This window comes from Nesoenas mayeri (genome assembly GCF_963082525.1).
Source record: "Nesoenas mayeri genome assembly, chromosome: Z".
Classification (NCBI taxonomy): domain Eukaryota; kingdom Metazoa; phylum Chordata; class Aves; order Columbiformes; family Columbidae; genus Nesoenas; species Nesoenas mayeri.
In genome coordinates this window covers 32,955,389-33,026,913 of record NC_137542.1, presented here as the reverse complement: position 1 = coordinate 33,026,913, position 71,525 = coordinate 32,955,389, and the positions used below count along the sequence as shown (strand labels likewise).

General features: G+C 40.6%; 3 protein-coding genes across 3 annotated transcripts in view; 2 read left to right on the top strand and 1 right to left on the bottom strand.

The window, feature by feature from the left end:
* Positions 1-3,999: 3,999 nt before the first annotated feature.
* On the top strand, positions 4,000-15,240 carry PHAX (phosphorylated adaptor for RNA export). The gene is made up of 5 exons (XM_080362939.1): positions 4,000-4,178; positions 6,102-6,721; positions 9,457-9,577; positions 11,497-11,580; positions 13,896-15,240. Exons 1-5 carry the CDS (start codon positions 4,074-4,076, stop codon positions 14,163-14,165), a joined length of 1,200 nt encoding a protein of 399 aa, XP_080219065.1. The 5' UTR covers positions 4,000-4,073; the 3' UTR covers positions 14,166-15,240.
* A 22,355-nt stretch (positions 15,241-37,595) lies between these two features.
* LMNB1 (lamin B1) lies at positions 37,596-61,890 on the top strand. The gene is made up of 11 exons (XM_080362418.1): positions 37,596-38,141; positions 48,400-48,556; positions 49,397-49,522; positions 50,694-50,864; positions 52,271-52,396; positions 54,740-54,960; positions 55,886-56,111; positions 58,389-58,493; positions 58,914-59,033; positions 59,762-59,875; positions 61,258-61,890. Exons 1-11 carry the CDS (start codon positions 37,789-37,791, stop codon positions 61,297-61,299), a joined length of 1,761 nt encoding a protein of 586 aa, XP_080218544.1. The 5' UTR covers positions 37,596-37,788; the 3' UTR covers positions 61,300-61,890.
* A 9,274-nt stretch (positions 61,891-71,164) lies between these two features.
* MARCHF3 (membrane associated ring-CH-type finger 3) overlaps positions 71,165-71,525 on the bottom strand; it is a gene marked incomplete at both ends in the record, with an annotated part of 23,032 nt that continues 22,671 nt past the window's right edge. Inside the window, one exon of the mRNA XM_080362811.1 lies at positions 71,165-71,323. Coding sequence (XP_080218937.1) covers positions 71,165-71,323 — 159 coding nt within the window. The remainder of the gene's footprint in view (positions 71,324-71,525) is intronic.

Below are 71,525 nucleotides of genomic sequence, written 5' to 3'. Positions count from 1 at the left end.
ATCTGTACCTCCTGAGGTCCTCAGAAATGGGGGTGAACTCTCTAGGTCAGGTTTGAGTGTCACAGCCACAACTTTGCACATGAGGTAGCAGGACTCATTGACAGAGCTTTACACTAGACATGATGGGGGATGGGGATGACATCAGGCCTGCCTGTGACAAGCTGTGCAATGAGACACCAATGTTAGAGCCGGGGAGTGCTAGTGAGGACCCTCAGCCAGCAGCCCTGAGACATGCTGGCCTCACTGGGGCACACTTGAAGTCTTATAGAGATAAGCCAGGGGCTCCTGAAGTAATAGAGGCCAACAGGAAAACACCAGTGAAATACTTCAAAGGTATTAAGGAGTGTTCCTATAAGAAGATGATCTGGCTGACAGCCCAGCTGAACTGCCTTTATGCCAATGCACACAACATGGGCAACAAACAGGAGGAGCTGGAAACCACCATGCTGCTAGAAGGCTACTGAAACTTGGTGGGATGGATGTCATGACTGGTTACAGGCTGTTCAGAAGGGACAGGCAATGAATGAAAGGGTGGAGGGTTGCCCTCTATATCAAGGGATGGATAAAGTGTGAAGAGCAGTCTCTGAAGAACAGCCACAAGCAGACTGAAAGCTTATTGGTAAGAATCAGAGACCAAGGCAACAAGGGGAACCTTGTGGCTGGTCTCTACTACAGGCCAACCAATCAGGGGGAGGCTATTGATGAAGCCTTCTTACTCCAGCCACAGAAGGCATTGCACTCACACGCTCCTGTCCTGCTGGGGAACTTGAACCACCCTTACGTCTGCTGGAAAAGTAGCATGTTGAGCTGTAAGCAATGCAGGGGACTCCTGGAGTGCTTTGAGGGATAACATTTTAAGCCAGGTAGCAGAAAGCCCTACCAGGGGGGATGCAACACTGGACCTGGTCATCAATGCAAGTGAGCTAATCTGTGACATCAAGATTGGCAGCAGACTGAGCTGCAGTGATCATGCACTCATGGGGTTTGCAGTCCTGAGGGATGTGCGACGGGTAAAGAGTAAAGTCAGGACCCTGAATTTTAGGAAAGCCAACTTCCAGCTCTTCAAGGAGTCAGGAAACTGTCCTCAGCAACAAGGGAGCAGAACAGAGCTGGCAGATCTTTAAGGACGCTTTCCACAGAGCACAAAAGCTCATGATCCCCAGGTATAAGAAATTAGGGAAGCAGGGAATCAGCTATGGATATCCTGAGAAGAGTATATGGACACTGTCTCGTTGTGCAGAAGTGAGATCAGGAAGGTCAAAGTGCAGCTGGAGCTGAGCTTAGCAAGGACACAAAGAACAACAAGTAGGGCTTCTGCAGGTATGTCAACCAGAAAAAGAAGGTCAAAGAAAGTGTACCACCCCTGATGAGCAGGACTGGTAAACTGGTAACAATAGACGAGGAAGAGGTTGAGGTACTCAACAACTTCTTTGCTTTCATCTTCACTGGTGAGCTCTCTTCCCACACTTCTTGAGTGGATCAACTACAAGACAGGGAGCAAAGTCCCTCGCACTGTGAAGATCAGGTTTGTGAGCACTTAAGGAACCTGAACATACATAAATCTACGGGACCTGATGAGATGCATACTAGAGGCCCGAGGGAACTGGCTGATGTAGTTGCCAAGCCACTCTCCATGACATTTGAGAAGTCATGGCAGGCAGGTGAAGTCCTGATTACTGGAAAAAGGGAAACATTGCAACCACTATTCTACAGATCTCTGTCTTACTCAGTCATCTTCAATTTATTTCTCATGAAGGCTTTACACTGTTAACCTTTGCTCTAGCTTTTCTTGCCCTTCTACATTTCCAAAGGAGAGGAGCCAAAGCAGTACCCAGTGTACAAATTGCAGACACATTATGGGCTTAAACAGTATGAAAATTTTGTTTTCTATGTTACATTCTTTTCCTAGTAGTTCCTAACATTTCATTTAGTTTTGAACTCCACCTGAACACTGAACTGCTTCATGCGACTAGCTATTATAACGATAATCTCAGCACCCATCTCTGCTGTGTATGTCAGGTTTTGTGTATCTTTTTCCATGTGCACTCCTCCTCATTTATCTACACTGAGCTTCCTGACCTGGTCCTTAAAACACAAGTCTTAGGAGGTCCTGTCATAGATATTCACAGCTAGGCCTTAACTTAATAAGCTGTCAACAGCTTATCAAGTCTTGTATTCCTACTTTTGTGCAAGTAACATCTGATTTGGCAGGATGGAGCCATTGCATGTCTGCATGGTGCCAACAGTGATGGACCTAGTCGTGGACTGAGATGTAAGGCAACAGAAAAGATCATTCCCTTTGCTTAGTTGTTCACGGCTCCCTGCTTTTGATGGTAATGAGCAGATTTCTGCTTAGCTCACCATTGCATGAGGAGCCTCAGTGCCTAACTCAAGATTTTCAAATTCTACCCAGAGACACAGTAGGCCTTTCTGAGCTGCAACCTGCCCCACTGCTTCGTGTACACAGCTGAGAGACTGTGTATGTATTAACTACCAATGGAAATATACTAATTACTGAAGGAAGACAAAAGATAAATTGATCTATCTGGCATAAATCTGAGCTAAAACAACCCAAAGGACCTCCTTTGAACTCCTAATCGTTATAGTCAAAGGGGAAGTTGCTGACCACTGACCATCATAGCCTATCATTGAAGTAAATGCTCACTTTCTGGAGTTCAGCTGAAAGGATGCCTACCAGCAATCTCTTCACTTCTTCCCATTTGTGTAGCACACCAAGTGGGAATAACATCGGTTCTTAGACAAAATATGGCAGCATGATTTATTTCCCATTATTGAAGAATCAATATTCATGAAAATTTGTGAAGAAATAACAATCATATAGGGGTTTTCTCCTGATATAAGTCAGTATAACACTTCACTCTCACCCTGAGCAGAGATTCAAATGTGCAGTTTAGTTTCTACAGCTGCACATCTGTCTTCAGATGAAATTATATAAATGACATCTGTTTATAGCATCTGAAGATACTTGACCTTTGGTCCATCTGTCCAACACTGTGTATATTCATTCATCGCTTTCTCGCATCCCCGCTATTTTACTCCTGTGTCACCAAATACCATAACATTTACATGTCATTACTCACAAAAAGCAATTATAAACTCCATCATCAGAATTCTTTTAGTTGCCTGACAGATTCTTAGCAGCTCTAAAAGATACGGTAGGACTTTCCTACCTTGTGCTTTACTCAGTCTGAGATTTTTTTTTAATTTTTTGGGGGGAGGGAAGAAGTCCTTTCACTGATTTAACAGTTTGCCTGCCTGATTTGAACTGGATTGGACTGCAGTGATAAATACAAGTAGCTCAGTTTCAGGTTATCAAACACTCTATCAAACCATTACCTAATATTCAGTGCCCTGTGTTACAGACCCATAGGTACACCCTCATAGTGACATATTAGCTTCGCAGTGCAGAAATGATGGGTTAAGTCATACATAAACTAACACACAGGATTATACAATAATTTAGGGTAAGATGGACCCGGAAGGTCAATTAGTCCCTGCTGACTAGTAAGAAATAGATATTTCTCCAAGTTCCTGGGGCTTTTTCAGTGACACTGTGCAAGTAGGAAGAGCTTTTCCTTCAGTAATTCTTACGAAATACGTGAAGAATCTGCTGTAGAATCCAAAACAAGCCATCTTATTAATTCGCGTTTTGTTGCTGTAGCCCCAAGCGCCGAGTACCAGCAACACCTCGGCCGGTACCATGGGCCCCTTGGCCGCTGCGGTGACGGGTGCGCACGGCCCTGCGGTAAAGCAGACCGGGGCAGGGGCTCATCTAAACATATTTGCGCAGCACCAGCCACCTACACAACCGCAACGGCTACACACGCCGAGAGGTCTTGAAGACACTCTGCCGCGGCACCGCCACCCTCCTCCACGCTGACAAGATGGCGAGGCCCCCGCCTCCCCTTCCCGCCCGCCCGCCCGTCGGCGCTCCCGACACGCACCGCGCGTCTCGTCACAGCCGCTCGTTCTCCCCATTGCTGAGCGGGCAGCGGGGCAGTGCCCGCCCGGCGCCGCGCCCCCACACCGCTCCACGGCACCGCGGCGGCGAGATGGCGCTGGAGGCGCGGGAGCTGGAGGGAGACGTAGAGGATGGCGAGCTCTCTGACTCGGACTCCGACATGCCCGGCGCCGGCTCTCCGGGGGAGCCGCAGCAGGTGAGCAGGGGAAAGTGGCAGGCGGCGAGGCCCAGGCTCCAGGCGGCGCCGCGCCACCCCTGGCGCCGGGCCGCGGAAGGCCCAGCCGGGACAACGCAGCGAGAGGGCCGCAGAGGCCCCGCCGCCCGGGGTGCTCCGCCGCCCGGGGTGCTCCGCCGCCCGGGGTGCTCCGCTCCCGGCCAGAAGGCGGGAGACGCTGGGCGAGCCCGCTGGCGACAGGACGCGGCCGTGGCCGGGCGGTGCTCGGCGCCTCCGGGAGGGGCGGCCCGGGCGGCTGCGTCAGGGGGGCTCTTCCCTCGGGATGGTGCTCGGCCCGGGAACCGGCGTGTTCCTCCATGACCGTTCACCCGGGAAACGCGCATGCTGCCGGGGGCGGGGAAGGCTTTTGTTGTTGCTGGGCAGCGGGTTTGGTGAGCAGAGAGAGCGCTCACCGGTTCCCTTGGCCGCTTCAAGAACAATAGAAATAAACAGTTGTAAAAACGCGTGAAAGCAACGAGTGTCGACGGCTGCTTTCCCTTGACATCACAATTCTTTTGCATTTGTGAATAGCTGAAGAAATATTATTTGTTTTCAAGTGTCTTATATTGCTTTCATGTGAGCATGTGTTTATGAGGAACTTGTGGTGCGTGGGCAGGAAAATATTTCGAAATAACATAAATTATGATACTACATGTGGAAGAATTTTCATTTTCTTTAGTTATTTTAATTTATTTGCAATATAGTTCTAGGATGTGTAGCACAAAATAAATTATTACAGATGTGGGATTGTTTTTAATGTATATAGTTGTTAGTGTATTTTATGTTGGAATACATTTTATATTAAAGGTTTTTATTTCATAGCATGATAAAATAAGCTGAAGACTTTCTTTTCTGATTTCTCCTATTTCTAATAGGAGAAAGAAGAAATGGTGCCAAATGATGGTGACAGCAGTGAGGTTAAAGAAATAATTTTTATTTCACCTGAAACTCAAGAATGAGATCTTATTTTTAAAGATCAAGGGATAGAATTTAACTTTATGATAGAAAACCAGTTAGGGAAAAGATAGAATTTTAAGTAAGGAAAATGCTTGCTTCACATTAGCACAGACATCAAGACCAAAAGTTTCCAGCAGTTGGGACTAGAATTCTGGATTATGTTACCCTAGTGCTGTTGCAGGTTATGCAAATTTGAGCAGGTTTGGCATTCGTATTTTAGTTTATCTGTCAGCTGTGTCAGGAAACAGCATTTACTGAATTTTTTTTGTAGCAGTGGGACCTTTTTTGTGAAGTAGGTTGAAACATTTAGGGGTTTTGTCCTAGTTAATAAGAAGCCATAGTGAGTCTTGTGGTGTCTTGTTGGTTTAAAGGAAGAAAACCCTAGTTCTTCTGTAAGGTACTACTATCCCTGGCTGGTTCTGTCCTGGTTGAACCAGAATTGCACTGTCAGCTTCTCAAAGGTAGAACAACATCCAGGTTTTATGGGTTTGGATTTGGGCATTTTGGTCATTTGTTTCTTCTCACTTGAGTCTCTGAGAACACTGCTGTGGTTGCATATCACTAGTTTTGACTCCTTTCAGACTCTGGAGAGAATATTAATTTCTATAGCGTTAAAAAAAACAAAAACAAAGCAACTTCTGCTAAGTGGCTGTGGTGATTGGTGATTTGCTTTTTCAATAATTCTTAGAACTGCTGCATATTGCATCTTTATTTGATTTGGGAACTTTAATAGCTTTTCCAGTCTCATAATAATTTTAATTTCAAAATACGGAAGTTTCATAGCATGCTCCTGTCAACTGTCGTTCAAAGGATGCTCATAGAGGACTTCCCAAACAGTCACATGAGTCAGAATCAATTTTGCTACCTAATCTAATCTTTGACGTGACTCGATAGCTCTTTTAATTTACAAGAGTAATTAAATTAATGGCATTTACTTTTTCATTTCAGAAATTACATGATGGCAATGATTCAGGCAGATCACTCCAGAATAACATTTCATTGTGTGCACCAAGTGTTCCTTATCGGACAACCAAAAGCGTGGGTTCAAGTGACGAAAGCTTTTCCGAATCTGATGATGACAGCTGTCTGTGGAAACGAAAACGACAGAAATGTTTCAACTCTCCTCCTGCTAAATCTGAGCCTTTTCAGCTTAGCCAGAGCCACCAAAACCAAACTGCTCTAGGTGGCAAGAAGGTCAACAACATTTGGGGCGTGGTGCTCCAGGAACAGAATCAGGATGCGGTGGCTACTGAACTTGGGATTCTTGGCATGGATGGTAGTATTGACAGAAGCAGACAGTCTGAAACTTACAATTATTTATTGGCTAAAAAGTTGATGAAGGAAGCTCAACAAAAGGAGGCAGAGACTTTAGATAAAGAACTGGATGAATACATGCATGATGATAAGAAAACATTGCCAGCAGAAGAAGAAAATAGGCAAGGCTTTCTCAAGAGGAAGCGCCCTGTAAAAGATAGACTGGGTGAAAGACAAGAAATGAAATACAAAGGAAGATATGAGATAACAGAAGAAGATTCAGAGGAAAAGGTGGCTGATGAAATTGCTTATCGGTGAGTTTAATAACAGTGTATCTTCACTTCCTTAAGTGTTGGTAAGCTGTTGATGGAAAGGAGGGGGGAAAAAAGCTTTCTTCCTGCTAAGTATGTACGATGTCATAGCAGATTACAAAAAATAGTAGTATCTTGTGTGCGTTTCCAAATTTATGGGATTAAAATGGAGCATTGTGGTTTGTATCTTGTAGGAGCATCTGGTAATACTGTCTAATTATTTTTCTTTTAAGGATCCACCAGAATGGTTTTATTATTTAAGAACAAGGGCAAGGAAAAATGCTGTTTCTCATGACAAAGATATAGTGCTGCATTTTTTTAGGAAGTGCCCCATGAGTGAAGACATGTGTTTGGAGTTTATAGCACTGAACACCTGCTGAGGTCACCATGAAAATCTGGATAAGTTATAAATCTTTGAAACCATAGCTGACTAAGACTGTGTAGTATTTTGGAGAGCACAGCTTCAGAATTACACGTATTCTTTACGTGGAACATACTTGTCTTAAGAAAACATTTTGCTGCTGTTGTAACGGAGGGCTGTGCCAAGGTTGGACACCAGCACGAAATCAAGCCTTTCCTCTTTCTGTGTTGTGAAACTGAGCTGGAGTTCTGGGCTAATTTATGGCAGCCAGTGTTGTGGTTACCAGGTTCCAGTCATATGCACGCTCACCACCATCTAATTCTTTTCACAATCTGGCTATTATTCTACACTGAGCTGAGTCAGAAACTTACCTGTCCAAAAGCCTGTTGCTTTTTTTGAAGAGTTAGTTTGCAAACAAATTTGTTTTGCAGACCAATTTGCTGCACAATTTCCTTTGAGCTCAGGCTGGCAGCACTGGACTGATGGTGCGAGGGAGGGCGGGCATGTGACTGCAGTCAGTCATACTTAGGTTGACTTAAACTGCCACAATCCTTTTCTGGTGGTGCAAGGGAATAAAATTATGTTCAATAAGGAATAACAGTTACAAGACTTACTAATGGTTAGCTTGATTTTTAGATAAAACCTGGGTTTACTGATCATTGTTGATTTCTTATGTGTGATGCTTAGTATTACCAAATGCTGAAATACAGCAATTAGGCAATTGTTAATGCCGTTACCAGTTCTCAGTAGCTTCTCATTTAAAAATTTGAAAACTTTGAGCACATCTCTCATAATAATATTTTTTTTACGTTGAACTTCATCAAAATAGGGCAGAAGCCTCTTCTTGTTGTGGTGCTGAGCTGCATTAGTAGGATGGTGGTTATACACATCACAGCAGTGTTATTTGGTCTGTGCTGTGCCATCCATGCCTGGGTTCATAACACTTTGTTGTGCTGGCCCATACAGTGAACTGAAAATCGAAGAGTTTATCTGACCGTTTTGTGCCATTTTTTGCCCTTTGTCTTGTTGAGTTCCTGTTGCAGTGCGCAGCTGCTTGCTAAAGCACGCGTAGAGGAGGGTTGTGCAGGGTCCAAAATGAATTCAAAGTGCCGCTGCTACTAACAAAAGTTCTGTTTAACTACCTCTGTGGGGAATCCTCATTATCTTAAAGTTCTCTGCATTCTTGATAAACATTTCTGTCTTTTCCGATAACTCACAATTTAGAACTCAGTCCTATAAACATTTAAGAAAGTATTTACCTTCCGTTACCTTATCATTCATTGAACTTAGTGAGATTAATCACAAAGTTTAAAGTTAAGTGGGTTGGATTAGAACAACTGTCACTAAAATGGGAGCTTTAGCATGTAATTTCAGGTAACTTCAGTCATACAATTGAAGCAGGTGAAGCTAGCCTGATTGTTCTAAATACTTGTTCACATCTGTGGTCAGACACCTCCTGTTATGCAGCCATTGTAACATATGCAACTTTATAGCACACTTACGTTTCCTGGAAGCAATTAGGATAAACAGTGATCTTCAAGAAAGTTTGGTAATCAGGTGCTCTGTGTTTCTGCAAAGTATAAAACCACTGAGCTGTAGTGCTTGGGACTCTGCTTAATGAGAAGCTTTGTCATTGAAAAAAATGGAATTTAGCATATGAACTCTTGCTCTGGACAAGTGCTATTGATTTGTGGGCTTATGATGTTTTCCAGTGGGAGTACATACTTTGACACCGTCAATTAATTGTATATAAGCTTCTCCCTTCATTTTAGACTGACAATGAAAATTTCTGTATGAGGACATCATTGCTAACAAAAGAATATAATTTAACACAGTAACATTGCAATTTTTTTTCATGTTTGCATTTTATAGGTTATCATAGATTAATCAGCAGACTGTTTTCTTCTTAATTTTGTAAGTTTTCTGACTGGCAAATAATCCAGGGGAGAATTTTTACACTTAATGGTGTCTCCAGTTAATTGTTGATTTAACTGTAAAAGGTGCTGTAATTTTCACTGTTTAAACACACAGCAGACTTTTATATGTTCATTTCAGAGATGTATACAGATCTTTGCAGTCTCTTACTTGGTTTAATCTTTCACATAGCAACAGAAGAAAAATAATCAATGCACTTTCATTGAAACAAATTTTAAAAATATGTGCTTCAGAAAAAACTATTCCTCAGAAGCTCAGTATTTTGATATCTGATTCAATAAGCCATTGAAGCACATTTACGTGTATAAATTCTCTTAATCTTAGCACAATTTTACATTGTACAGAATGAATTATTAATTATGAAAATTCTATGGTCAATTTTACTCCAGAAATTATACTAACAAGAAATATGTCTTTTGGGTTTTTTTTCCCCTTCTCTAAGGCTTTGTGAGCCAAAGAAAGACTTAATTGCCCGAGTAGTAAAAATAGTTGGGAAAAGAAAAGCTATTGAACTGCTCATGGAAACAGCTGAAGTGGAACAAAATGGTGGACTGTTCATAGTGGTAAGAAAAACGTCATATTATGGGTTTGCAGTGGGACACACACACACAACTTGTAGAAAACTTACGTAGTACTGTTGCACAGCTTCCATGTTGGGCAGGCGCTCTCAGAGTTTCATGGCCTTCCCTCACCATGAAAGTCACTTTATAAGTACAAATGTAATTTCTCAGCAGGATTTGAGTAAACAATGCAATGAATGAACCTGGAAATTACCCAACTTTTTGTACCGAGATTAGAATCTGATTTGCAGTGGTAACATTGGATCTGCTACTCTGTCTCCCCTTGGGATCTTTTCCCTGGCAGATTAAAGAGTCAAGGATTCTGAAGCTTGAATAAACACTTGTAAAGTCAGGATCCAGGTAAAGCCTCTCGTATGTTGCTTCAGTAAGTCAGGTGGACGTTTGACAGCACTTGACTTATCTGCTGGGTTTATCAACATGCCATCAGAGGTCAACATACTCAGTATTTCTGTTATCACACTTGAAAAGTAACTTTCAAAAGGGAGTCTGTTAGCTTTATTAAAGAACCATTGGCTTGTGTGGCAGTAGAGCAAAACTGACTACTGATTTCTGTTACAAATCATGGTAAAAATCCAATACATAATGGTTAGGTTATTAATTTCTTGTTATATTTTGGGTTGGTTTTTTTTTTTCATAATGACCCTCAGTGCAAAAAAGGTTCAGAAGAAAAAAAAAAAAGTGAAAAGAAAATAGTAATTATTTTAAAGCATTTGTTTATAATTTACATGTTTTGAGTTGCATCATTGGAAGTAAAGAGGGGGAGAAAAAAGTGGAGATGGAATAAAAAGAGAGCCAACCCGACACAAAGAACAAACCACAAACCACCACCCCCAACACCAAAAAAACAAAACAAAACACACAAACAAACACTTTCCAGTTAGTGACTTGTCTTAGAAGCACTCTAGTGTCATGAAGGATTAAAGTATTTATTAACAAATATTTGCAGTGGAAATGAAAGGACATAACTCCTAGTGGCACAGGTTCCTTTGGCTGCAGATCAGAGAACGCCATTCAAAAGGCAGATCATATTGGTCTTCTTGGTTGGGATATTGTGCTGATAGGATGGTAACAGTATGTAACATATGCTGTTTTAAGAACATACTTATAAATTGACCTCTGTCTTAGTAGTTTTGTATTGTATTTTACTTTGTTGATTAGCAGAAAATTATCACATTTAATACGAGAGCACTGGGGTAACAATTCACCTTTATATACTATGAATGGTAATTGAACAATAGTATGGTAATTAGTACTTATAATTTACAGAGGTTTCATATCTGAGTCAGTTTGTGCTTCAGTATGACACATTGCACCAGTGCTGTTACACCAAAAAGTGTTGAAGCATGGAACTAATGTGTTGTGCGGAAAAACTTTAAAGTACCTATTGTGTTCATATACCTTAGAAAGAAATTGAAAATCCTACAGATATGTTGTAGAACAGCTGAGCAAAATAAATTTTCAAAAATCTACATAGTTTTATAAAATTAATTTTTGACATTTTACAGCGTTTACGCATTAGGGGTGTTCTGAATATTTAGCCTACTATATACATTGTTGCAGATAATTGTGAGATTAGTTAGAATACTATTTGTGTTTTGTTTCTTCTCGACCAAAATCAAATTAAGTATGTAGTTCAACAGTTTCAGTATCATGTTTTAAAGCAAAATTTTTGTAACCTAATACTTCACCTGTCCAAATGTAGCAAGCTGGTTGTTGACCTTCTTATAACTAGTTCAGGCATGAATAATACATACCCAGGATTGGTTTTATGTAATACCTTAACCAGCAGAACTTAAATTTTTTTATTCTGTCTCAATGCAAAGCATTGTCTTAGATGCTATGTTTTTATTAACACTTACATAATAAGCTTACTAGTACTAATTGACTCTTTCCCTCTTAAGAATGGCACTAGGAGAAGAACGCCAGGGGGAGTTTATTTAAACCTGCTGAAGAACACACCTAGCATCAAAGAAGAACAAATCAAGGTAAAATTGTCAAGACTTCGGTTAATTGTCCAAAGTAAATTTTGGGGTTTTTTCTACTAGGAATGTGTTGCAGATGAGTGACTTGGGGTCCTGCTTTCCGCAGAGCAATGTTTAGATCATTTCAAGAAAAGTGCAACTTAACAGAGTTCAGTAGCAAGGTTCACTCTATTATTTACTGCATGGAGGAATATGCCAAGCAAGGTGAGGGTCATTTTAGAGTGATGTATGTGGGGATAAGAGATGCAAAAGGGCAGAGGGAGGCCCTCCTGTTGAGTCATAAGGTTCAGAGTGGACCCCCTTGCTCTGTCTCAGAGAGGAGACTAAGTGCAGCTGGATCCAAACTTAGCCCCAGACTTCATCAGCTATGTGAGAGACATAGAGGGTAAGGGAAAGCAGGTAAGAGATTATATGTATTTATAGCCAAAGAATTGTATGTGCACACCCGATTCCTTATATCACTTGGCTAGGATTTCGAAGTTTCATTATTCTTCATCTCAACCTGCTTACCTCTCCTCTAGGGAGTGACCTGGTTTCAGGTCACTCCAAAGTCTGGATCCTTGGTCTCATGAAGCAAACTCTAAGGCATTGAAGTTTGTAGAAATAAATAATTAATGATGTAGTTAGCAGCAGGGTTGGCTTAAGCTGGGTGCCTTCGCAGAAGTGCCGAGCATAGAAGTCCCTGGGACTCTCAGGGACTGTTTACCTGCCCCTCACATGATGATTCAGTCCAGTAGTAATATGTGAGTCTGGGGTCTTCTTGCCGCTTCTTTCACTGTCTTCACACAGGCCCTTGGTTTCTTTAGCTGCAGACGTTGTTCATAGTCCAGAGCCGCTTTGTGCTGGCCTTGAAAGCGTTATTCTGTCCAAATGAATCCTGGTTTGCTGAGCAAAGTGCAAAACAGGCCTTATCTTGCAGATGTTCATAATGGTCTGTATTTTTGTTTTCATTAAGTAGATAACAGTGTGGTGGATGTGAATGGAACTTTACAACATACAGTTTAAAATTTCAGCAAATTTAGCTTACTAAGTAAGGTGAAGCAGACAGCATGTTAATCATGCAACCTTCTAAGTGATTAATTCTGTTTAAAACACATTTCATTAAGCTAAATTATTAATATAAAACTTAAATTGGGCTCATCCAGTGATGATGATCTGTGGTAAGTAAGACATCATTGCCATACAGCATGCATGTTTAGCAGAGAGAGCTCAAAGTAGGCTCACCCAGGCTGTCCTATTTATGGGATAAGGTGGTTGGCTCATAGTCAGATTGCATACAGTGGGAAATGTATGCACAAGACTTCTTTCACCCACAACTTAGCAGTGCTGAGTGTGCTGTTACGCTACTTTGTGTGTTTCCTAAAAGGAATTCTTGGCCCAGCTGCAGGTCAGGCCTTTACCTCCTTTGGAGCCTGTACCAGACTGCTGCTGGTTTGGCTGTTGGGAGGGTTGAGTGCATCTGTCACAAAATGTTGTGATTCAATCTCTCTCACAACTGCTAGCAAGTTTAGCTCTATATTCAAAGGAAACCAGCTTTTCACATTCCAAATACAAGCAAAAAAACCCAGAAGAAAATTGAATGGTTGATGGCATGAGACATCTTTTGTCATACAAACCTGTGGGAAAAGTCTATGTAATCCTGTCATCATAGAGGTTGTCACGTATACAACTCACAGATTTGTGTATCCTTAGCACTTGACTTGCAGCTTTGGGGGAGGAAAAAAGCATTAATGTTTTCTGTATGCTATTTATGTTTTCTAAAAAATAAGCAGGGAAAGAAAGGCATGTAGCAACATATAGCTCTGCTGCATGATATTCTCCCCCTTGAAATATGTAAGAAACATGTAAAGTCATATTTTGCAGTAGAGAAGATGTTAATGGAGTTCACAAATGTGTGAGAGTAAACGTTGTGAAACCTGGGCTCAAATTTTAATTGCAGAAGAAAATTTTCTCAAGTTGTTACAGAATCTTTGGTCGTGTTTTCTCCACAAGTCCCTCTGTATGGCAGCATGACCCTCTGGTCTAGCACCTCTTCCTTCCAGTTTTGTATCATGAGCAAACTTGAAATGAAATAGTGATACTTATTTACATACACTTTGAAATCGCTCAGAAATTACAGAATTATGTATGGGGCATTTTCCTTAAGTGCAGTCTATCCTCATACTTATGCTATCAATTATGTGTACCTTAATTAAATATTATTGAACGGTATTTGTAATTTTTTTATTATTATTATTTTTTTTTTTACTTCTTTATGTTTTCATTAGTAAACACTAATAAAATTAATATGCCAAACTTTTCGTTTGCTTTCTTTCAAGGAAATATTCTATCTGGAAAACCAAAAGGAGTATGAAAACAAAAAAGCTGCTAAGAAGAGAAGAATACAAGTTCTAGGAAAGAAAATGAAAAAAGCTATTAAAGGACTTAACCTGCAAGAATATGATGATGCATCTCGTGAGACTTTTGCTAGCGATACGAATGAGGCTCTGGCTTCCCTGGATGATCTACAGGAAGGACATAATGAAGCAAAGATGGAACCTGAAGATATTATTGAAATCGATAATGCTCATGATTTGGAGACCTTCTAGTTACTCTTGATAATGAAGTGTCTAATATTACATGAACCTTATAGTCCCATGGCTTCTTGTTTTCTTAAGCTGCAGCAACATGGGAAGTGTTTAATGCTGAAGAACATGACATAATTCTTAGCTAAATTTAACAGCATGAAAGATGTCAATTGTCCTAGTGTTTGTTTGCTGAGTTCTCAAAAAACTGTTAAGACTTTTCTAGATAACAGCTCTGCTGTTCTTGGGGATTTTTCTTAGCCACACATTAGGTTTAGGAATTAAGGTTGTGTTTTAACAAATTAAATAGTATTTAATTTGCCGAAGCTAATGAAGTAATGAGTTGAGCAATGCTCCTCATTACAATTGAACAGAAAAATCAGTATAAAGTTAGTCTTGATTTGAAAGATCCCTCGTTCTTAATAGTGCATTGACAAGAATAGTAATGTTCATCGGATTAAGATCTATAAAAACAGATTGGTTTGTGAAATAAAGTTAATGGTCAATGATGTTTGAATAACAACTTTGTAAATAAGCACTGTTGAGCAATGTATGTTTTAAATTTCTGCAGGAGTTTAATCCTTCATATTATAATATTGGCTTGAGCTTCCTACTTGTTCTATATAGACTTTTTCCATTATTAGACACAGACACACACAATTTATACAGATCTTTTTGTTTGAAAAGAAGTATACTGAATCTGTTCTGAGTAGTGAGATTTTCCTAATCTGTGTTCCCCTCAAGGGTGTGTAGACTCTACATGCAGGTATAAACCCTTTGCTTTGCCATTCTTGTTTCCATGCTGCTTCTCATGCGTGCAGTAGGATAATGTGTGGCTTGCAGAAGCTGTAAAGTTGTTCTGTGCTGACTCTTAAGAAAACAATAGTATGCAAAAGGTGATTTTTTTACTTGATGCCGAAGACCATTGTGTAGTTTGTAAGTTTGATTGAAGACAAATTTTATTATGAATACTAGTTTTAATATAATCAAAGAACATGTGCGGCACTGATATGTATGATGTCTGAAATACTTTGTCACTAAGTTGTGTTTTCTGTGGCTAGACACTATTTTCCAATATAAAATATTTCTGAAATATTAATGAATGAATCACTTTCAAACCCAGTAACAAACTTCTGCACATAAATTTTTGTTTGTGTGGAGTCCTTGGATTTTTAGAAGCAAAGCATATCACTAAAACATGAAGTTAGGGTATTGAACAATTCATTACTGTCAAGAGCTGCTGCTTAAAGGACTACAATATTTGAAGAAAGAGTTCTTCAACACATAGCACATTCCATTATATGCTTTACTAAATTTAATTAAGAGTTTTGACTTTTCTGCATTTTTCTGTTCATGTGCTGGAGCTTCCTATTGTTAAGTTAGTCATCAGATGTGAAGCACGCCTTTGCTGGTAGTAGTTGCGCTGAAATAACAAAAAGTCTTCATTTACTTTCCTAATGTGTGATGCTCAGAATACTAAACTGGTAACTCATGTAAGGGAAGCAATTCTGTACTGTTTAATAAGTTTGGGACTGTTTATTTGATACTAGTTTTAGGAACTGTTTGGGAATGTCTTAATTTTCTGGATAGAATCAGTAAATTTTAATGGGGGTTTAAGTAATTATTATGTAATTTGCTGCTAATGAGCGCAGCGTATTTTTTTTAAATGTTAATATTTTTGATGTTGATTTCCCAGGTAAGGGGTACTGAAACAGCATGTGAACTCTACTATTTAACAAAAGGAAGATGAGACAGTGCCCTATTTCTTCCTTCCAGTATCTGACTAACTGGCCTTCGCTTATCTTCTGGTTTTGCTTTCTTTTCTGTTTTCTTTGTCTTTCAACAGAATCTTTTTAAAAGGGCAACTGTTCTAAACAATGAGCAACTAATCTTCATTCCTATTACAGCAGCGATTTCTTTATGTTACCTTTGATACCAAAAAGATTGCATTAAGCAGCACTGGGTTTTGTGTAGCACTGTAGTGGCTGCAATCAAGCTTTCGTTGGTTATGGAGTTGTTGGGCTGCTCCTTCCCTCTGCAAACTGGCACAGGTCCCTGCCCTTTTCAGTGGGATGTACCTGCTTATATTGGTGTGTGGTGGTGGCCCAGCAGTGGCCACAGCATGAGTCTTTGTGACAGAGTTGGGGACTTGTATCAGCAAGCCTTAGGTTGAGCTTGACCAGCACTGGAGCTCAGGACCACAGGGCTCACCACAGTTTCCAAAGGAACTGATGCAGATGTGCAAGGGTGAGAAAGAACAGGCTGTGATGCTCCTCTGTTGCTGTACATCTGTCTCTTTTTTCAGTATCTGACTGGGGTTACTGGAAGGTGGTGAGGGGATCCAATGGTGGTTATTTTCATTTTCCTCATCAAAACAGCTTTTAATTCCCTCCTCTGTTCTCCCAAAACTACTGCAAGAATAGAAAGCGTGCGTAAGCTAGAGGTTTTTCTCTCTCAGCTTCACGTAACTTGTTTAGTCTGTCCTGAGCTGATACCTGCAGAGAGAGCAGTTCTGTGGTGCTTGTTAGTCCACTGTGACTTGTAGCCAAACTGCATTATGTGGGCTGTGTCTCATCTGGGAACAGATACACCTGGATGTTCAGTAGCTGAGGTTTTACTGGCAAAAATGCTAATACAAGGGTTGGGTTTTGTGTTCTGAAGTTTCTCTGATGGGCAGATGTGATTGAGACCATCTCTGCTGCAGATGTAAACTGTACTGCTGGGACAAATATCACCCTCCATCTCTTAAGCTATAGCAGTGTAATATGCCGTCTCTGTCATTGCCTGAAGCAGATAGTGAAAATGAAGGAAATGTGTTCTCATTTGAAAACACAAAGCTTGTAGCCAAATATGTTTTTCTTCCTTATATCCCAAATTCAGATAAGAAAACAATGCTTTTTGGTATCACATGGAATATTAATTTATTAGTTTTTCAGTTTTATAGTGGATCATGAAAGCATAACTTCTAATTACAATATTACAGATTCTTCCCTTTCCAAATAGATTATCTCATTAAAATGTTTCTGTGTCCTCCAGGCTTACTTAGAGTGAAAAATTCTTAAGCAAGCATGGAATGACCTGATGCTCACTGTGACACCTTGGAAAGAAGATACAAAAAATAATTTGCATTTAAAAGTAGTGATAGTGAGATCAGAAACTGGTTTTGTCCTGCATACAGCTTAACTGTTGTCCCTTATTTCCCAAGGTGCTGCTGAGTATCTGGAGCAAGTCATTGAATCTAGTTCCCAATATCAAGCCCCACAGCAATGCTTTGCTGTTCTCTCTGTACTGTTTTCATTACTAAATCTTTTCTGCTGTTGGGTTTTGGTTTTTATATCATAATTTAAAACAAAAAAAGTGGCTCCTTTGTTATGAGAAACAGCTAAAGACAGATAGCTGGCATATGAAAAGTTATTTATTCTGCAGATGGGTTTGTTAAGGACTGTAGTTTCTGAAAGATCTATGAGGAGCCAAAAAGGGAGAGGAAGGGAAAAAAGCAATAACAAAGTATAAAGGTGATGGGAAAAGTGAATGAAAAGGAAATTACTACTTACTACATTTGTTATGACAATCAGTGTTACGGAGAAGTTGCATTCCTTGTATTTTGTCAGAGTAAATGTTTGGAGCGGTAGACTGCATAATAAAGTTGTGAGTTTTTCAAAAGATGGATTTTTTCAATCTGTCATAAAATTTCACTATAACAACACTCATATACCACCCTCTGCTGCTGCAGTTTTGACACTGAGATGTCTGCCAGAGGCACTTTTTTAAAGCTCAGTTTATTTCAGTGTACAGAAGAGAATTATATTCCTGGCTCCAGTGAATATGGGCTTACTTGCTACTTCACTTCTGTTCCCAGTTTTTAGTGGTCAGCAGCAGATCAAAGATTCAAGTCCATTTCTGAACCACTCTGGTGCTTCGGTGGTTCTGGTAACATCCAGACTTAGAGCCTTTGCACCACAGTTTGTTTCAGGGACTCACAAACCTGGCAGAGACAGCTGGCTGCGGTTTTGTAGGACCACTTCTTGGATCCAGCAGGCAGCTGGAGAGCATGTTGCACAGTGGCAACCTCTGCAGCAACTGTGGCCTTTTGATAATTTGGACCTATGCATCCTACCAGATGTGTGACCTGCCAAGGCCCTAGGAAATTCTTGCAGAACTGAGCTGCTCAATATTTAGAAAGGACATATTTGAAGCTTTATCATTTCCTTGTCTGCAATACTGATAAGTGCCACTTTTTCAGAGCTGTGGAAGGAGGAAGAAAACACTCAATTGTGATAGATTTAATATGGCCAGCCAAACACATTTCTAGGATCATCAACATCCAAAGCTAAATACTGATGAAAATGAGAAATATGTATCTGAAGTTATAATAATAGGAGATTCCATGTATAAGTTAGGTATTCTGGTTGCTACCTTTAGATCAATTGAGGGGGAAGCAGTGCTTGAGCAGATTCACTCTTCAGTTATTTAAAGAAAAAAAAAGGGCGGGGGGGGGGGCAAACAGTTTTGCAGCATTAAATAAACATGGAAAATTTTATATTGAAAACTTTCCCCTGGAAATATTTTTTTTTTTTCCCTTGAAAGCTCATTTGTGATTCCATATATGAGCATTCTTGTTTAAAACAACATTGCTTTGAAAGGTATTCTCATTTTTCCATAGAAGATGCACTTTTTAAGTTGCCCCCTGAATTTTTCATTTGTTCTATCAGCTTTTGGTGTGATTTTTTTTCTTGTTTGTTTTGCTTTAGGTTGTGGGTGGGGTGGTGTGTTTGTTTGTTTTGTCTTTGTTTTGTTTGTTTGTTTGGGGGGAGGGGGGAGTGTTGTGTGGCTTTTTGTGTTTCTTTTTTTTTTCCAAATGATAGTACAGCTATTTACAGAAATTATTTCATATTTGTTGTTTAGTTAGCACTGACAAGTTTTACATTGACAGCCTTCAACCACTGGAACATCTTTATTCAGTGTGCAGAACTTGCTGAACCATGTACTGGGGCTTTTGAAGACAGTTTGTTTTTAGAGCACCAGGAAAGACTTTTCCATGGAGATGAAAGAAAAATCCTCCCAAATAAAATAAATGCTCTGGAAAATGTTACTTGCTGTTTCCAGATACAAGGCAACTGTGATTGCTCTTGCGTTGAGAAAACTCATGACCTGCTTTTTCCTCTTAGGAGCAACCTGCAGCAGCATAGTGTGGAATGTTTAAATGGCACATAAAGTTGCACTAAAATGTTGTGGGGACTGTTTTCTTTGTAGAGAAAAGTAAAATAAAACCAAACCAAACCTGCCTTGATGGTGACCTGCTGTCCTTCATAAAGAATAGGAGAACCCAAAATATTTTGGACTCAAGATTTTGGTAGAATAGCAGGGTATCCATGTAGAGGTACAGGAGATGGGTATCAGCCTAATCCTATGCTGTCTCCTTTTAAAGTCCTGATGGTTTTCTTCTAGTGCTCCTACATCTGCTGGAAGTGATCCTGTTCATTTTTCTCTTCTCCTTCTGGAGATATTACTGTGACCCACCTTACCTTTTTATCTTTAAGGAGTGCTCTTTTTTTTCTGCCTAACTGGAACATAAATGAAACACTCTTAACTCCTCTGTAGCAGGACTTAATTATCCCCAGGCCTACTACAGTGAACTAAGATTTTTCTGAAGGAAGGATTTCTGATCTACAGTCCCTGACACCTTTTAAAAGACAAGGAGACAAATACAGAGATTCTCAAGGGCTATTAGAGAAATTGTGATGAAGATCTAAGTGAAGAATAAACTGAAGTAAATGAAGGTATAAAATAAATTCCACAAGTGACAGCAGTTAGTTCCAGCCACCCGAATGCCTTCGCCATAGAGGTGTCAGCCCCAGTTGGACACACGCATCATTCAATTTTGTCTCGCGATTCTCTCGCCAACTTGTCATTGCGTAAATACTGAATTGTCTACCTGGAGAGTGGCAAATGGGAAATCTAAAGAAAAAAAAAATAATTTTGCAAGTGTTTGAGTATTTTAAAAGCTTTCCAGAAAGCGTTTTTAATAGCTGGCATACTTGTTTGACTTTTGCTTTACATGGTACAAGTAAGTTTGTCTATTCTAATGTTTTTCTAGATACTTTATTATTGTCTTTTAAAATATGACATACTAAAGATCTATTTTAGGTTACTGTTCTGAAAAATGTGTTCTCCCAAGTTACCCCATATTCTGTTTTGTAGCAGATTAACTATTAAATCCGATGGACAGATGGCTTCAAAGCTGTCGGTACTTCTCAAAAGAAATGCAAAATGGCCATGGAAAAAAATGAGAAGAATGGCTTTCAAGATTTCTACATAATTACTATCCACTTAGTTTTGTGTGTTATTTTTCCTGAAATGGTCTCAAATCTTAAAAAGTTGCATTAATATTTACTTAGGAAAATATATAGAATATATCTTGGACCTTGTTATTTCTCCCCGCAGAACTTCTGCTACATTGGATAAAACTCTATGGTTCATACAATATGCAATATGGTTCATACAATAAGGCAATAAAAAATGAGAATCATTGCTATTAATGCTAAGTGAGTCTATTTCCTTGCTCTGAAAACATGTAACGTGTTCTCTTGTTCTGGTTTTATTTTGGTTTGATTTTTAATGGTATTCTTCTGAGCTATTTTCTGCAAACAACTTGATTTCTTACATTATCCAGATTTTCCCCAATGAAAGTCATTCAAGATTAGTTTCTATGCAAGAACATCTACAAAAGACTGATGGTTCAGTAAAGTTTTTCATTAATTTCTGCAAAATATTTGGAGGTAAATTGAACTGTTTATGTCATCAGGTTGTCATTTTGCAATTAATTATTGATTGTGTAGCATTCAGTTTTAGTGTTTCCAGTTTGGGATGACTGTATCTAAAGAAATCAGAATGTATACATATCAAAGGAGAACAGTAGAGGCACATTCCTTTTTTTTTTTTTTTTAAAAAGGGTTAATTATAACTACTCTTTTTTCAAAATATTTACAACTGGGAGTAAGATAACAATGAGTACACTTACGTCAAGTTCCCCACAGAAATTATCTGACAGTATCTGATACCACAATTTAACATCTCAGTCTCTTTGCTCTGAGGGTTATAAATTGAGGATATTCTTGGGTTCCTACACTTGCTGATGCAGTTGTAGGCTTGTATGCTCCAAGTCTAGACAAAAGAGTAGAAAGAGATGAATACCTGAGCACTACAACTGTAAAGCCGTAACCATCTTCATATTTTTCAGGATGAGTGAATGAAAAGAAAAGAGTGCCAAGTGAGCAGGAAAATAAGGGGTTTTAGGATTCCCTGTGCTTTTATAGTTAGATAACTGAACACCTTTTTTATTTTATTACTCTCCCTGCCCTGGCCCTCTGCCTCCACTCTCAGGAATCTTCCGCACTCAGAAGCTTTCTCTGGTAGTGTTAATGCCATTTTTGAGTTCCTTGTAGATACAAAAGCATGTATGGGATAAGCAGTATGCTGAATAGCCTGGTATCTTGGCAAAACATAGAGGAGTGTGTGTATGAGACAAGCTTTAAAGTAATTCTAAGAGTGAATTCACCTGAACAGTTATGTGAGGAGTTAAACAGATGAGATGAAAGCAAAAAAGAAAAAGGTTGTAAAAGTAATTAATATATTACTCTGCCAATATCTAGGAAAACATAATCGCTGCCCAAGAAATTTCTAAGAGTTAAATCAATAGGCTTCTCCAGCAAGAAGAGTTAGAAGGGACCTAGAACTATAATCTATTCTGACTGCCTTAAGGGCTGAACAAAAGTTAAAACCTGCTATTAAAAGCATAGTCCAAATGCCTCTTTTTAAGACAATGGAGGGCGAGCCACCTCTCCAGGGAATGTGTTCCACTGTTTGACCAACCTCTTAGTACCTAATGCCAAGTCTGAAACTCACCTGATGCAGCTTTGAACCATTCCCACATGCCCTACCAACTGCATCCCAGGGAGAAGAGCTCAGCAGTTCCCTCTCCATGTCCCCTAATCAGGAAGCTGTAGAGATCAGTGAGGTCAGCCCTCAGCCTCCTTTTCTCCAAACGAGACAAACCCAGAGCCCTCAGCCGCTCCGCACAGGACATTCCTTCCAGCCCTTCCACCAGCTTTGTTGCCCTCCCCTGGACACATTCAAGGACTTTCACATCCTTCATAAATTGCGTGGCACAGAACTGCATAGAGAACAGTACACAGTATTCCTTTGGCATTTCTGGAGCTTTTGAGGGCTGCTGGTTTTGTGTAGCGAATCTTCAGCCTTCCAGCTGTGAACAGGAACTAATATTACTACTAAGCCACCTCTGTGAAATTACTAAGAGCCACAGTGGTTGCTCTGGGGAGAGGCGCTCTCGGAGAGCACAGGTCCAGCCCCATGATGGCCCAAGCAGGGCAAGGAGGCTGTGCCAGAGCAGAGGGAGAAGCCCCGTGGCCTCTGCTGAGGGTAGCGAGAGGAAATGGTGGGCACAGCGCAGGCAAAGGGGGAGGAAGCAGTACGAGTGGGGTCAGCAACGCCACCTGAACTGTTAGTAACACCCAGACGTCCTCTGCAGTTTTTAGGCCCTTTTTGTCTTTTACTGTTTGACAATCAAGCCTAGAGGTCTGGGAGCCCTTGCTGGCTGGCACAAGCCCCAGCTGCTGGCCCAGCCCTGGTTTTGGCAGAGCCTGGGCCATTCTAGTGCTGCTGGTGGGGTGGCCTCTTGGCGGCTGGAGAAGAGTTCTCAGGGCTGCCGGCCCTTCTCCTCGGGGCTCGCCGTGGCTCCCCCTGGGGAGCGTTCCCTGCCCCGGCTGGCAGAAGATGGACCTGGCGCAGCCTCCTCCTGGGGCTCTTGCTGCTCCCCAGGGGATGGGAAGTAGGGCAGAGGGAGGGCTGCTGGGACCTCCAAGCAGGATAGCTGCTGAGGTGCTGGGCCAGTTGTCTCCTTCAGGGCTTCTGGAGGGAGCTGGGGCAGGCACGGGAGACCGTCCTTGTGAGGCAGAGGGGTCGGGGACAGCCCCAGAGCTGCTGTCCTGCTCCCAGGCAGCACAGCCGTCCTCCAGGCTCAGCAGACGATGGGCCTCCCTGCTGCAGTGTTGCATGGCCACGTCAATAAGCTGGTGCACAAATGTCGCCGGGTAGTTTTGGAGGGTGGACCCCAGCAGCTGGACCACGATGTCTTCATCCAGCCCAAAGAAGACCAGGAGGGGACTGATGGCTGCCTGTGAAGACCGGGTCCCAAATAGCTGTCCTAGCTCCAGGTCAGCAGGAGCTGGAGGAGAGTTGGGTGGTCCCAGAAAAGGGATGCCCAGGTGATGGGCCGGAGGCCACCCAGAGGAGCCCTGGGCACCATCCCCACAGGCTGTGGTTGTGCTGCTGCTGGGCTGTGCGCAGTTGAACAGCCAGGAGTTCTTCCTGCCTGGTGGCCAATGATGGTGCTGCAGGTGGAGGGATGACATGGTTCTCAAAGTTGCTGTTTCCTCGCACTGAGTGCCAAGGCGGAAAGGATCCTCCTCTTGCAGAAGGGACACTCAGGCTTGCTCTGTGCCCACTGCAGGATGCATATGTAGCAGAATTGGTGGAGGCATGCATCACGCTCAGGAGGCCGGCATCCTGCAGGACAGTCATCCACGCTTCTGCTCCTGAGGAAAGTATGGACCAAGTCCTCTTGGTGGCCATTTCTGGCCACATGAGAAACCAATATGAGTGGTGACAACAACAGCAACTCCATTATTGCAAACATCAAGCCTGTTTCTGTAGTTTTCATACATTTATTGTATTATTTGATCATTAGTCTCCCAGTCCCCTTGAAGGCTGGCGGGTGCCCCAGCTGCTGGCCCAGCGCTGGTTTTGCCAGCTCCTGGGGCACCCTCCTACTGTCGCCAGTGGGGTGGCCTCTTGTTTGTCGGTGAAGTGGCCTCAGGGCTGCCGGCCTTCCTCTTCGGGGCTCTCCCAGGGGAGCACTGGCTGCCCCGGATGGGAGTGGAGGCCATGGGCCCAGCCTCCTCTGGGTCCTCCCGCGGTTCCTCTGGGTCCTCCCGTGGCTCCTCTGGGTCCTCCCGCAGCTCCTCTGGCTCCCCGTGGGTGGGGACGGGGACAGAGCGGGTGCTGCTGGGACCCCCACGAAGGGCAGCCGAGGAGGTGCTGGGGAGCTCTTCTGCCTCAGATCTGTCAGGGCTGCTGGAGGGGGCTGAAGTGGGGGCAGGAGAGCCCCTTTGGGAGGCAGCAGGGCCGGGGACAGAGCGGGTGCTGCTGGGACCCCCACGAAGGGCAGCCGAGGAGGTGCTGGGGAGCTCTTCTGCCTCCGATCTGTCAGGGCTGCTGGAGGGGGCTGGACTGGGGGCAGGAGAGCCCCTTTGGGAGGCAGCAGGGCCAGGGGCAGCTTCGAGGCTGCCCTCCCGCTCCTCGGCAGCCCAGTTGTGCCCCAGGCGCATCCAGCGTTGGGCCTCGTTGCTGTACCGTGCCACCACGGTGCCAATCAGCTGGCGCACAAAGCTGACTGTGTGCAGGCCCAGGGCAGCCCACAACAGCTGGCACAGGGCTTCCTCATCTGGGCCAAAGAGTCTCAGGTTGGACATGACCAGCCTCTGCACTGATGCTGCTTCCCGGCGGGCACCCTCGAAGATCAGCCACAGCTGGTGTCGCAGCCAGAGCACCAGGTGCCGCAACAGAACCGGGTACTGTTGGAAGAGCAATGCCCAGATGTGGGGGTGGAGGCCGCTCAGAGGGGCCCTGGGTACCAGCCTCACAGCAAATGGCTGAGATGCTGCAGGGCCACGGAGATTGCGGGCATCTCGATGTCCAGGAGCTCCTGTCACGTGGGTGACAACGGATAGTGCTGCAGGTGGAGAGATGACATGCTCCTGAAAGTCGTTGTCCCCTTGCACCGAGTGTATGATGGAGTGGATCCCCCTCTTGCAGAGGGGGCACTCAGGCTTGCTCTGTGCCCACCGCAGGATGCACCCGTAACAGAATTGGTGGAGGCATGGCATCACGTAGCTGGCCTCCTCCCAGCTGTCCAGGCAGATGGGACACCGGTTGTGCAGCTCCATGGCCATGCTGTCCACTTGCTGCGGTGGGCTCGGGGGAGCTGGGGATGTGGAGCTGCTCCCTCGCACCGGTGCTGCAGCAGCCGCTGTTGTGCTGGAAAAGGAAGAGAGGCCACGGTCACTGGCTGGCCCGGGGAGGGGTGGAAGGAATGCCCAGGTTCCTCCAGAAGGAAACTCTCCCAGCTCCCCGGGGTGAGGTGTCCCTGCCCAGCTCACCTCTGCTGCTGCGAGCTGTCTCCTGGGTGCCCCGGCTGCCTGAACCTGGCAGGGCCGGGGAAAATCCTCCAGTGGCTCTGGGGTTGTGCACTGAGAGCTGCAAGAACAACTGCCCAAGCACAGCACCAGCACCGACAACAGCCTCGCTCCACACTCCATACCTCGCAGACTCGCTTGGCTGGAGTGCGGTCACAAGACGGCTGGGTGAGACTCAACGCCCGGATATAAGCAGTGAGGGACGCCTGGTCACAATTGATTGCTCGGGAATGTCATAGTCCATCACTAGGTGACATCAGAACCCACCACTGAGGACTGTCACTTGGGGACACCATGACAGACCATCCTTGCCCACAGCACTCACCCAGCAGCACTGAGGCCCCAGCACACGTGTCTGGAGTTTCCACAGAGCCACTGTCCACTCTGGTCCCTCAGCTCTTGTCTTGTGCTCGGGATCTGTGTTTCACACCAGTCACCGAGGCCTTGGCCGTGTCTTCCCAGGGCCCGGTCAGGGCCCTGGCTGGGACAGGCATCTCCAGGTCCATAAGGCAGGAGGATTCACTCACTGACACCTTGTGCCTCCCTTGGAGGCTGCAAGACAAAGCCCACAGGTTGGATATCAGAAATAAACAACATGCTAGCTGAAGATTTGGCTCTGAAGTGCACAATGTGACATTTTCCACTGGACTGTCCTTCATGGCTTTGGGAGACAGAAAAGGTCCCTTCGAGCTATGAGAGTTTGCTGATTTTTTTTCTCACAAAGTTGGCAAGTGGAGGGAACAATCTGTTCATCTGTTTTGCATTTCAGCTTTTCACAACTCTGGAATTACTACTTCTGCCCTAGTTGAATTGCTTGCTGAATGCTGGATTTTGGAGGTGATTGTCCCGCTCTGCTCTGCACAGGTGCGGCCTCACCTGGAGCACTGTGTGCAGGTCTGGGCAACACAGGATAAAAAGGATATAAAGCTACTGGAAAGTCTCCAGAGCAGAGCCTTGAAGTTGGTGAAAAGTCAAATCCATATCTCTCCAGTTTAGAGACAAGGATGTTGTGTGGGACAGTAACAATCCCCTGAACAGCAATTGCACACACTAGACCGCAGCTCATGCTTGAACACACACCAAAACCCCCACCCCAGAAAAACAGAGATCCAGACAACACCTCACACTCAAATACGATCAGACGCTCTACCACTGCAGAAAACAAAGAGCACACTGGATCACACTTTGAGTCTCCAGACAGTGAGTCCCTTTTCCCATCTGGCCCCCCAGTTTTATACGGAGTATGGCCTCATGTAAACAAATGCAGGCACATTGCATGAAGAGCCAGAGGCCATGAACGCATTTGCAAAGAGTAAGTTTTATTTTAGTTACCTCTCTACTGGCGGATCTCCGAAGCCACACCTGAGCTCCCAGGCAGAGGTGACACCAACGGGGACGCAGGTGCTGGTAAGTTCAACCCTGCTGGAAGATTGCTGGGCCTGCTGAGCTTGTCTGTATTTCAAGGTTTCAGGCAGGCACAGCCTCCCGCTCTTTCTCACAACAAAGTAGGAATCTCAGACAGTGATAAGGTGCCTACAGTTTCTCACAGGCCTATGTTATCTAACACAGAGGTTCTACTCATCAAGCACACAAGGTCAGTAAAACAATTAGTGTGATGTATGTGCTTTTTCTACAGAGAGCTGTGTGTCACTTGAGTGTATTTACGTTTAACCAACCTCCTCGCCATTCCTCCACTATATTCCCATACAGTCTCTGAATCAAGAATGTGAGGCAGCTAGGAGGAAATCTGGATTCGATGTGTGCTGCGAGGCCAAGTTTCCCCAGAGGAAAAGTAATCAAGGAAACAGCATTCTGTTGTCTAAAATCTGTTAAGGAGGTATTAGCAGCAGGACTTGGAGCCAAACTCAGTAAGTCCTGTTTTAAAGTGATGCTGGGGACTCACTGAAGTTCAAATGAGGGCACTCACCATACCCTTGGCTCACCATCGAGAGGAAAAAAAAAATTACATATAGCCAAACCTAATTTTTAAAAATGCTGACAAATTCTGTCAACTTCTTCCCTCTCTGAGCGTTGCTCCTGCCCTAAACATTTCCTAGCAAATGACAGGCATGGAAACAGCTTTTTCTCAAAAGGAGTGGACCATGGGTTTAAGTTTGTAAGGGCTGCATGTGCTTGTCAGAGACTAATAGTAACGAAAAAGGTAACATGTTAGTATTATTCTGTGATTCAGGCCAGTTCTTTGTAAGGAGTTCTATGATATTTGGCTGTAGAGCTATATTTTTTAACCTTTAAAGCTTAGTTAGGTAATTATGCAAGAATTACCAGAGGAGGAGGAAAGAATAACAAGTTTTCTGTACTAAAGAATGCAGATGGTGCTTTCAAGTGTAAAGATTAAAACAAAACGAAACAAAACCACAAAACCCAGTTCATTACATTTTAAGGTATCTGTGTTTAATGCAGTCCCTCTCTGATGTTGGGCAGGCAGTGGATTCAAAGTGAAGCATGGATTTTATCCCACACAATGAATAACAAAGAAATTACTTCCTTATTGCCTCTTGATTGTTAGTACACAGCATATTTCTCTAGCGTAATATTCTTAGATACTGGTGTACAGAAGAGGTGGTATTTTGCAGTGGCATATTTAGTGGAAATTGCAGGCAATAAGAGTAAGTTGCATCCTGAAAAGAAAGGCAGGGGAGAAAGCAACAGATTTTGTTGTTTTAGGTCTCTAACCAGAACTTTGGAAAGGATATCTTACAGGTTCACTATTGTCTAGTTTTACGCATATTTTCAGAACTAAGTCATCTTTGCAAGATGTTGAAGCATTTTTTGGCATAAGGCCTGAAAGAATTATTCACGTCTTTGAAATTTTTGAAACAGTTGAGCCACTCTTTGAGGCTTCAAAAAGGTTGGAAGATGAACAGATTCTTAGAATTTGTAAATGTAGTTCTAGAATGGCATAGGAGTTTTCTTTTGCAGCCAGCATACCAATGTTTTTGCAGTCACCTTATTTGTGTTACACTACTATAGGAAGTATGTTATTTTTAAAAAAGGTTTAGTTAGCAAAGACAGTATGACATACACAAAGAATGGGTTTTCCCATTCACAGGCTACTACAGAGCAGAGCACCTTCTATTAAAAAATAAGATTTCTGCCTACTAATTCTGATTTTTTTTTATCAGCTAGACTATTAACTCAAGTGCTTCTTTGTACTCTTGTCCTCTTTGTAGCAGTTAACATTGTTTGCTGTTTCAATCATGCTTCAAGAGGAGTATACAATATCTACTTTCGCAAATGGGTGCAGAATCAAATAAGAGCCTTTTATAAAATCCTGTCCTCTGCTGAGCAGAGCAGATCTCATTAAATTTGGTGTGGATGAGCAGTTCTTTATCCCTGGATGGAATTTGGCCCTTTGTGAGATGGCATTTGGAATTAATACCCAAATCTCTTAAACCATGAGGAACTAAGCTTTAGGATTCCAAAAATTCTTAATGTGCAAAGCAGCTAATGATGAGTGTAAAACAATTTTACAATGGTCCAAGTAAAAATATTGCCCAAAGTACCTGAAACTTAGGAAGGTGTGACTTAAAAACACTGATTACCTCCCTGCCTCGCTTTGAGAAATTTCTAAAGCTAATGTAATTCTAAATGTAATTTCTAGTGGTTATGCAGGAAATACTGTAGCGCTACACATAGGGCTTTTACATGCAACTAAGAACCACATGCATACTCAGTGTACTCCGTGTAAAATTGAAACTGATTTTGCGAAATGAGTGCAAATGGTGCCTACCCATTTTGGACTGCTGAGGTCCAAATTTCCAATGACACACAAAAGCAGATCACAATAGTCATAACTTCAGAGTCTTATTTGACAGAAAACAAAATACGGGACCATGAACCACAAGCTTCTTGAAAACAGTTTCTGGTATAAATAAATAAACAAACAAAATAACAGAACAAATAATCCTATCTCTAGTCAGTCTTTTGTTAATTTAGCATCTGTGGAGAGTGGAAGGTGGCTACTTCTCCTCAGAATAAAACAGATGTTCCAGAAAGCCATTACCCTGTAAATCCCACCCAGAGCAAGATCATCTAGAGATAACAGCTCTTTGAAAAGATTACAGCTCTTCCTAGCTGTCTTTAGGTACTGGGAGTTGTACACAGAGGAGACTGCATGACCATGCCTGGAAGCAGAACTGTATGAAGATGCCTTCTCCTCCCATGCCCACCATAGGTATTGTGATACATGAGCTGGAATGGGAGTGTCCAGTTGATTCAGAAACATGTGAGACGGACAGCTGACTAACCCCATCCACTCTTCTTTCTTGCTAACAGCTCCTGCCTGACTACCCTTTAGGCATAGCTGCACAAACCTTACTGTTTAGTGCTTGTGGCTTCAGATCTGACCTTCTGCTTCAGCCCGCATGACCACCAGTTAAGCTGGTTGTCTGAGCACAAGCTGGGAGCTCTGCCTCATAGCAGGATACAACCCCTGGGAGAGAGATGCATGTGCGTATAGGAAGATCAGATTTGTATTTATGATTCTTCATTTATTTCTTCTTAATTGCTCATTTATGCTGGGGTAGTGAGCTGATTTTTCAGAGAACTTGCTTGCTGGATACTAGAGGCAAGAAGAAAACATTATTTCAGTTGCTGAAGCCAAATAGAAATAAACAATTATTAATTTTCTGTAGTTAACTATAGGCACTCTTGCATCCACTAGTGTAGATATCAATGAAGGGAAAACTTCAAGAAGGGTTATTTTATAAGCATCGTTGTTCTGTGAAAGGCAGTTATTAGCAAAAATTATAGGGTCAGATCACTTTTACCAGTACAGAGGATCTGTACAATAAAGCTCTGCATCCTAGTACAGGTCTGTCTTTCCGAATAATTTGTCCGATACATACCAATACAAACGAAGAAGCGCATGTAGTTCTAGGAAGGTTCATCAGGAAGACACTGCTGGTAAGAGACTCCTTATCCCTTCCTACTTTCTGCTGGCACACAAAAGAAGAAAGTTTATAATGATGGTACTCGTAATTAAAAAATGTAAGAACCTGCTAGTAATTTCTGCACCTAATTGAAGTTCTACTTCTATGCCCTTTCAATGCATGACGTAATTCTTAGCCTACAGCAAATTCTTGACTAGGAAAGTGTATTACCTACATCAACTTCAATATTAAGTTTCTCAGCCAACAAAAAATGATATAGTGTCATATGTAAGAGTAGCTATTTATTGCAAAACATTTTTTAAAGTATCACTCTTTATATGGTTGTGGTGATAAACGTGCACAGAGAGACAGTGAGTGCTGAAATCTCTACCAAAAATCCACTGGCTCATCGTAACGATTCCAGAGTGAGAAGGCCTACACAGACTCTACTCCTGTGCTGCTCCTCTTACTTCTGCTCCCACGCAGCTAACAAAATCCACTGCAAATGGCTTCATACCCTGCTGAGGCATACCACCTCTATGTTGCTTAGAATCCGCAGCTCTGTGAATTACAGGGTTTTCTGGAGTGCTGAGTTTGTCAGCAACAGCACCACTGCACTCCAAGTGTTTTCCTCAGGGACATGTGCAGTCCTCATAACTCAGACCTCTACATGCAGCTTATCTGAGTGATAAGCTCGCTCCTCATTGTGTCCCTGGCTTTTTTTTTTTAGACACTCTGACAGTTTCTCTGGCTGTGAAGTACAGGACAAACCTCGCGAACTCTCTAAAATACGTCTTAAAATAAAGTGACTAAAGTTGTCATTTAAAAGGAGAAAAAATACTAACCAGATGCCTGCGGGCATCTCAGTCAGTCTTCTTGATCCATCCATACCATCACCACTCCTCATGGTTTCTGTTTTTCTTGTGTTTTCTCTGTGAGTTAGCACTGTTGTGCTTATGCTCAGGCAGGAGGTAGGAGCCAGACTGGTGAGCAAATGATTCATAGTGTCTGATACAGTTAGATATTTCTCCCATGGCTTTTCCAGGTGTTTATTCTCTTGAGGAGGACTGGGGACAGAGCAACATATGTGAGAGACAAACAGGCTGTTAAAACAGAGTTTTCTGAAATTCTGTGCTAAACTTATTTGGATGTGAAGCACAGCACTGACACCAACAAGAGCTCACCTTAAGGCAGAGACACCAGGAAATTCACTGTGCTTAGTATTATCTGTCAAACACTAGTTTCATTTTAGAGCAAGTGTTTCATTTTCTTTAAGATGTTTAATTTTGCACTGACTCACACTTTTAACATTTTTTTTCTTTACCTCTAAGGGGACAAGATTCATAGAATCATTTAATCGTTTTGGTAAGAAAAGACCTTTAGATCATCAAGTCCAATCACTAACCTAACACTGCCAAGTCTACCTCTAAGCCATGTCCCTAAGCACCTCATCTGCACATCTTTTAAACAGCTGCAGTGATGGTGACTCAAGCACTCTCTGTGGAAGCAGCCTGTTCCAATGCCTGACCACCCTTTCAGTGAGGAAGTTTTTCCTAATATCCAATATAAACCTCCACTGATGCAACGTGAGGACATTTCATCTCATCCTATCACCTGTTACTTGGGAAAAGGGACCAGCATCCTCCATGCTACAACCTCCTTTCAGGTAGCTGCAGAGAGCAATAAGGTCTCCCCTCAGCCTACTTCTCTCCAGGCTAAACAGCCCCAGTTCCCTCAGCTGCTCCTCATAAGACTTGTGCTCCAGACCCCTCACCAGCCTTGTTGCCCTTCTCTGAACTTGCTCCAGCACCTCAATGTCTTTCACATAGTGAGGGGCCCAAAACTGAACATAGGATTCAAGTTGGGGCCTCACCAGTTCTGACTATTCTGGCCACACTATTTCTGGTACAAGCCAGGATGCTGTTGGCCTTCTTGGCCACCTGAGCGCACTGCTGGCTCATGTTCAGCCACCTGTCAACTACCAGCCTCAGGTCTTTTTCCACCAGGCAGCTTTCCAGCCACTCTTCCCTGAGCATGTAGCGCTGCCTGGGTTGTTGTGACCCAAGTGCAGGACCCAGCACTTGGCCTTATTGAGTCTCATACAATTGGCCTCAACCCAACGATCCAGCCAGTCCAGATCCCTCCACAGAGGCTTCCTACCCTCCAGCAGATCAACACTCCCACCCAACTTGGTGTCATCTGCAAACTTACTGAGGGTGCACTTGAACCCCTCATCAAGATTATTGATAAAGAGATTAAAACAGAACTGGCCCCAGTGCTGAGCCCTGGGAGACACCACTTGTGACCAGTTACTAACTGGATTTATCTCCATTAATACCTTAACTAAAACTTTTAAGTTGTGATTAATCAGAGGAATTCATATAATTAGTCTTTGGAAAACAAAACACAATAAAACAACAACAACCAACCAAGCCAAACCAACAAAAACCAAAACACCACAGTTTTATAAAACTAATGACAGAATTACAGAAGTTGGCAACAGTTGATGTATTCTGTAAGCATAACCTTACAAAGTTAATGAGAGTTGTTCTGCCACCAGCTACAGCAAAGCACTATCATGTACTAGTGTGGTTAATACCTCTGTAATTTCTTGGCAAAAAGTAGTACTTCAGTATAACAACAAGGCATCTGTGCTACCAATTATATTCTTAGCAAGGAGATTCTGTATTTGTAATCTGTTTTATAGCCTGTTATGCAGAAATGCAATATTTCAAGTTTTGCACAGTCACTTTTAAAGTGAGCTTAATCAGATCTTCATGGTGAGCCATATAATTTTCAGTTCCTGCTTTTCTTTTACCATCTGTGGTTTCTTTCTCTCTCTTTGGAGTTTTTCAGTCACTATGGGAATTGACTTTTAGCTACAACTAAGTCATATCATTACATCTCCCCTGTGGGTACCTCAGCAGTGTGGGTAGACTATTCCCTGGACACTACCTCTGCCAAAATCAACCACCCACCCCCATGTGTTAATTCTTTTAAACAGAATTCCTACGTGGCTTAGGACCTGCTTAAGCAAGCTGAAGAGCAGTGGTTTTGATAATGAATACCAAGGACCACCGCACCTCTTGCGATGGTTTTTTGCTTCTGTCCTTCCTGTGCTGTTTCTCCAGGCTACAGTCCCTTTTCCTCTCCCTGCTCTCATCGATCTTACAGCCTGCCATGGGCATACACACACAACATGGCTGCATCCCAAATATATTTATTCATTCTATTATGGCTTCTCCTGGAGAAAGAGATCCGAAGAAACAATAAATAAAGTTTTCCAGTAAAATTTTCAGTGTGAGAGATTCAGTGCAAATGAAAAATTGTGTTTCCTTTGTACCTTAAAGTGTAATTAAAAAAAAAAAAAAAAATCATTGTTTTGTTTTGTTTTCGTTTAATTTGCATGCAGGTAACATTAACACCTCGGTTTGAATCCTGGTGAGATACAGTGTAAAATTAATATTTTAAAAGTAATTTTTAAACATGGTTTCAAGCTATGCACGAGTGGACCTATTAAGAGTAATGTAGTCACACGAGTTACTACTATGAAAAGCAGCGATTAGAAACACATGAACCATGCAGCACTTACAGTTATCCAACTAGCATAATTTTTGCATTACTTAACCCCAAAAGACAGGGATGAGTATTACTACTCCCCCATATGTCCATGTGAGAAGTCTCCAGGTTTAGCTATCTTTCTAAACAGCTGCAGACACTCCAGTGCTCCATCCTCCTGCCATGGCACCATCTCGGGGGTAAAATAAAATAAGATAATGTTTCCCAGCCACTTTGTTACCAGAAGTGGTCTCTACTCAGCATTCAATAAGCAAGGAAATTAACATTTTGGTTGACTTGCCAGAATTGCATACTTTAGTATTTGTGATGTATATGTACACAGAAATAAAGGGAATCTCCTGAAAGAGACTTTTCTCATTACTGAAGTGTAAACTTAATTGGACGTTTGATCAGGTCCTAGTACAGGATCATGTATGTACAAGCCTGTTTTGTGCTCTGACATTATGAAAATACTGAGTGAAGTTTCAGTTGCTTAACATTGAATGTATCTAACAGGACAATAGCCCTGCTACGTATTGCAGGACTGTAACTATTTTCTCTATAATGCTTGCTGTTAGAAAAAAGCATTTGTATTCCTTTTTTTTTTTTTGTTCTGTTTCTCAAAAGCACAGACTGCAGCATTTACTCCATTTGACTCTTCTTTAGCAAAAAATCCCCAAATGGAAACATACAGTATTTTCTGATAAATACTCAGATTAGTTAACACAAAGTTAAAGTATTTGTCCATTTCTTCTGTAGAAGAGTCACATTTGAATCCTTGACATAGCCCTCAGAGTACTGACATATTTGCACTTTAAAAGTAAATATGGTATAAATACAAATTATTATATATACATAAAAATCTATTTTAACAATACAAAGTTGGTAACAGTAAAAATAGCTCATTTACTAAGAATTACAGAATCTGTGGTAATCTCCCACAAACTTTTTCAGATTTATTTAAATCAGTGTACAAAGAAAACCTTTGCTGTTAAACTGTGCCTGTTGGAAGGCTTTCCTTTAAAATGTCTCAGTCAGTGAAATACTTTCCACGTTTAGGAGAGGCTAATCTAAATGTAGCGTGGTCTATAAGATGTGCACATGCCCTATATATACACAATTTATGGTGACTGTAAAGGTATTAATTGGTAGCTGCACTGGTATTTTGAAGGTGTGTTGTACTTGTGATGTATTTCAGAGATAAGCTCTAAGAGCTGTAAAGAGTATCAGAGTCATACTTAATAAAGTGAAAAAGTTTTGAGTTGAGTTGTCAGCCACACAGTAGACATCACATTCCTTCATTTTGTTTTGGTTTTCTGAGGTAGAGAAAATATTCCTGATTCCCTTGGGCAGCAGCCCAGAGGCACAGGAGTGTCAGTGCTCCATACTTCAGGGCTGCCTTTCTCCTCCAAGCAGTGGCCCCTCTGGCTGATTTAATAATGGCATTTACGGGCTTTTCTATACAAAGGCAGTATATCACATATGCGTGTTCTATCAGGCTCAAGCTGCCAAGGCTAAAGAGGAACAATGTTGATATCCAGTTTCACAAGTGTCTGACGGGAGCCAAAACACAGTTTGAAGGCCAATGCTTTCATTTCTTTCCCAGCCTCCTACAGCATGACAAATTCTATCTCACAAATACTAGCAAGACAAATTCTATCTCTCAAATACCAGCAAGAAATCTCAGATGGAAGTAAATGGTAGAGACAGTAAGCCCTATCCAATTTCATCTCAGGTGGTAGGCTGGGAAGCTAAAATGCAGTAGTTTCAACAACAAAAAGTTAAAGCTTGAGGGTTCTGAGGAGAAAGGAAGGCATCCTTACAAATAGTTAGGATTTTAAACATGTCCTTTTAATTTGTGATGTGAAATGAAACACATGCCATTCATAAGTCTTCCGGAAAAACAAAATAAAACAAAACTTTATTTCAGGCACACAAAGTGCAAAACAAACACTGGGAGGGTGGCGAGAGAATGATAATATATATTTTTATAATGAAATGAAAATTCAATTATTTAAAACCCAGCACTACACTGAATCCTGGAAGCAGACAGAACCAAGGTCAGCACTAAACACCTGTGGAGGGCTCAGCCTGTACAATAATAAAATCTCCCAAACTTTATTTGTCTCTTGTACTGCCTGTGAACACAGATCCTTTCAGTCTAGTACCAGCTGCAGCGTAAAACTACCTAGGGCTATAATCCCACTTTGTTGACAATTTTATGTTGCAGCAGGTGCTATACAGATTTTATTTTTCTTTTCTCCCAGCTGTTATTACTCTTTTTATCCAGCTTTGCTGTTTTTCCAGAGAAGGAAAAAGGAGAAACAGATAATGGTATGTGTCAACAAAGATACCATATGGGAAAAAGCAGGAGCTCCCTGCTATGGTTGAATTATATAGATCCCTGTGACTGGAAAACTTTTTTTCTTTGAGGGGATGTCACTTAATAGTGGAAACTTGCAAAAATCGTTTTGCTAAGCAAACTTTACACAGAATGAATATCCAGGAACTGGGAAGGGGCCCCCAGTTCCCATAGGAGTGACCTCATGTCTGGTGGAAAACTGCTGGGTTTCTGGAATCTCACCATGCCTCGTTCTAGAAGGAACCTTACTACAAGACTTCAAAGAAATCTAAGTAGGTAAAAATCTTAAGTGTTTTGCTGCTGACAAGCCCCCTCTACAAGAACTTCTGCAAGAAGGACAGTTGGGTTTACAATCGAGACTTTCAATTGTTCACTCTGTTCCTCTTTCCAGTTTGTTTTCTAACATAGAGCTGACAACACCCAGTGGTCCTAATATAACCAGTGTCCAGAAAGATGCAGCCTACTTACTTGCTTGTGAACGGATAGTGCTGATTTAAAAGCCATAAACCGGATCTTCAGAAGTTTCTGTTGTACTTGCAGCACTAAAGGATTCATGTATTTTCTGAAGAACATAGGTTGAATTTGTAATTAAGGACACGACACCTCACTTGCAATATACCTTCAGGAGCCAGACTAACATCAGATAAGGAATATGCTAACACCAAAACCTGAGTTGAGCTAGATCTGAATAATTGCATTTGGAATATTGGGAGTACTCATCTGAGGTAACCTAAAATGCACTCATAGAATCAGGAGTCAAGCATCGTTTTCAAATTACAGCGTGCAGCCTATAGACGAGGGAAGAGCAAATTTGGGATATGAAATATCTGATGCAGCAAAATCACTTATCATAGGCAGAAGCTACATTACTAAACGAGAGCCGCATGGGAGGTCGGCGAAGGGCACAGCTCGGCTGCTTCGCGGAACCCTTCTCATACTCGAGGGCTGGGGGAGGGAGGCCCCAAGGAGCAGCGCGACAGCTGTCTCTCCCCCACTCTGCGGGAACCCACCGGGCGCGGGGCTCAGTGGGCCCGTCCCTTTGTCCGCAGCCGAAGGCGACAACAAAGGACGCGACGCCGAGGCCGGCCCCCACCCAGCGGCGGGGCGGGGCGGGGCGGGGCGGGGCGGGGCGGGGCGGGGCGGGGCGGGGCGGGGCGGGGCGGGGCGGGGCGGGGCGGGGCGGGGCGCGGCCCCCTCCCTCGCGCGCCGGCTGACAGCTGCGGGCGGTGGCGGGTTTTGAATTTAGTCTCCGGCCGGCGGCGGACCGCCGAGCTCGGCCCGCCTCGGATCGCGATTGGCCAGCGGCCGGTCACGTGAGTGGCAGCGGCGGCAGTTGGGGGCACGGACCGGCGGGACTGGGCGGGCGCCGGCCATTTTAGATCGCGGAGCGGAGCCGGCTAGTGTGGTCGAGGCGGCCGGTCCGCTCTCCGCCCGTGTCCTCGACACCGCTCCGTCGGTGCCGGCTGTGTTCTCCTGATACTGCCGCGGCGGCTCCCGCCCGGTTTCCCGCATTCCCGCTCCGCTTCCCCCGTGGATTGTGCTCGCCTCTCCGCCGCTCCGCTATGGCGGCCACCGCGCAGCTGGGGCCACGGAGCCGAGGCTCCGCGCCCGTCATGCCGCAAGGCCCTACCCGCCTCTCCCGGCTGCAGGAGAAGGAGATACTGCGGCAGCTGAACGACCGCCTGGCCGTTTACATCGACAAGGTGCGGAGCCTGGAGCTAGAGAACAGCTCCCTGCAGCTGCAGGTCACCGAGCGGGAGGAGGTGCGTGGCCGCGAGGTCACCAGCCTGAAGGCGACCTACGAGGCCGAGCTGGCCGACGCCCGCCGGGCGCTGGACGACACGGCGCGGGAACGGGCCAAGCTGGAGATTGAGCTGGGCGCGATGAATGACAAGCACGAGAAGCTGTTGGGCAGGTGAGCGGGGACATGGAGGCGGGGGGCCCGGTGCCAGCGGTCGGCCTGAGCGCTGCCCACAGTGGTGGCCGTTCCCGCCCGCCGGGAGGGCGAGGAGAGGCCGGCGGCGGCCGCCTCGGCACTGAATGAATGAGCGAGAGGCAGCTCTGCCCCGCCGCGCTGCGCTCCGCCCCGGCGGGAAGCGGCGGCCCGGCCCCCGCGGCGGGCCCGGCCCCGGCCATCGGAGCACCGCCCCGCGCCGCCACGGCGGCTGGCCCCGGGCTGGTAGAAAGCAGCCGTGTGCCCACCACTCTGGAGAGCCCGCCCTCCGGTTGAATCGGGGCTGGCGGCACCTTGGAAACTTAGTCTACTGAGTTCAGCCTGACCTAGTTGAGATTGGCAGGCTCTCCGGGGTTTGAGTCAGGGTGGCCCTTCACCACTGTCCCGGTACAGACAGATTACTGTCTTTAAGGCTTAAGCTGTTTTAGGGTGAAAAATGCAGTGATGACAGTTTTTATAGTGCCTGTTTCTTTCTAAATGTCCTTCCCGAAAGGTGTTAACTTGATAATACGAAAATACACGAGTAGAGATTAAGTAGAGTTTACTCGAAAAAATACCTATAACTTCTGTTCATTTTGCTGGATATTTAGATGTTACAAGAGGTAGATTTGTGACCAGGTATCCTCAAGATGGCAAGCTTTATGGCACAGTGCCAAGATCTCCACTCTTGTGATTAACTGATTTGTGCCACTAGATTTTGCTTTCTTGCACATTTGACTAGATTGAGTTGTTTACTTTCTTCCTTGCTTGTGTTTACATTAATTTGGTTTTATGTGAGTGCTGTAGTTTTCCCTTAGCAGAAGAAAATATTTTGGTGGGGGTATTTTTTGGTGTTGTGTTTATTTATGTATTGCTAGTTAGACCCATTTACCATTCTAACATTAGTCTTGGGATCATGAAGTTTGTTGCTGGTTTGGTGTTGGGGAAAAAAAGAGCGGAATTGTTAATATTCTTCCACCATTGTATATATAACCTGTTAATTTTGATTTGCAGTTAAATACACTCTCAGCCCTGACTTTGTTGTAATGAAAAAGATATTTTGTGTGTGAACAAGCATATTGTTGTTTTCATCTGTCCGCAGACAGCTCTGATCTTTTGGGCTCTTAACTTGTTATTTAAAATCAAAACCAAACTATGAGCTTTAAATTAATGAGTCTAGTTGTTCTTGTGGTTCCTTCTTGGTGCCCCATGAAGGTCTTCCATCAAAGAAATTATTGACAGTGACAGGGAAAGCAAGGTGTAGCTGCAGATAGGCACCAAAATCAGGAATTTCCATCTCTTAGTGACTTTATGGAGGAAGATACACTATTCTGAGAAGTTAAAAGAAGAGTGTATGTGGAGGATTGGGCTCAAGATGCAATCTGTAGTAGATTCTTTTTCTGTGGCTGTAATTGAGGCACTTAATAGTGTGTACTTGGAGGTTCTTCATATTCTTATTTACATTTTCATGTGACGTGATATTTAGCAAAAACCTGATGATTTGGGGGCTTAGGGGACAGGGAATTGTTCTTGTGCTGCAGACATGACCTCTTACAAAAAGTCAAGTGTTTCTGCTTCATAGTCTGTCAATACCTGGCTCAAATAGATCATCTTTGTACATCACAGAATACAGGTTGTAGTTCAGGACAAGAACTCCTGAATAGTTTAGTAAAACAAACACATATTGCAATTTAAGGCTACTAGACTCTACATAAACTTACATGCGGCGATTGGTTGTTGTTTGGTGGCAGACCTTAATATGGCATTACGTTTTTTTAAGTCATCTTCAAGTATTTTTAAGATGAGTAACTTGGGGATATGTAAGCTTATCTGTAATTCTATTCACAAAGTCTTAAAAGAACCAAAGGTTTTATTTTACCTGGTTTGGAGCACACTCGCTGATAACAGCTTTAAGAAAGAAGCTAAGTTATTAAAACCTGACAAAAACACTCTTAAAACACTTTGTACAAGTGTTCATGGGAGTAGTGGTAGTTGTAAAAAACTCAGTTTGCAAGGTGCAATGAGAATGTTTGTTCTCTTAAAAGAATTTTCTTTGCTGTTTCTTTGCCAGAAAGCTGAAGTGCAGTGTGATGTGCTGGCTTTAGTTTAAGTGCCGGTAGAGTAACTGTAGTAGTCTGGATCTGGCCAGCAGAGCCACCCGAAAAAAGCAGGGAGTTTCCTGGCATGTTTAGTGCTATTAGATTCTTGCAGAGTAAACTTCTTCTTTGCAAAATACTGATCCTGCTCATTGGAGTGAGGTTCATCTCATCTGCCCGTGGTTATGAAAGATTGCTGGTGGACGCACAGCTTAGCCAATCTAGCAGTGTGCTGCTGCAGAAGCAAACAGTGCCATACGTTTCCATTGCTGTCCAAAGTATGGTTCTGACTGTTGTCTTGGTTGTTCAGCTAGCTAACTTAATAATTAAAATGACAGAAAGATGCTCACTTCTCTGTTAATGGAAAACTAGATCAGCAGAAGTAGCAGGGCTTGCATATAGGAGGTGACTGAGAGCAAGATAGAGGTGCACTGAGTTTAGACTGTGTTATTTGGTAAGCTGAAAACTTTGCTTGGCCTAGGTATACTGGCCAGAGTCAGAATAGTGGTGGCTAGGTATTTGATTCCTTTTAGAGTCAACAGAGATAAATGGTAGGAGGAATTGTTCTCCAGGTGCCCTGGGTCTGTGGAGGGAGCCACAGATAATTCACTACTTAGTTGGGCAAAGTGATTCATGGTATAGCTTGCTTTCTTGTGCTGTTTGAATATTTTTGCAGTTGTGATTGTTTCCCCAGACACAGATGCAACTCTGCTTTGTCTAGTTAGTACAACTTTCTTCTGAAGTGCTTTATCAATTTACTTTATTCCAGTCATCACTTTTTCAAACCCCTTGCCTAATCAGTGCATCAAACTCAAACTTCTAGTTACTTTCAAAGTACTGTAGGACTTTTCTTTATGAAAATTAATTTCAAGGCCCAGTCACCTATTTGTGCGATTTTTCTGATTTCAGTCTCATATATATGGTGTGATTTTTCTGAATTTAAGTGCCAGAAGCTTATTCTGTTCACATTTTGAATCTCTTATGAAGAATATGCATTTGTTTCTATAGTTGATATGGCTGTATGTTATGCACTTGTTACATACCTTGTTTCTAGAGTGCCTGTGATGCAGTGAGTAGTGCTGTAGCTAAATAAATGTGAAGGCTTTTCTTGTTTTTTTTTCAAATATTAAAGAACCAGGGGAAAAAAAAGTGAGATGGAAAAAAACCCCCAACCTTCATATTTCTGTTCTGAGGGAGGGATGGGGAAATGATATGTGTAATTGTGAAAGTAAAAAAGCCTCTTGTGACAGGGAGAATGGAGATAAGCCAAAGTAAGTCTCTTATCTCAAGACTGTATTGTGGGAAGAAATCCATGTACTTTTCCATTTACATGTATTGAACTCTTGGATAGCTCTGTGGAAGTGGAGAAGAGGGAGACTGCATCTGCTCTCTAATTGTGAAAGAATTTTGAGAACTTACTAATTTAACAATATTTCCAGTTCGTTTTCTCTTTCCTGATTAGGCAAGACTTTACTCTCTGCAGTTGTAGAGACATCCATCTACTTCTTTCCTTTAAATAGTGTGCTCAGCTGTGATTAGCATGTTTCTGCATTCAAGGGCTATAGAATACATGAACAGTAGTTCAACAACCTAAACTCATATTCCTAATTTAAACTAGTCTTGGAAAATTCAGGATCATTACTCTTTGTTCCATAACCACCCCTTTTTTCGGTGGTGTGACTGTACAGTGAACTTGACTGAGAAATTGATCTGGCTGATAAAGCAGCTGCAGTCCTGTTCACCATTCTGTGGTACAGGCACTGCTGGCCTGACAGTGGTGAAGGAGAATGACTGGGATTCCCAAGCGTGTGCCTACATTCCTGTTTACAGACGGATAGCTGTGGCTGGTGGCTCGGCTACTATGGAGGCAGTCCTTTCAAATAGGGGTGTCAAGTTATCATTAGGTACAAACTGATCTGGGTGAGTTGAGTAATTAACGGCTTCAGTGAAGACCTGTGAGTGGAGGACACTAGGCATTCTGGACATGTAAACTTTAATTTTACATAGAATAAATGTCTCTGCAAATGGATTTCCAACTACTGGACATGCTCATGAGTAATGAAGGTGAAACGAGGTAGTTGCCTGCAAATACCTGGATCCTGGGACTTCAGATTACTGCAGATTTCGTGTTCCTTGAGAAAAGAGCTAAATAGACAATGCAGGCAGAGTAGTGAAAGACATGATCTTCAGGCATTTCATAATGTCATCATTTAAGTGGCAGGTGCAGTTCAGAGCTCTACACTTGTTCCATCAATCCATCATCCTACAGGCTGGATTAAGTTTCTGCTTTTTTGGGTGCAAGTATATCATGCTTTCATCATTTCCAATAGCTGCAATCCAGGGAGAACTGTGGAGCCAAGATGGTGAAGGGAAAATCCTGATATGTAACTTGAGCAATTAATGTAATAGCAGTTTACATTGTGAAGTTTGACACAGCTATATTACCTAGTAATGTTGAACAAGAGCAGTTCAGTAAGTCACACTTACTGTTGTGTTACTCGATCTGCTTACGTGTCAAGTTTCAGGATAGATTTCTATTGGTGAGGTGAATGTTCACTATGGGGACTTACTTAAGTGTACAGCAGGTCAAAATCCCTAGCTGGACTTGTCTGTATTCTGATACACCATGTGATGTCATCACACTGTTCAGAAAGCATGAGCTAGTGTTAATGTTCATTTATTTAGGAAACTCCTTGTTTACCTTTGTCTTTGACAGGCTGAGATTTCATGGGGTGGTTTTCCGAGAGGAGTCAATGTGATAAAAAGTAATATTGAAGGAAGATCTGTGGTTTATTGAAGATATTGGTACCTAAAGGGAGCCTACATGAAAGCTGGAGAGGGACTTTTTGCAAGGACTTATAGGGATAGGACAAAAGACAATGGCTTTAAACTGAAAGAGGGTAAATTTAGATTAGCTATAAGGAAGAAATTCTTCATCATGAGGGTGGTGAGGCACTGAAACACATTTCCCAGGGAGGCTGTGGGCGCCCCATCCCTGGAAGTGTTTAAGGCCAAGTTGAATGGGGCTCTGGGCAACCTGGTCTAGTGGAAGGTGTCCCTGCCCATGGCAGATGGTTGGAACTAGATGGTCTTTAAGGGCCTTTCCAGCCCAAACCATTGTATGAATCTTTATTGGCCATTGATAATAGTAAAGTGTTTTAGAGAGCGCAGGCATTTATAGTAAATATAATTGTGGCAAGGAACTAGTTTCAACATTTCTGGTATTATTTCAGAGATTCTATGGCTCTCTTGCTTTGTATCTTCTATTGCTCTTCCTTTTTATCTATATTCTGAAATGAATTTCTGCAGTGGGATTAAACAGTAAAATAAACATCAGTCATAGCTTGGTGTCAGCCTATGGCTTGAATTCATGTGCAAATGTGTGATATTCTGCAGCTGATACCCTGAGCAAGTATTCAGAAGGGCCATGTTGTGCCAACGCAAGTTTTAACAGCTGTTCCAGAGTTTCCTGTGGTGCATATGTGTTGTGCTGTAATGAGCTGGAGATGCTCTCCTGAGGAAGATGACTTGAAACTTTTTGGACATGTAGTGATAACATGGTAATGGACAATGACTTGATGTGCATGCACTATATGTGTAAATGTTCTGCCTAAATTGCTGGCTAGAGTAGTGAGATAGTTGACTGAGCTCTTCAAGAAGGGTTGCTGTTGAGCAGTAAGTGGTTAGAGATGATGTGTGGTTTTGTGTTATCTGAAACCCTTGGCAGCTGTCTCCAGTTAAATAAAATGGGTAAAACGAGACAAGTTGAAACAAACTTACATGTATTTATTTATGGGAAAGGTAAGCTTGTCCAATTTCTCTTATTGTCATCTTGCTCTACATTAAAAAAAAAAAACTTGCATGCTTTTAGACAGATATTTTTTATGTTATTGTAAATCACTTCCTTGCAAAACATAACCTTATTGTTCTGTCGACTGTAGGGCAAAAAACATGGAAAGCTGACAGCTAGCTAAACTTTTCATATTTCTCTCTAATGGAGTGCATTCACTGTGGAATCGGAAACCAGTCCAATGTACACTACCGTGTAATTTTTTATGGATGTAAATATAGGCTGTGTTATTATGAATTATAACACCTGTGTGGCTGTGTCATGAATTAGCTGAAAACCAATGTTTTATGAGGAGGGTTTGGTTAATGTTGGTATACTTAGCTTTGTGATCTGACTCTATAAGTACTGGCAGAAATGGTGGTTGTGGGAGGTGATGGCATCTTGCACTTGGTCAGTTTCAAAGGAACCATAAATTACACCTGAGATCTAGGTACTGACTGAAAAGAGCAGTCTTTCTGCTTACCTTGCATTAGGCATGTGGTTTGTCTGGCTCCAGGAGGCCAACTCAATTTATTAAACTGGTAGAAAATTATTTTTCTCTTTCCTGTGTGGCTTGTCTACTAATCTAGCAAGAAATTTAAGGAGATTACAGGAAATTCTAGGTTTTGTGAACCTCTGAGGCTGAGGGAAGAAGGGTGATTGCACAAGAGAGTGAAAAGGGAGCCTGCCTCTTTCAGTTGAGCTATTCAGTGCCTTGGCCATTTTACTAAACTGCAAACCAAGTGGTCCAGGTAATCTCAGCAGAACAGTGATTGCCCCTTGGTATCTGTATTTGGCAGCTTTAAATGATCTAGTGCAGGTAACTAGAGACAACCACATTACCTTGTAGTTGTGCACAAGTTGATTTACTCTTCTTTACATGTTGTTAATTTTTGGGAATGGTGAGCAAATTAACCTGTGTAGAAATCTGTCCCACAGGTAGACTGCATCTGATGTGAGAAATTAGCTTTTTTAATGGTGAGCTGGGCAGATGTACTGTAGCTGTCAGGGTTATTTGTACTCCTGAGAGTGGCAGTGTGGAAGGTGTACTGCTGTCAGGCTGCTTGAGTGATTGGAGTGTGGTGGGGAAAACAGATTGTAGTATTTTGTTGTGGTGTGTGCTGAGCCATTTCAAAAATATACGTGGCTGCAAATCCATTAGTTGGAGCTGTGCTGGTATTGCTAGGCAGGAGTGAGACCAAGTTCTTTATACTTGGTAGTGTCTATGTGAGTTAAATGTGGGTTAAATTTCTGAAGTACAACAAAAACAAATGGGAACTGTCTGTTTTGGGGGGACAGATCATAGTTCTACACTATTATAAAATAAGTTACAATTCAATGGTTAAGGAGGTCCACACACTTTAGATTCAAAAGAGAAAAACAAGCTCTTCCTTTGAAGAAGATGGAAGTCAGCAATTATTTATTGCTTTTTATTTTTCTTTCATAAGCTGAACTACTTGAAGGACTAAAGTTCTAGCTCATTTCTGAAGACCACAACAGAAAGGTATTTGAGGTTTGGTTTTTTTAAATTTGTTTTTGACATTTTTGTGGAGGAAAAAGCTGACTATTGCTGAGAGGCTGGAGTTCTTCCTGGTAATAATTACTTGGTGTAAGAGTGAAGTATATGTTGTGTACATTTGGTGTTTGTTTTCATAGTTCATACAGGCTCTTCTCATCTAGTTTCATTTCTTTCCTGTATTCCTTCAGGGCTAGGATGACACTGCTGAGTTGCTGAGATTTCATCTGGCTGTCAGTGTTTGAAGTGTTGAGCTCCAATTTCTGTTTCCTTTCTGAGAATGTGTTCAGTTGTGCTGTCTTGTAGTTAGACAACTCATAACACAACTAATAGTGCTGAAATTTTTTTCTCCCCCACTTTCTGTGACTTCAGTTGCATTAAATTATATGATGGCTTCACAGCCAATCTTGCAGACAAGCAAGGAAGTTACTTTGGGTTGATGTAATGGGTAGCGCCTAATTTAGTGGTACAGATAGGGTATTGGCTTTTAATCATATTGTTGTTGCTTGTCCATGTTATACATCTTTTTCTCTGCTACCGCAGTTGTAAGAACTGTCTTCTGAGCTGCCTACCAGTTTGTAATTGGTAGAAATATTTGCATTGCTTTTTTTTTTTTTTTTAAGTAACACTGAGCTGTGTGTGGAGTCTTCATATTCCAGAGTCCAGTAGAGTTCAGGTTGGGTTGGAGGGTGGCACACTATGGCCCTGAGTATGTACAACTACCTGGTTTCAGGATCCAACTTGAATAGGCTTGGTTTCAGCAATAAGTCTTCTGAGAGAGCCTGTGTGACAGTTTTTCCATGTCTTGAATAAAGCTTTCTCCAGCAGTGATCAAACAAGAAAGGTCTGATGTGGGCCCTCATACTTCCTCATAAGTTATGGAGAGATTTTTATTACAGAGGTACCATAACAAGACACCTTTCCGTTTCTCTTTCTTCCTCTGCTGTACAGCATTCTTGTGTGCTGAAGTTCCAGCATGCCTGGGTGGGAGGGGAAGTATAGGACAGAGGCCTCCAGTGAATAATGCAGAGAGCTGGATGTAGAAGCCTGTGTGCCAAAATCTAAACTCTCTGCTTCTGTCCTAGTTGTGGACCCAACTGCTCTGAACTGTTGAGCCTAAGAATTGGTGTGTAAAAGGCTGTGGAGGAGCTGGATAGTCTTGAGCACCAGAAATGAACTAAATAGTTGAGTATAGAAGAGTTAGTGTGTCGCAGGCTCTGCTTGGGTGAGTGTGCTGTTACTCAAGAGGAGCAGGATTAGCACGGGTCCCATCTTGTGGCTTAGAGCATGCCATCTTGTGGTTGTAGAGCTGAAACATCCAGACATCTGTTTTATTTCTACAGATGTGTACACGAAGGCTTGAAAACCAACAGCTCTCTTGAGCACAGTGTTAATTGCATATGCTTGCCTGTGATCTTGGAAAAAGCATCTTTTAAATTTGAGAGTTTCTCCTTTTAAAATTCTGTTGATTTTTAGTCTCACTTTGCTGAGAAGCATTGCCATTGTTTCTTATAAGCGGTACAGTGATTAAAATATTAGTGAATGTATTAATGCTTTAACACTTTTAAATCTTGTTCTTAAAGAGTCTTTATCCAATTTTCAGTCTTCTCTGTTGTAAACTTTTTTCCTTCACTTTTGCAAAGAGAAGTGTGAAAACCGAAGAAGAATGTGCTGAATCTGTTGATTCCTGTAAAATAAGTATAGTTTGGTTCTAAACATCTAGAACTCCTATGTGCTACTGCCCTTACTAGGGAAATGTGGATATCCCAGAGAGAAAAATAGTCAACTTCAAGGTGGAAGAACTTTTGTTAAACATTTAAGTGCAGCAGCTTGGACTATCTGAAGGTCAACAGTCATCTCGATTCCTGGGTATGGTTTTCCTTTCCCCTGTTTTTGGTAGTAGCCTGTTGTAGCATGATTTATGAATAATTCATTTAGGCTGAAAAGCACAGGTTTGTGTTTATATAGCATTACTTTACTTTTCTCATTTGACTTCTTAGTTTGCATATGCTGTTTTAGGGAATAAGCACCTAGAAACTGTTTGACTGCTTGTGTAGACGTGGAAGGGAACCGGTAGTAGTTTGAAAAGCTTGTGTGTTTGCTTTCATAAAGAAAAGGAACCCTGTACCTCTGCATGAGTGCAGTTTCAGTGATGGCACAGACTATTGTATAGACAGGACTTCGGTGTCTTCCCTCAGATCTGTGGAACTTTGCTATTATGTATGAGTAGAATGGAGGTGCAAAGCAGTTTGCTATGCTACAGCTTGTGCTTCTGGAGGACCAGCTTACAGACAATGAACGTGAATTTTTATTGAGAAGTTGGTTTGTTGGTTAGGAATGGGCTATATGCAGTCCAGACGGTGGATCAGCACAAATTTCTGTGTCAATCAAAGGCAATGAAGATAATTTACTTGTTTCCACCTTATGGAAAGAACCCTCTGATGGGAGACCGTATTTCTTCCTGTTAAGATTCTGGTGAAGGTAGGACATTTTTACAGTGTTCCCTAAAAAGAAAAGTGCCTTTATAAACACACAGTTGCTCTTTCCATGTGTGCCTCTCAGACTTGGTTGACACTCTGTTTCCCATACGTTAATGTGTCTACAGCCTAAGCAGAATATATTGTTATATCAGGCAAAAAAGCAGAGCTAAGTAGTTGATTTAAAGTAAATTAAGGCAAGACAAAATGTTTTTGTTGGGTGTCTCTCAAGTTTAATATTCAGATCGCACTTTGTTTTATTAGTCAGCAGTCTTCTTTGGGGCATTTTTAGACTTTCTTACCACTTTCTGATTTATTCCAGCTATGCAAAAAAGGAATCTGATCTTAATGGAGCCCAAGTTAAGCTTCTTGAGTTTGAAGCAGCCCTTAAGTCTAAAGATGCTGCACTGGCCACAGCCCTTGGTGATAAGAAAAGTTTGGAGGGAAAAATAGAGGATTTAAAAGATCAAATTGCACAGGTGAGAAGAAGAAATATTTAACCATCAAGCTTCTGTCAGCAAATGAGATGTTTTTTATATAGTATCTCTATAGTAAGAGCTGTCATTTTGGTAAAATGCAACTTTGTAGCTAGAAAAATGGATGCAAACCTATCACCTAGTCACAAGTGCAACTGTGGTTCACTGTCAGCACTGGAAGCAATACTGAGTAGGTGTTTGTGTCCAGTACTCTTCAGTTTATTAAGAACATGGATGGTGGAATAGAGTGCTTTTAAAATTGTAGACTCTGAGATTGCAAGAGATGGTACTTATGTTGAAGAAAGCAGGTCAGGGGTCAAAATAAACTTGACAAATTGTAGAACTGTTTTGGCGGAGAGACTGACTTCACAAATACTGATAATAAATAACTGACAAGTAGCAGTTTGCCATTCTCTCTGCCCTTCTTTTGTGTTCTGCCTGTGGTTCTTCAACTTCTGGACATCTGATAGAAAAAAAGAGGGGAGGGAAATAGTGTTGCTTTTGTCAACCCTTCAAAACACATGATCTTAAGCAACACCACTTAAAAGGAATGAGTTGAGGAGACCAGGAAACTGGTGTTTTCCTTGTAGGACTGAAATTCTGTAAGGAAAACACAAATAGCATTTTAATGCTAGTTATCAGTGTGAAATATCCACAACTTAATATGTGCAAGCAATTGCAGACAGGGGAGGGAAAGTCAGTAGTGGTGTAAATATTGGATTTGATTGTCAAATTCAGGCATACCATGTAGTTAGCTGTACTTCTAGGTAGTTGAGGTTGTTGCGTTGTGTAAATTCTGCTCTGTAATCATTGTTGTGTTGATTCTTTTGCATTTTCTTAAAGCTTGGAGTTTCCTTAGCTGCTGCCAAGGAACAGCTTGCAAATGAAACTTTACTGAAGGTGGATCTCGAAAACCGCTGTCAGAGTCTCACTGAGGACTTGGAATTCCGAAAAAATATGTATGAGGAGGTAAATGCTTTAGTCTCAAGAATTCACATTTTTAAAGGGAAGAAGAGGACTTGGGGGTCATTCTAGAATACTAAAATAATTTAGGTTGGGAGGGACCTCAGAAAGTCATCTGGTCGTAACTCCAGCTCAGAGCAGGGTTTACCTCTATTCCAGCTGGAAGTTTTCCTACTCTTCTTTTTCTAGGAAATGTCATGTTAACTTAGAGCTGTTCTGATAAGAGCTTCATATTGTGTTCTTTTGTGTTAAATTCTGTACACGTCCTTTCATAGCATCATAGAATGGATTGGGTCAGAAGGGACCTTAACAGTCATCTAGTTCTAGGTGCCGTACCATGGGCAGGGACGCCTTCCGCTAGGCCAGGTTGCTCAAAGCCTCATCCAGCCTGGCCTTGAACACTTCCAGGGATGGGGAATCATATTTTCATAGAAATAAGAAAGCAGATTAGTAGTTTCTCACATCAGCCCTTTATGACTAAGTGGAAAGGGACACTCAGATGCTATGGACTTGTACTGTTCTTTCATTTCAGAACTTTCCAATAGGATACTTCCCAATAATGGAAACAGATGTTGCTAAATACTTGTTTACAGCTTTTTCTTGCCACCTTCCCTTTCACTTTCCAAGAGGAACTTTGGAGGAGTAACAAGTGTACCTGACCATACTGTTGTTGTTGTTGCATGTTCACATTTCCTTGCTAGTTGTATTTTAAGCTCTGTTCGTGTTGTTGGAATCCTTTTTTGCAGGCACCATGGGCAAGCATACAAATAAATGGGCAAAATGCTGGTTAGTCAAAGTGACTGCTTAATTTCACAGTACTTTCATTTTGTGCAAGCATGGAAGATAACTAAACAAATGGAGGAAGCATTTCTGAAGTCTAATCATATTGATGTGTATTTGTTAAAAATGCAGACAGCTCTCAGCAGTACATGTGACTTTACATACTGATGCTATCTTAGCTCTTGTTTCCATTTCTGGCTATTGCAAGTTAAGGTACTATGCAGATCAGATTGGGGGAATGACCCTGTGTTTCTACTGAAAGTTTCAGTGTCAAACTAATCTAACGCTGATCCACAAGGCTAGCTAAAATCTTCTTCACTCTCCACTCAACAGATGGCCTTCTGAAACTTTTTGTCTTGTATTTACTGAATGTTATTTCATTTTCTGTTTTTCTTAGGAAATCAATGAAACAAGAAGGAAACTTGAAACTCGCTTAGCTGAGACTCATTCTGGGCATCAAATTGAATATGAACATAAACTGGTTCAAGCCCTTTGTGAATTAAGACAGCAACATGATGCACAAGTGAAGCTGTATAAAGAAGAGTTTGAAATGTTTTACCATGACAAAGTGAGAACATATTTTCATACAGTTGTCTGATATACTTTATTTTTGTTTTATTTAGTGGAAAGACAACCTAATAAGTTGCATTTCAGTGGATTTGATTGTGGAGCTTGGTTTAATTTGCATTTTCATGTCTCATTTTGGGAGCAGGTTTAATCAGGAAGGACGATAATGTAAAAGTAGGAAGCACTGTGTGAAGGTGAACTGTGGGGACAAAAGTGATTAGTACTGGGATTACTCTTAATTCAAGGCTTATTACGCATTAACTGTAACATAGTCTTGATAAGGTGTCCCATATTTTGTATAAAACTTATTCCATAATAGGGCTTGCTGAGAAGACAGCATCTGAGTCCTCTGACCATGTACAAAATGTGTGAAAGTTACACCACACCCAATGGTTTCTGACTTTTGCTTTTCTAAAGAGGAATCGTACTCAAGCTGAAATCAGTTATACTTCATGATTTCCTTCCTCTACAGTTCAGCATTTCTGTCAGGAGGGATCCTTATGTCTCAACTGAAACTGATTTCTGTGGCTATATTTGTTGCAGTTAATATTTTTGAAAACAAGAAGGGTTGTTACAGCAGAAAAGCTGATATAAACTGAATTTATTCGCATAGTTTTCAGTCTTTACCATCTTGACAGCATGTAGTTGCTTATCTTAGGGGCTTCAATCTGACTTGGAAAAACTGACAAGAAAAACTTTGGGCTATATTTTATATATTATTGTAGTCTAAAATCTGTTCTTAATTGAGGCTTTTTTGTTCCCTTTCTTCAGGTATACTGTTACTGTGGTTTTTGACTCTTATTTTGTTTAGATTTCATTTCATCTACAAGTTCAATAATAAGCCTGTTGTCTTGCTCAGGTGAATGTAGTGGTGTTCAGCAGGCATGATGCAGCCAGTTTAAAAAAATAAAATTATTTGAGCTTGAATTTGATATTATACAATGAATCACTAGTGTCTTATGGCACTGGTACTGTAATCTGAAGGCACATTACCAATTTGTTTGTCGGCTTAAAATTAACATAAATTTGCTTGGTTTTAGAGAATTGCTAATTTCAGCTTGTCTTCGTCTATTTAAGCATACTCAAAACCAGTGTTACAGTAATGGAATATTTAAAGTGAAAAATTGGCCCACATGAAAACTGAAATTAGCAATCCAACTTCAGTAATGTCTACAAGGGAAACTTAAGATTTTCATCCTAAAATAAATATTCAGAAGATTGTGATTTAGGTGGGACAATCCAGTGTGGTAATTGAGCCGCCATATTTAACCCCTAAAGAAAGATATGTTTAATTATGTTAGAGCTGTAGAGAGGAGTTTTGTGGCATAGTGTTGTGTGTGGGTTTTAGTGACTGATTTTTCTTTCAAAGTTACTTTGAAACTCATGTCTTAACTCGATGTACTGCAGCTTGAGAATGCTAGATTGGCCTCTGAGATGAAGAATTCTGCAGCCAACTTGGTAAGAGAAGAGCTGAATGAAAGTCGCTTACGACTTGAAAATCTGTCTTCCCATGTCTCCAGACTTCAGAAAGAGGTAACAAGCTTTTTGTGACTCCTCAGTCTTACTAATTATAGTTTTTCACTTTTATAGCGAAGGACTTTCTCCCTTAACTTGGATGTTCAGCATCATGAGTTGAGTTTGTCTTCTGTTTTGCTGTTCTGTACTTTTTCAAATTTCTTAATGTCTCCTTTCAACAAAGTTGAGGTTTTTTGTGCAGTATCCTGCTGGAGTGAGCATTTTAAGGTGGTACTGTTAACTGGTTTTTACAGAAACTTCTGTGGACAGATGGGGCAATTTTAGACAAGAGCTCTATGCTAAAGGTCTTGACGTGCTCTGTGGTTTGTTTCTGTTCTGTAGTAATTGGACAGCTTAGCATAGGATTCCACAAGGCAACACTCAAGGCTAGAGCTGGAATATGCAGTCTTTCTGTTACCTCTCTTCATCCTAGATCCAGTTTGCATCTAGAACTCTAAAAAAAATATGGAGTGAGTTTACCAGGGATTAGGGTGAGATACAAGACTGAGAAAATATATCAAGTAACTTTACTTGAGGGTTTGTAGAACAGGGTCTTGATCAGAATGTAATTATACTTAGTCAGATCACAGAGCACGTAGATCACACTCAAAGAAGTATGACACAACCTATGACAAGCCGTATGTTCAGTACTAGCTTATTTGATGGGAGTAATGTCATGTGCATTGTAGTGGAAAAGTTAGAGTAAAAATTAAGAATGTTAGGAGTTGTTTCTGAAGTGGGCTTTTGTAACTTGCTACTCAGTTGAAAAAATCCAACAAAACATTTAAATGTATATTAGTAATATTTGGCTTTGATCCTTTCTATGATACATTTAAGTGTCTTCCTCTTGTACAGTATAATCTTGTAGGACTTTAAAATTATGTGTATTTGAAGTGAAGAATATAAATTAAGAGGATGTTATTTCATAATTTTTCAAATAACTTGGCAGATACTAGTATAAGTCTTCCCAGTTTTCCTGTTATATAGTAAAGTTAGTCTCTGGAAAAGATCAGGTGACGTAATGAATCTGCATGAGGTTACACAAGAACTGGATTGAGAGTTTTGTCTGCTTAAGTCTCATTTCTGCTTTTTAGATTACTATGTTGCTTTTGGTGGTTCAGTCAACAAATGCTTCTGAAGTTTTTTTCCTTTTTAACTTCAGTTGATTAACGGTGTTATGGTACTTCCTTGGGAGTGACAGCTAGGTTCAAAGAACTTGCTTCTGAATTTGCAGAGGGATTGGTTGTTAATTTCAGAACTATCAAAATCAATTTCTGCCAGTTTGACTGAAATTGTCCACTAAAAACCACATTTTGCTACTGTGGGGTGATATTTTTTTGGTAGTGCTAGTGATGTGTCAACGAGTAGAGTTTTGTTTTTTCTGTTTGCTAGCACTAACTTTACCTTTGTTCTGGAAAAAGACAACTCTCTTGTCACTGATGCTGGTCTGTTTTGAGTTACCAGCACTGATCTCTGTAGTAGTTTGCACAGGGATCTTGATCTGACACTTGACTCCTTTTATTAAATTCCTTATATGACTCTTCAACACGGATAACCAGTTGCACTGGTTCCCTGCATCACCCTTTTAGACTACCTATTTTAAGTGCCTTTGGACTTTACTAAGTAGAGTGCAAACTTTAACTAGAAAGACGATTGTGGATCATTGGTTCCTGTGTCTGTCCTCTAATTAAAAAAATCTTGAGACTATGAAACAGAAGAAAGTATGGTCAGGGAAAGTAAACCTTAAAGCTGTCATAATTTGGCTTTTCTAGATAAGTGTTCCATTCTGTATGTATAACAGTAAGTTCTACTGGCTTGATGTGATTTTTAAAGTATGTGACAAATTAGTATTTTCAGCAAGCCTTGAAGACTTTGGCAACAGAGGCAGACAGGCTTTCACTGACAACAACCCCTGTTCTTTTAGAGGAGCTTCCTCACAGAATTCAGAATTCGCACCAGTTACTGAAGCAGAAAGTAGACAGCTGAAAGCTGAAGAGCAATCACTTACTGCAGGATCTGAAATACACTTAGCTGTGCTTTGATTCTGTTTCCTATCCAGTGTGTCTTAAACTGAATTTAGGAGTCAAAATGTTCTGTGTAAATTCAGGTGTAGTAACCTATCTGCAGATCTCAGGAAAATGGAGCAGAGCTTTCAAAGTATGTTTTCAGTTTCATTGGAACTTAAGGTGTTACCTTTGTAGTAGATGAGGTGGAGAACAGGAAGTTGTGTATGGGCAAGTTTGCATTCAGAAAGAGCGCAGGATGCTTAACCTAAGCTGTTGAATTCTGTGTCATCTGAATAGCAGTGCATGGAGATTTGAGTGAGGTTTTCTTTACACCACTGTTTTCAATGCTTTCTAGTCTAGAGCATGGCAAGAGAGAGTGCAACAGCTTGAGGACACATTGGCCGGGGAACAGGAAAAAAGTAAAAAAATTCTGTTTGAGAAAGAGAAGGAGTTGGCTCAGATAAGAAATCAGATGCAAGAACAGCTGAGTGACTACCAAGAGCTTCTGGATGTTAAACTGACACTTGATATGGAAATCAGTGCATACCGGAAATTGCTGGAGGGTGAAGAAGAGAGGTATGAACAAATGTAGCAACAAATGCTGATATCTGTGTGCTTCCCTTACGTGTTCCATCCTCTGTTTAAGAAAGCAATTCTTAGTGGGAATGCATTCATTAGATGCTTTACTGCAGTTTCAAAATATGCTGTTTGTTTATATCCCCTCCTGGCTGGCACACTTCTAAGTCTCCATGAGACCCAGCTGCTTGTGTATCAGACCAATAACTCTCAAGGGAAGATTCCACACTGAGAATGTAACAAATTGTAATTTGTAGGTCTGTTTGGTACCATGGTTCTTTTTGAGACTTAACAATTAAACAATCCTGTAATTATCCACATTTCTTTAAGTATAGAATAATTTTAATAAAGTAGTAGATGTTATGATTGCCCAGTGTACCAGCTAGCTGCATTTTCCACATCTGACCCCAGAGTTCAGCAGTACTGCGAATTTTTGGCTGATAAGTCAAGCTGTCATTTAAAGCAGCTTGATACTTCTTCATTCTCTGAATGGCACCCTACTGGTCCAGGCTGTTTCCTCTCATGTGTGGGGATGAAACAGCAAATGTTCTTATGCCATTGTGTTTGTGCATAAATTTCCTACAATGGCTTAAGTCCCCCTAAGAGTTTTTTCTTTACTTGTTCTGTCTCCTGAGGAATGCAGTCTTTAACAAATGCATACAGATGCCTTTATGATCTTAATGTAGTAGTCCATCAGTATTCTATGTTCCAAAAGCATTAGTTAACTCTTTGATAACATTTTATTAAATTCTTCAAGGAGTACCTAAGACCTTGCTTTTTCATATAATGTATTTTGCTACATTCCTTTACCTTTTTGCTATGTATTTCTATGGGAATAAGAGGAGGGAAGAAGAAAGTTTATTAAAAAAGGTGGAAAAAGTAAGACCAAAGTGTGATGAATGCATATTTCTTTTCTTCAACATAGATTGAAACTTTGTCCAAGCCCATCTTCCCGAGTGACAGTTTCACGGGCTTTATCAAGCCGCAGTGTGCGTACAACCAGAGGGAAGAGGAAGAGGATTGATGTGGAGGAATCTGAAGCCAGCAGTAGCGTTAGCATTTCCCACTCAGCTTCTGCTACTGGAAATGTCTCTATTGAGGAGATAGATGTTGATGGAAAATTCATCCGCTTGAAGAACACCTCAGAACAGGTTTGAAAATGCACATGTATTGTGACTCTATAGTGGTCTGATTAGAGGTAGGGGGCATCTTCTGAATCCTTTCAGCCCCAGGCTTCCTGTTGACCCTGGAGCTAAAGCATACTGTACAAGAGATGGCACTAAGAAGCTAGTGTGCTGCAAAATAAGCTTTCATACAGTATTGTGGATTTATGATTACTTCTTCCAAATTATTTTTAATGCTTTTTCATATCAATTTTTTATTCCTAGGTTGCCCACCCACCAAAGTGTTACATCAGAGTTCTGCCTTGCAAGTGATCTACCTGTAAAGCTCTACAGATAACTTCACTGATAGGAAATAGTGCAAGCAGACATTAGGCTACTTTACAAGCCTTTTAAGAACTATCTCTGCACTGAAAAGCCCCAAAAGAAATACATACTGATGCAAAATAAATGTCTAAATTTAATTAATTGCCTGTGTCCCTTGTACTTGCATGTAGCTACTCTAAATCATAGTTTTTCTTCTTCCTTGGCTGGACCCACAGTCTTTAGGAGCCCTTCGTTCCCATGTGAAAGTCACCTTTATGATGCCTACTCAAATTATTTCATTCTGTGAATAAGGTGAAATTTTTATTGGGGGGAACACATGTATCTGTTAATCAAAGGGTATGTAATTTGAGTAATTGATTTTCCTTATATTGCCCTCAGAATTATGCTGTTACATTTAGTACATTTCTCCCCTACCCTCCTCTCTTTTTCCCTGCCCCCCTGCCAGCCTCTGACAACACTACTTGTAGTTCCTGATTAAGAAAAAAAAAGTCCTATGCTATATACAGTTCCATAAGTCATCACAGGAGGAGTTGGAGATGGGGTACTATACTTTCTTAAGTCTTTTATCTGAAAGAAGAGAGAATTAAGCATTGTCTCATTAGGACACCAGAATGGCAAGACCTAATTTCTTACAGCCTTGATTGCAGGGGAGGTCTAAAGTAATACTTGCCTTCTCTTGTGCTGTCTGTGCCTTAGCTGTGTCTAGAACCATGTTAGCTGTGTTGTTTTCAGTGACACGTAAGTTTTGTCTAAGGTAATCAGATCCTTTACCTTCACTCAAAAGCAGCTCATCTTCATCTTTTAGATGCTCTGGTTGCAAGTACCTCAAACCCCTCTAATCAATGACACACATGTATCTTAATTACCTGGGTGGGGATTTGGCTGAGAGTGCTAACTTGATTTACTGAATGAAAGAACCCTTGACAGTGGTCTTGGTCTAGACAGCTAAGTGTTTAGATGACAAAGTTCAGTCAAATGAAAGACCACTTGTAATGAGTCAGGACCTTCCAGTTTTTTCCTTTTTGAGTTTTTCAAGGTTATGGGATTTCCTGCCCCCTGCCACTTTGTGTACTATGTGGGTTTCCACTCTTGCATTTAATTTAATCACACATTCATTGTTCCATGGATAAACCATCACTTCTGTTAGTGGTAGCCGTAGATGGTTCATGGTTACAGCACTTTTCCAGGTGTCTAAATTTGCACAGCTGTCTGTAGTGCAGTTTAATAAGCTGTACTTGGGGAATTTTAACAAGTCTTTGACAGTTTATAGATAATAGATAAAATGCCCTTTTAAGTATGGTATGTTTTGTTGCAATGACCATCTGAGTGTCAGAATCTATTAAGATTGTTCATTTAAGATCTTAAATGTATTCAAACTCCAGTGGCAACTGATTAATGCTTGGAAACTGTCTGTTGATGGGAGAATTTAAAGATCTACTCTTGTTTTGAAGTAGTCATTCTGTAGTGATGACTTGTATATGTTTTTCTATTAGATTTGCCAGTGGTTTTCAAGTAGTTGGCAGGCAAAAATTAATCGAAAGGAAAAGGATCTTGCAAAGGAATATGTAGCGGGAGGTCTGCATATGTAGAAACACATTTTAAGAAAACTGACAGGAATATTTGTTTCCTAAGAAGCCTGGTTGTCATTCTGTGCTTAAAAAATGTATTATATATTTGTAAGGGGGTTTTAATATTTAAGTATTTTTCTGGGCCAAGCTGTAACAAAACAGATGCAAATTATAAGCATTAGTCAATATATCATCAGAACTCAAAAGCAGGATATTTTAAGCTTTAACTTGAAATAAGAGATAAGAAAAATTTAACTAAAATGATTCTAATTGCATGCTGAAGTCATAATAAACATTTTTACTGAAGATTTTATGTGCCTCATGGCCTTATTTGTAAAATATATTTCACATGTAACGGATAATGACTGCTGATGGATGATTTTCTTTTTTTTTTTTTTTTTCTTCTTCTTAGGATCAACCTATGGGAGGCTGGGAGATGATCCGAAACATAGGAGACACTTCTGCTGTTTACAGATATACGTCAAGGTTTATACTAAAGGCAGGCCAGACCGTTACAGTAAGTAGTCAAGACTCAGTTGAAATGGGCTCTAGGCTGACTTAAGACACAGCGTTTTTAGTTTTGTCCTGTCTGTGTACATGTTCAGAAAATAATCACCTATATTTGTATTTGGCATTAGTTTTATCAATTGCTGTGAAGAAGTTGGACACAGCCACATTTTTCAGGAACTTATTTTTTCTGTGGAGCAATAGTTTTGATCATAAACAGATGCATTTATCTATTCAAAAGTCTCTGCATTAAAGAAAACATAGGGGTGTTTTGTTTGAAGAAACTTTGGAAGTAGATAGGCAGACAGACCTGTATTTCATTAATTGGAGGAGATTCATCAGTGTTATTTAAATTGAATACATTAACTCAATAAATAACATGGAAATGTAAGGCTAGCAAATAATGCTTGCATGTGACTTCTCGTAACAGATCTGGGCTGCAAATGCTGGAGTAAGTGCTAACCCTCCCACTGACTTCTTGTGGAAGAACCAGAATTCTTGGGGCACTGGTGAAGATGTGAAAGTTGTGCTGAAAAATTCTCAGGGAGAGGTAAAGTACCTCAGATGTGTTTAAACTTACCTTTCTTTGGTGCCATCCCCTATAGAGATGCAGGTAGAACCATTGTTAGGACTGTACACATGAATGCACGTGGGTGTGTAATAAAGTTTTCTCCTTTAGTTTTCAACAAGCACGCTGTACTCCTGTTTGTCTTTACTGCGATGTAGGAATACAATCTACTGAAGTGTGTGAATTTTTTCCCCTGTAGTGAGTATAAGTAGTAGAAGAATGACACTGCACTCATAACACAGAATTGGGTGGTGCCTTAGAATATGCTTTGAAAATAGTAAACTCTTCAGTGATTTGTCCTTTAAATCATTTTTCCTTAAAACTGTGTGTTCATGGGGGGCAGGTGGTGGATAATGTTACAGTGAGACTTACTTCAAGCAATGAGGCATTAATTCTGGTAAGGCAGAAGTTACAACTTTGGGTAGGAGAGTCACCAAGACATCTTGCAATTGAAAGAAAATATTTAAATATATAAGCAAAGCACATTTTGGAAGAACTTGATGACTGCCTTGTTAGAAAAATTCTTTTTAATCATTAAGATATTTAAATCTAGGGTGTTATGAATACTGTTTATGCACAGCAGTACATGAAAAATGTACAGACAAAATTGTGCAAGTAGCTTTCCCAACAACTGGAACTCCTGTTTCTCAAAATCTAAGCAGATTAGCACCAGATCTTTGGAGGAGTCAAGTCTTAAAACTCTGTTGCAGGAGGTTGCTCAGAGAAGCACTGTCTTTAAAACGACTGTACGTGAAGTGGAAGAGGAGGAATTTGAGCAAGAAGCAGCTGAAGATGTGGAGGAAGAAGACCATGACCACCAACAGGTATCATATTTAGGTTAACAAGGTTATTTAGATTGGAAAAAAAACCCAATATATAAGTAATGAATTTTTGAAAAAATCTGTTTGGGTGTGGGTGTTCTTTTATTTTTATTTTGTTTAATCAGTAATTTAATAAAAACATGAAGCTCTGTTATTAAAACCAGTGTAAAAAAACAATTATTTCACAGGTTCCCTTAATGGACAGATTTTTCTTAAAAGAAGTTTTTAAAGATTTGGGTGTGTTTGTGTGGTGGTTTTGTTAGTTTGTTGTTTTGTTTGGTTGGTGGTTGTTGGGGTTTTTTTTGTTTGTTTGGGGTGGGGGGGGTGTTTGGTTGGTTGGTTTGTTTGTTTGTTTTTTAACTCTAGTCCTGGTAAGATTTCCTCCAGGGTAATTGTTTATGGTCAAGTTTGGCTTAAGAAGATACACGAAATTTACCTAAAGCTTTGAGAACTTAAATATCTCATTTTCTCTGATAGTGTCTTCCAATCCTTCCATTTCCTATATCAGAGAAAATGATTCTTGCATGCTGAGGAAATGTAACTCTGAAGATATTGGGAAGGTGTGAACTTTGAGTGACAATATTAAAAGTTTTGAATTATAAGGGAAAATACTGAGTTATAACATACTTGATTGTTCACCTTACGAGTCTTATCATTTACTGTTTTGACTGGTTCGTCTAAAAAAAGTAAGGAAAAGTAACAAACATAAGTTCCTGCATTGCAACATTCAAGTTCTCTACTTTAAACTGTGTTTCACTTAGTATATATCTTAAAAGTCAATTAAAAAGATAATATAGAACAGTAAGTGTGCATGTATAAACAGAAAATGGAGAGAGCTGGGTTGGAAATCAGTTTTTTGGCAACCATAGTTTTTGGTCTATAACTGAATTGTAACTTTGTGGTGTTTAATATAGAGTCAGGTTTTTATTAGAGTTATGCAAAAGTATTGAAGTGCATCTAGTTGTCCTTGTAGTTTCTGGGATTGTGTAGTTCAGCTAAAGTGTGTCTTAGCTTTACCTACAAAATGTTACAGAGAAATTAGATTTCTTTAGATAAAAGCTCTCAAAGTACTTGTATATGTTCCCTGCAGTATTCACCACCTGTCTAAGCTCAATTATGCTTTTTGACTTAAAATTCAAATACAATAATTGTTGTAGCTGTGTTTTTTCTGGTACCTGTCCTCCATTGCCTCTCATGGGAAAGGATATCTAGCGTTCTTTTACTTAGAGGGGATAAGAGGTTGTACAGTTTTGCATACTGACTCTTGCTTAAACCATGCCAGGCTAATAATTTGATATATTGAAGATGTACAGTATATTCTTTTAAGTTGCTAAACCTTTTATAGCTGTGTTTTTTCTCAAAGATGACTCTTTCTTTCATAACAGGCAGGCCCACAGGCATCCAACAGAAGCTGTGTGATCATGTAAACTTCCAGTCAGCCAGGTTCCTCAAATCCTTGCCTACAGAACAGAGAGACTCTTCTCAGAAGCACAACGTATTTTTGTATTTTCTGTATGTGAATTTTTAAGCTGCAAGTCTGATGGCCTTAATTTCCTTAGCCACTGAAAAGGAAGTTTTGTGAAAGTATCTGTAACTTTCTTGCAGGATGTGAATTGCTGACTCAGAACAACTCTTCTTCTGTTGAAGCTTTGCTGGAATAGAAATATTCCACTGTTTTGGGGATCAAAGTTTCTTAGGTTACACCACTCTAGACTAGCCAGTTGCTGCTGACCTCTTTATATTTAGGTGCTGTTGAGGAAGGGAAGGAATTTTCGATACTATGAACTCTTTTATACTGGAGACTTTTTCCTACAGTGCAGTCAAGACTATAAAACATATTTCTAGAAAAAAAAAAAAACCACAACAGATTTGTTAAAAAAACCCCACAACTTAAAAACACAACAAAACCAAATGAGAATAAAGAAAAAAACACAGACAAAGAAAATGTAGCCCAGCTGATCTCTCAGAGGATGAAGGATGCAGTAAAATTCCTTATTGATACTCTTCCTTTATTTAGTTTTCCTGTTCTGGAGGAGGATTCATGTTAAATGTGTTAGTTGTGTTGTTAAAATAGTGTAACCATCTTATTTTTTTTTTTAACAAGTAGATTGTTTTAATATGAATTGTCTTGCTTGTTTACACTTTCTAGGAACAAAACCAAGTCTTTTGGGTGTCTAGTCTACATTTATATGGAAAACAATTGTAACTTTATCAATGTGGAAAGTTTTTCTGTCCTTTTGGCAGTAACCTGATGTCTGAAAAAGCTTTGAATAAAATGTCTCTGTTTTAAGATGTCATCAAATAAAGGTTTTGGAATTTGTTTTATCCTAGAACTGAGCTAAAAGTTGAATGAGTGTTGAATGCTTGAAACTGATTGGCTTTGAACCTGCAAAATGTCCAAGTAAATGTAACGGTGGCAAAGATTTCTTCTAAATAATGGGTAGTATAACTTCACATTGGGGAAAAATAATTATTTAGAGCTTTATTAAAACTCTGTTGCATAACTGGTTTTCTGCATCAGCTTTGTTCATATGTTAATTCTCACTGGACTTACTTTTAATACATCCTAGAAATACTAGGCTGAGCAATTTAAGCATGGGACAGTAACAAATAGAAATGTAGAAACACTGTAAATAGTTATCTTCATCTTAGTCTGGAAACAGTTTTAAATGCATGCCCAGAACTCTGGAAGTTTATTTGAGCTTTTTCTCTTGTTTTAGTCTTATGACTAATGTAAGACTTGTTAACATTTCTTTCATCTTGCATAAGTTCCATTTTTCTGGTGAAATACATGGTGTTATTCCAACCGTGTGCCAGCAGAAGATGGGGTGAGGTGGGGTGGCAGGTGGCCAAGGGTTATGCAGATGGATGAGGATTAGGCAGGTTGCTTCTTTTGACAGTAATGCTGGCTTAAACAAGTGTATTAAACCACAATGTAATACTTATTTTCCTGTTTATATTTTAATGTTTACGTAGCATAAATATTTTCATGCCTTTTAAGCAGCACTCTGTATCCTCTAATGTTATGAATACTCTTCAACTTGATCTACATGAATAAAGGCTTTCTACTTGTTGTAGTGCCGGTATCTGTAGGCATATACCATATAAATGAACACGGATGTTGCATGAAAGCAGTTAATTCCATTCCTCGTTTGTTGTTTCCAAAACTAATAAGATGAGCTAGCAATGTATACCAGTAAATACTTGATTAGGCCAGTTAGATAGGACTGTGTATCTCTCCAGTCAGTAGTAAAGAAAATAATGTGCATGTAGGCATTGGGTACCTTATTCTTAATTCATTGTAGGAACCTGACGCTATAATCAAGCATTCTTTGTTGAAGCTTCGTGGAGCCTGCTTTTGTCACCAGGATGATGAGCGGTGCTTCTCAGATGTGTGTAGCTAGGAGCTACTACTTGAAACTAATTTTCTCTATAAAGAGAAATTTTTTACATTAGTCTTGCAAATATTCTGGTAAATCAGTGTGATGGATAACAATAGCAGTAATGTATTTCTGTGAACTAGTATAAAGAGCCTGGGGAAACACAAATGACCTTTTTGGGGAGTGTGTGTGCACACATATATTAATTTTAAATTTTAGAATGAAACATCCTACCACCAGATGGAGATCTTACTATTCCAATATTAAAAAAAATCAAACACACACACACACACACACACACACACACACACAAAACAAAAACAAAAAACCAACCAACCAGAAAACACACAAAGAAACAAACAAAACCAAAACTTCTTACACTTTCCTGCAAGTTCCATAATAACTTCTGAAAGTTTCTTCTTTATTGAACAGAATAGCTTTTCCCCATCTTCCCACATTGAAGTCCAGAGGTACATTTTGATGACTGCAAGGTAGGGTGGACATTTCATTTCTGTACTAAAAAACACCAGTGTCACGGCTGTGGAGGGGTAGGCACATTGTGCTCCTGTATGCAGCAAATGCACATTTTTATGGTGTACTGGCTTTTCTTTCTCCTGTCATACAATGCCTGTGAGAATTCTTGTTCCTGTTAGCTTGGAACTGCATTCAAAATACACCACCTCAGCTGTTGTGGTTATTGCCATGATCTGTACCAGTCTGGGTGAGAGAACACACACTGATGGATTTGGTAAAGGTATTTGACCACTGAAAAATGAACTTACTGTCTGCATGCAATGTTATGCTAAATGTGGTGGAGGTTGTTAGTCAGGCAGTGAGCTGGAGAAGCAGCGAACAATATCCAAGTTAGCTCTGTAGACATGTTCAACTTGTGATTAAAATTTTGGTAGGTCTTTTTATTACTACTGTTACAGTAATATTTAAATTATTAATTTATATATAATTATTTTTAGGTACATTTAGTCATTTCTATAGTTGGCAACAGGTAAGGAGTTTCATCTGATACTGATCTATTACTCAGTTGACAAGAAATACATATTGTATCATCCTCACAGGTGAAAACTGTTCAGTAACTTACTGCTTACAATTAGAAATACCAGAAACATATCTGCTCCAATACATTAATTCCTGTTAAAACCAGAATAACAATCTGTTCAGGGCACAAGTGTTGTGACTTGTACAGCGCTAGTATTGTAGTATGAACACTCTTGAGGCACAATATGTATTCCTCTCAGCTGGTCCTGTTTCTGTAGAAGTTTGGGGTTTTTTTGTTGTTTGTTTGGTGTTTTGTCCACAGCAAAAGCAGCAAACTTGTAAACTGCATTTTTTACTTACATTGGACAAGTTCATTAATAAACCCCAGTGACTGTAGCTCTGTGGTACAAATTATTTTACACAGTGTGGTCAATTGTAGCTCTATGCTACAAACTCTGATACCTCTGACTTCTTTATCCCTGCTGTGCAAACCTATATTGTATTTGCCCAAGCACAGAGCAAAATAAAGAGAAATTTATATGTAAGTAATGTAAATAACTTTTCAAGAGATGTTAATTATTCTCATCTGCTTTTGCAAATGAAGCAATTTAAAATGCTAGTCTGAAGTTTTCAAGGAGAAATTTAACTTGTATTAGTGTATCATTTTGATATTAATTTGAAGGATGCTGGAGTGAAAAGGGTGTTTTATGTGGAAACTCCAACAAATTTATGAAAAAGTGCCTTTCATATTCATACTGCACTGTAAGTAGCATAGGTACATCTAGTAGAAAATTTTTTTAAATGACAGCTGTTTTCGTAGAAATGGCTACATGGTAATTGACTAAGTATTTTTCTTCAGGCAAAAAAAAATAAGTAGCTGATGGGGAATAAAAATTTTTAAAGCTCTTGTCCCTGATAGGACAACTAATTACTTACTGGTGATTTTTATAAAGAGAATGGAGGCTCTGAATGATGGATGTGAATGCTTACTTAGGCTTTCCTGGTATATGGTGATTAAGCTCAAGGAAACACTAGGACACTTAATTATTTATAATAATATGGTAGAAGTTATCTATTTTATCTCAGGTTTTTCTTAGTGTGCATTTGTTGCTCTGACTCCTTTGCTGATCTCTGGTTTCCTTTTATGTGTTTGTGTAAATACAGGATGTTCTTTGCGTGATTAACCTTGAATAAGAAAAGCTACATTTAGTGGCATCATTAAAGGCACATTTCAGACTAAGCTGATTGCTTGATAGGATTTTCCTACATATGAATTAATTTTTAAATGTGAATTTTCATAGCAGGTTTGACTTTTGCATTTCAAGAACATGAAATACGGGCAAGCAAGTCTGACCTTTTCCATAATGTTAAGTCATAGAATGAAACTGTCATGTTAGTTTTCTCAGGCACTGTAGAATTTTGTTACTGAAGGTAGCGTGTTTTGTTGTTTGTAATGGGATAAAGTCAACATTCATTCTGTCTTTTAACAACTTTTATTTGGAAAGTGTTTTGTACACAATAGTTTGGAAAAATCACAATTAGTTCTATAACTTTTCAACGAAGGAACGAAAAAATGTTTTGTAGCATTGCCACAATGAGGTTTAAGAGGCTGTCAGTAAAAATTTAGGAACTGAAAGCAATCACAAGTAGTAACAAACGTGGCAGCTGTTGGGAGATACAACTCTTGATTTTCGAAAAAGCTTTCATTTGTGGTAATTAGGTTTGAAATGTGGAATAACAGCAATGAATTCATATGCAGTGTGGTGTTATCATCAGTTATGTTACATACTATATAGCCATACTTTAGTCCTGCTTATGCACCTCCTAGGTATACATAAAGCTAGCGGCCTCTAGTGTACATTTTAGCTTGTGTAATAGTTTTTAAAGATATTAGGTTGGCGCAAAAAGAACTGCGGTTTTTGCATTCTTGAAATTTGCTGTTTGATATTGGACATGTTCTGAAATAAATCAACATTTTGATGTGGTTTTTCTTGCTTCACTATTTTCTGCAGGTTTGCAAAATAAGCAAAATAATTTGCTCATGAAATGCAACAGTCAAACCTGGCTTATTGCTTGCTGTTTATTTTATATTTATTTTAGACTATGAAAATGATGTTAGACAAAAGGCAAATTTGAGGCATTTTTTTTATCAGAGTTCAAAATGGGTTGTAAAGCAGCGGAGACAACTTGCAACATGAACAAAGCATTTAGCCCAGGAATTCGCAAAGGAGATGAGAGCCTTGAAGATGAGGAGCCTAATGGCCAGCAAGCGGAAGGTGACAAGGACCAACTGAGAGCAGTCATCACAGCTGATCCTCTTACAACTACATGAGAAGTTGCCAAAGAACTCAACATCAACCATTACACAGTCATTTGGCATTTAGAAGCAAATCGGAAAGGTGAAAGAGCTGAGTAAGTGGGGGCCTCATGAGCTGACCAAAAATAAAAACAAAAGAATAATCATTTTGAAGTCTTGTCTTCTCTTACTCTATGTAACAACAAAAATAATTTCCCAATCAGATTGTGACGTGTCAAAAAGTGGATTTTATATGATAACCGGTGAAGATGAGTTGAGTGGTTGGACTGAGAACTTCCGAAGTACGCCTCAAAGCCAGACTTGCACCAAAAATAGTCAATGTTAGTGTTTGGTGGTGTGCTGCCAGTCTGATCCACCACAGCTTTCAGAATCGTGGTGAAACCATTACATCTGAGAAGTAAACTCAGCAAATTGATGAAATGCACTGAAAAATGCAGCACCTGCAGCAGGCATTGCTCAACAGAAAGGGCTCCGTTTTTTTCATTGACAACAGCTGAACACATATTGCACAAAAGTTTGAATGCATTGGGCTATGAGGTTTTGCCTTATCTGCCATACTCACCTCACCTCTCACCAACCGACTTGTCAAGCATCTCAACAACTATTTGCAGAGAAAACACCTCCACAGTCAGGATGCGGAAAATGCTTTCCAAGAGTTCAGTGAATCCCAAAGTACAGATTTTTATGCTACAGGAATAAACAAACTTATTGGCAAAAAGGCATTTATTGTAATGGTTCCTATTTTGATTAATAAACGTGTTTGAGCCTAGTTGTAATGATTTAAAATTCACGGTCCAAAACAGTGATTACTTTTGCACCAACCTACTTTTGAATACCCCAAACCAGTATTTGGCAGTAAATAGGCAATACACACTTCTGTTTGCAAGGAAAATGCTTGTTTAATTATCCAGCTGTGTGTTACATAGAGCTTGGTCTCTTAAACAATAACAAATTAAGAGTTTAATTATTAACAGGGTGTTTGGGTGGTTTTTTTTTTGAACTTGCCTTCATTTGAAAGGAGAGCTTTTAGCTTGCTTTTAGTGCATGAGTGTTTCTTCCACTGGCTCTTCATCTCTCTCATGGTATCCATCACAGCAAAGACCAGCTGCATTGAGTTGACACATTGCCCTGTGTGACTTCCTACTGTGAAAGTGATGCAGAGCTGATTTTAATTAATGAAATGTAAAATGACACTTTGAAGTCTCAGTCTGGCAGAACTATACAATTGAGTAAAGAGGAAAACAAGAAAACTAAAACAAACCAAACCCCCAAAAACGGAAGTATTCCTTAATCCCATTTGTACCCGACTTCCCTCCAGGCTATGGTATCTCTAAATCTTCAGTTACATCCTTCTCTGTCAGTTTCTTCTACACATTGAATGCGCTTCCCTGATTCTTCCCAAGTAATTTGTAGTGCTGCTTCCTCTTATTCTCCTCACCACAACAGGAAGTGAGGAGTCGCATAGCTTCCTGCTCTAAGATCTCACACCTTTTCAGCATCATCTTCTGAAATACCACTACTTAAAGTTACTTTATTTTTGTCTTGTGCGTTGTTCTATATAATTCGATAGAGGCTATGCAGAGGTAGTGAAACTTCACTTTGCACTCACTTCACTTTGATCTCTCTTGTCATAAAATAGGACGTGAAAGGCAGGAACAAAACTATTATGACTCCATCTTTTTAGAAGGTTTCTTTTTTGGGGTGGCTCAAGTTGCTTTTATCACTTGCAGATCAAAATACTGGTTTGAATACTGCTTCTATGTAACTTCTCACATGGAAAAGGAATATAAATGGAAAGACCACTGCATGAGAGGAAAGCATAATGTTGCTGAGAAGGAAAGTAACATTCATTAAAAAAAAAAAACAAAACAACACACTTCCCCAATCATTTATGATTATTTTACTTCTCTTTTTTTGCTTAACTGGAAACTCTTTAAGGATAGCATAACAAAGATGTTATTGTACTGGCAGGAGATTTGCTAGCTGCAGCTACTGCTGCAAATAATCTCATCTTCCATAGCTATTCAGATGAAATTGAGTATTGTTGCTGTTGTAGAATAGTTGTTGTAATGATCCAGTTCTAAAAGTGTTAATCAAAATTTGGATTTGATGTGCAACAGCAGCCTCAAGTAATGAAACAACAATACTCATCAGGAAGAGCCTTCTGTCTGCAAGTCTGTAGTTCAGAACAGAAGTGGAAATAAGAACTGATATTGCCCACCTTCCTGTTCTTACATTTTAAGCAAAAACAAGGAAGAATATGAAGTGTGGGTTTTTTTCCCATGGGTTTAATGGAAAACACTAAGTGTGTGACTAGGTAACTTCTGGCTTTTTTTTTTTCTTGAGAAAATGCATGGGAGACTTCCTAGTGACTTCACCAGTCAGTTTTGCTGTACTTGTGCATCAAGCAGAGAAACTAGAGTAGTGATGTATTTGCTAAACTGGACCACACTTTCTGGTTGGTCAAATATGCCTTCTTCAGATTAAATAAGGTGTCTTAAACAAAAAATTAAAATACCACAGATGAGACGGGCCAAGTCACTGCTCATCTGTGTGCATAAATCTTGCAACTTGATTTGAATAATTGTTTTGCTAGTTGCTACTTAATTCTGTATCATCCTAATTTTTGTTTCATGAAACAAACCCAAGAACGATACTTAAGTATGATCGTTCTTTTGTGGGGCAGCTTTCTGGGTTCTCTCTCAGAGAAGCAAAACTAGTAACAGAATTCTGAAGAAAGTTTACCTAAAGGAAAAGAGTAGGCATCAAAACACTGTCTGACAGTGTTCTGACCCCGCTAGACTTGCTTTGTGTCTGTACCACTGCCTGGTTTTCTTTTAACCTGGACCTCTATACTTACCTGCATGTTCAGTCTTGTATCCAGATAGTTTGTTCCCTTTGGAAAGAGGTTTAAAAAAAACCAAACCAAAACAAACAACAACAACAAAAAAAGGCACTACAGACTTAGTGACATCCACATTTTAAGAATCTTGTATAGTTTTCTCTAGAAGAGAAGCAGGTATTCACTGCCAAACATACAACCAACCCCTGACCTTATAATGAGTAGAGATCGTTATTTTCTTAAACATCTTGGTTCACTGTGAGACTAATTTTATGTCTGAATAAGGATGGTATTGCTTTATACAGGTAGTTGAGTCTTATCCCCATTAAATTTGACAATTACAAAGAATACTATTACATGACTACAGCTAGACTGGTCCAGAGACAGAATAAAGAAGCTAACAGATTGGGGTTTGTGTACTAAGCTTTTTTATCCTATAGAGTACACACAACATCAAGTAAGTTATTGCCTGATGGTAAACACCAATATACTTTGAACTATCCAAATAATAAATTATTAGCCCTCTTGTTATGTGTTACTTTTTCTTATCAGTTCCTGCGGAGTGTGGAAAACAAAGCACATGTTGACATTGCCATCTATGCATATTTCTAAAAAATCCATCTATGCAAAGGGGCTATGAATAAATTTCTAGCAGCATTTGTCAATGAAATTCTGTGTAGTTCTGTAAAATCTCTTTGCATAAGTGTGTGTCTCTTCTGAGAGTGAAGAAATGCTGAATGAATTTGGCATAAAACCAAGGGGAAATGGATAATACCACCCAGGAATAAAGGCTAGTCATTACATTCCAAATTCACTTTGGTCACCATAGTAGGCTGTGCATTATATTTTTTAAAAAGCGCCTTAGTGCTGCAATGAGAGGTCAGGGTTTACATACACTGCTAAATCTGGGTGTCAAGCTGAAATGCTAATTTTTACGCAAGACAAGTTCCTAAAATATGTCTAATTATCTCATGTATGCAGAATTTTCCTTATAAAAGTCAGTTCTACAAGTGCAGTTAAATTCAGCTTAGTGTAAATGCAGAGTAAATTGGCTAAGTATGAATTCACACCAGCAGAATGTGGTGCCTAGTTTGTTGCTTCTGAGTGGAAAAATGTACTTTTTTTTACCTGAGTGCTATGCACTGGAATACTTTCAAACAGGAAGATTACTGCAGTTTGTGTAATTTCTTTTGTGCATGCTAAATTTATTACTGAAGATCCAATTGGAACTTGCCTGCCAAATAGGAAACATAGAAGATTGTCTTCTAATCACTTCATAGTGTTTAAATAATATGGCAACTTGTAAAACTCATTACGCACAAATTTAATAATCCAAAATATTGGCATAAGGAGCCTTCAAATAAAATCAAATGGGGGAATGCCATTGCTGTGCTTCAGGAAACAAACAACACTGGTTACTGTCTAGCTGCCTAAAAAAATGACACTGTAGGAACAGAGAATTATAAAAACAAAGCACTTCTAAAATGTGTTTTCCATTGCTAGTTATCATACTGTAATATTTTGAACAATAAAAAAGTTTGCATCACTTGATGATGCAAGTATTAATGTCAGTTTGTAGAATTCCATACAGTATCTCCTAAATAAACAAGTGTGGCACAGTAGCAAATATCATGATTGCAGCATCCAGTGATCGCTTCCTCTACAGAGTCTGTAAATCAGAACAGCGCACTCCTGGTTCTGGACGGAGTCTGACACAAGTGAGGTCTGAGGATAATGCTTTCAGTGCAGAACCACTCTCATCAAACGATTGTCTCTTTCGAGTTCCTTTTGAGGTACTGCAGGCCCAGCAGGGACTGGTGGCTGGAGGGGATGTTGGCACACTTTGGGGACAGGAGTATCACCCGCTGATTGGTCCGACGCCATTCGTTGTATAACCTGCAGTGATACCTAAAGGATACCTGGGGAGAGATGAGATATGCACTGTGTTTAGAGTCATGGCTGTCCCCCAAGGAATCAGCTGCAGTTTGGAGGGAAATGCCTTCGATTTGAAAAAAAAAAAGCTGATAAGCAGCCTGATTGAGTGGGAGAAAAATGGGCAAAAAGTGGTGGGCAAAGGTGAGACCCAGATGGCCTGTTCCCCAGGTTGCCACAGGAGAGAAG

Bases quoted from the DNA above. Each gene is read 5' to 3' on its own strand.
- LMNB1 (XM_080362418.1), top strand. From the start codon at position 37,789: ATGGCGGCCACCGCGCAGCTGGGGCCACGGAGCCGAGGCTCCGCGCCC. The intron at 49,523-50,693 runs GTAAATGCTTTA...TGTTTTTCTTAG, and splicing joins GAAAAAATATGTATGAGGAG to GAAATCAATGAAACAAGAAG. The intron at 59,034-59,761 runs GTAAAGTACCTC...ACTCTGTTGCAG, and splicing joins TGAAAAATTCTCAGGGAGAG to GAGGTTGCTCAGAGAAGCAC.
- PHAX (XM_080362939.1), top strand. From the start codon at position 4,074: ATGGCGCTGGAGGCGCGGGAGCTGGAGGGAGACGTAGAGGATGGCGAG. The intron at 4,179-6,101 runs GTGAGCAGGGGA...TTTTCATTTCAG, and splicing joins CTCCGGGGGAGCCGCAGCAG to AAATTACATGATGGCAATGA. The intron at 9,578-11,496 runs GTAAGAAAAACG...TTCCCTCTTAAG, and splicing joins ATGGTGGACTGTTCATAGTG to AATGGCACTAGGAGAAGAAC.